The sequence below is a fragment of the Manis javanica genome, chromosome 2 (assembly GCF_040802235.1).
Source record: "Manis javanica isolate MJ-LG chromosome 2, MJ_LKY, whole genome shotgun sequence".
Classification (NCBI taxonomy): Eukaryota; Metazoa; Chordata; class Mammalia; order Pholidota; family Manidae; genus Manis; species Manis javanica.
Window position 1 is genome coordinate 82,722,807 of NC_133157.1, and position 72,089 is coordinate 82,794,895.

The 72,089-nt window shown below is 44.3% G+C and overlaps 2 long non-coding RNA genes across 2 annotated transcripts; both read left to right on the forward strand.

The window, feature by feature from the left end:
- Positions 1-3,553: 3,553 nt before the first annotated feature.
- Positions 3,554-9,706, forward strand: LOC108402467 (uncharacterized). Its single transcript, XR_001854440.3, has 3 exons — positions 3,554-3,985; positions 5,062-5,160; positions 8,755-9,706. It is a non-coding gene; the product is annotated as an uncharacterized lncRNA (long non-coding RNA).
- Positions 9,707-27,794: 18,088 nt separating this feature from the next.
- On the forward strand, positions 27,795-33,091 carry LOC140845072 (uncharacterized). Its single transcript, XR_012123711.1, has 3 exons — positions 27,795-28,402; positions 30,542-30,698; positions 30,804-33,091. It is a non-coding gene; the product is annotated as an uncharacterized lncRNA (long non-coding RNA).
- Positions 33,092-72,089: the final 38,998 nt, after the last annotated feature.

Sequence of the window (72,089 nt, forward strand, 5' to 3'; positions counted from 1 at the left end):
CACCCAATAAAAGGAGGTCATTATTACTACACAAATGAGATAAATGTATAATTTGCATGCTGTATCTCTCTTTCCCTGCCACCACACCAGAAATTTTATCATTACACAGACTTGCTTTACATTACTTGGATAGAAGCAGACCCCCAAGGAAGCAGTGTCCCTAGGAAATTCTGTCCTCCCCAATACCAGGGCAACAGGGGCCTCTGTATTGGGCCCCTTGTTTCACAGGGCCCTGCTCTGATCTTCCTTCGTCTTGCTCTTCTTCATGGAATGCGGGCATCCAGGGCTTGGGGGATATCAGAGCACAGGCTAGGAGGGGATATGCCCTTTCTAGAGCTCCCTTCTAGAGTGCCCCTCTTCCAGACCCCAGAATTCCCTATCCAGACTTCTGAGCCCACTTCCTCAGTCTACATGGGATGCTTCCCCATGACTGTCCTCTTAAGGGCAGACTGGGGTGCATTGGTGGTGACACAGAAGCAGCTGTGTGGGGCTGGGTGTGGAGAGGTCTTGGTGTGCGGGCTTGGGGTGGCCCATTCACTTGTGTGGGAGGCTCCTCGAACTGTGGGCCGGCAAGAGAAGAGGGGTGTGTGGGGAACAGAGGGCCACTCCTGCCCATTGCCAGTTTTCCCAGGGGATGCCAGGGAATCCGAGAAATCCACCCTGCAACCTGGCCTGCTGGATCGTGATGAGGGAAGGAGGAGAGGAGATCATGTATTGGGCAATTCGTGTGCTTGGTTAGAGTTTCTGCATATTTACAGGGGGCCTCCATTTGGACTCTTGCAAGCTCACAGATGCTCCAGGCATCCTGCTGAGGTGCGCGGGTGTGAATCCCTTTGCATTAATATGACACTGGGTGGAGGCTGGGAGGGAACATCCCCTCAGTCATCAAAGCAGAGGGACCTCCCTAAGAAAGAGCCAGAAGCCCAGTATGAGGAAGTAAGTCATGGTCCTTTGTATTTGTGCCCACTTCCCCTATGGCAATCAACAGACGAATGGTAAAGGATTTTTGAACAAGGTTAATGTACCAAAGGATTTTTGAACAAGGTTAATGTACCATAATAGGGGATTAGGTCACTAAATTAAGTAAACATGTCCAGTACAATGCTCTGTAGCTACTAAAACATTGTAGAAAAATAACTGGCAGCACAGTAATAGTAATAATAATGACAGCTCCCACTCCTCCAGTGCTGGCTGGCTCTCTGCTGGGCAGTGAGAGCAGCATGTTACATTCACCACCTCATTCAGGCTCCACACCACATGCCCAGCCGTCCAACTGGTCCACCACTCTCCAGCTCCCCATCACTACCCTCTCCCAGGCCACTATGATTGCTTATGCATATGATTCCAACAGTCCCTGAATTATTTCCTTTCTTCTTCTTTACATCCCCTCCAACCCATTCACCACTCAGCGTCCAGAATAACCTAATCATGTAAACCAGATCCTAGCGTGATTATTGCTATGACCCCTTCTGATTGCCCACACAGTCAAGCCCTCACTCTGGCCACGAAGTCTTCCTGCTCCTGCCCGTTTGCCTCTAATGGCACTTAATCTCTCACCACTGGGCTCTCACATTCAGCTACACTGGCCTTCTTTTAGTTTCTCAAATGAGCTCAATTTTCCCTGCCTCCGGGTTTCCAGCTATGCTTTCTTCTGCTTGGAAGCATTCTTCTCTGTCCTCCTCACACTCCAGGCCACAGTTTAAATATAACATCCTCTGATGGGCCTTTTCTGATGCCTTGCTGTTCTCTAAGCCCATTATTTGTTCTTTTTACAGCACTCATGGCAATTTGTAATTCTTCCACTAATATGTTCTTCGGCTCAAGCTTGTTTATTGCCACTGCTCTATAAGTAGTTTAAGAGCAAAGCCAAATCTGCTTTGCTTACCACAGTGTATTTGTTAACTGAAAATCCCAAATCATCACACATCCCCAACAGGCTAATTATGGTAAGGTCAATCCTCATGTCTTCTCAGCCAGAGGTTTTTCTTCTCTGATTAGATCTTTATAGACAAAATTATTATTATTATTACTTTTGCTTAGAATTCTTTTTCCTTTTTATATAAATACAGGAATTGGAGGACTTCTTTGGCAGAAGCTGTGCTGTTGGCTTATTTAATTTACTTTAGAAAGCACACAATGCTTAGTAAGGTGCCAAAGCCTATAAGATGCACATCCACATATCTTTTAGAAATAGTCACCTATTCTTTCTGACCTCCTGCTATGTTCATTGCTTTGGAGAACCCAATTCAAGCAGATGAGCTACAAATATTATTCCCAATGCTCTGAGCCTCATGGTCTTGAATTGAATGGCCCCAACCCTTTATTCTTATAAATGTAATCTGCATTAATTAATTGGAATAAAACACTACAGCAAGAGAAAGAAGGGCTTTAGAATCCATTGGAAAAATTCAGCACTAAGTAACTTAGGTCACATGGTTTGTTTATAGCCCAGAGGAGTGGCACCATGGAATGATTCACAGAAGAGTCTCACACTACTTACCTGGCCATCTGTTTGGACAAATTTCAACCTGGAGTTGCGTTGTTTATTTTATGAATGTCACATTAGTCCTTCTAGGGATGATGTGACTCAGGCCCAAATACATGAGTTGTTCAAATGAACATCATTTTCAAAAAACAAACAAATCCCTGTTTGCAAAAGCAGGGATCTCCAGTGTGTTCCTGAATATTAGAGCACAGCCTGAACATTCATTGGAGACTTTCCTAGGCATGTGACTATTTGTGAAGCTAAGAGGAAGCAAAGAATTAGAGACTATGGTGTCTGTAAAGGAGGTGACCAGGTGTGTCACTGGAAATAACTCTTACGTTGTCTGCCGCAAATTCACCATTGAAGACTTTCTCGAACTTTTCTAGATTTGTAGGATACACACCATATCACTTTCATCTGTGCCAGAAAACAAAGTCCCACAGGCCAGTGTCTGTGAGGCTACTCTGTTGCAACGTGTGCCTACAGCCATTACCTATCAAGTAATTTTGAAATATTTTCATTGACACGTCTTAAAAAGTAGTAAAAATTTTTCGAAAGACCAAATAAGTTTTTTCTTAGCTCAGAAAATAGATGACCTAAATCTGGCCCTGTTTGCTGCCTTGTCCAAGAAACTCAGCCCCATTTTCCCTATATTAAGGCAAAATGCAGTTTCAAGCACATGTTGCCACTGGCAGAAGAAAGCAAAGCATTGCCCACACAGCCCAATTTCACCTTAGTTTTTGCTGAGCTTGGCTCTGGTTCAGCCTTTACCCTGGTGCCTCACACCTGCAGCCTGGGCTCTGGTACCTCCCTGAGTTCCCAGGCAGCCCTGGGCTGGAGGCACTGGAACAAACACCCTGGTTCCCAGCAAGCCTGCTCCACCCTGCCCCAAGGCCAGGCCTTCCTCTCCCTCGGCTTTCTCACCCAGCTGGCAGCCTCCAGAGGACAGCCTGTCTTCACATCTTTCCACCCCAGGCAACAGCAGCTTTGGGACCCAGAGGAGTTGGTCCCTGGTTTGTGTCTGTCTACCAGAGGAAGAGGGCTGAGAGCACCCAGTTTTGAGATTATTGGAGATGGTGATCAGTGAGATGTGTTTATGCTGGTGGAGCTGACTGTGCTGACTCAGTCGGCCTGGGTGAATACCGTCCTGGCCTTCCTTTTGTTCACTTAAGGAAAATGACATCAGAGTGCAGGATAGGCTCCCAGCAGGAGAGCTAATGCCAGGGAGACAGTTCATTGGATGCTTTACTGAACCTCAGCTGTTCTCTCCAGCAACCTTGGTGTGACAGGGAGCAATTTGTTCAGGTGATGGAGCTTCAGTGGGCCTCAGGCCAGACCTCTCATCCCTGCGGACCACCCTTCCAGCACTGAAAGACAATAGGGTCTCCACACTGGCTTAAGCCTGTCTCCTCTCAACCTGAAAAATCTGGCTCACTTCTCTCATTACACACAGAGGTGTTGGCAGCTGGAAGAACCTCCCTCGGAGACGCTGGAGGCCAGGTACGCCCAGGCTGGGTTGAAAACCCGCACTGAAAATCCCCACCACGGCTAGGTCTTCTTGCCTTTCTCCACGTGGTCAGTCACCCTGCTGGGGTAGAATTTGCTCGTGACCATGTGGTGGCCTTGGGTTTGAGGGGCTACTCTCTGGAGGGCTAGCACCCACATGTATTTGCAATCCATTTGGTCAATGTCTCACTGGATTATCTATCCCTGGTAAGACCTCTTTGAGGTTCAGAGATTTTTTGAGGTTTAGAATTTCCAATTTTTAAGATTCCCAGTATTTAAAAACAGGAAGAAACACCTAAACAAGTCTTTAAAAAACTTCTATTTTTTGACTTTTCAATCTTTTTGGAATATTTCCAGAATTGTAAGATATCCCTAGTTAGAAATGACAGCAAAAGCAAAATACAAGGCCCTGTGAATGTGACAAGTGGGCCAAATAGTTATTTTGCACTCAGCATCTCCCTGTCAGCCTCCAGCTGGCCCTCCCCTGTCGGCTGGGGCTCCTCTACTAGACGCTCATGGTGCAACACTAGGCACTTTGGCATCACCCAACTGAGAGGTACCTTGGTGGCTTAGAAAAAGAAAGAGGCCTCTCTTCGCCAGCAACTTGGGTTTTACTCTTGGAAGTTGATGACTTCCATGGTAAGTTTTTAAGCCAGTGGTAACTGCCATTTCCTCTTTATTTTGTTTTTGAAATCATATTTGCTAGGGGAGGAAGGATACCCCCTCTGAGGTATTCTATTACCCACCACTCCCGATTCTCTCAAAACTCCAGGGGAAAGAAAAACGTTTCTCTTTGGTGACTACCCCACATCAAAGCAAGGAATTCAGCACTGTGGTGGGCCTGGAATTTCCTTACAGAGAGTGATTCTAGAAAGGAGTCAGCTCGTAGTAAGGCAGAGATGATGGCGTTCAACACACATGCTGTCTGCTCTTCCATGTGTTCCTGACTGTGGTCAGGACAGTCATGTGATGAGTTCTGACCAATAGGCTGTAGGCAGAAGTGGTTCATGTCATTTCTAGTCTAAGAGTTGGAGCATGACCCTTCTAATCTGTATCTTCCTTTTTGACAGTGTCTGGAGATGTTTTAAATGGCAGAGCTTGGTTCCTGCAGGGTAAGACTCCCTCCTGCCATATACTGAACATATAGCAGAGTGACAAATCAACTCCTGGTACGTAAAGCCATTGAGATTTTTGACCACTGCATAGCTTAACCTATCCTGACTGATACCATAAGAACTTGAGGTAGATTTTATTTGAACAGTTGGATTTTAAAATATTTAAAAGAATCTTATGTATGCATATTATTGTATTTGTGTAATATGATTAAAAAGTTTTGGCTCATGAGCTTCTTCATGTGCAGCCAGCAAAATGAACTACAAATTAGATCTCTTCTTGTTTTCATTGTCTTTTTGTTTTTGCCTATATTAAGCACATGATGTTAAGATTGTTACCCAAAATAGGAAGTGGGGTTAGGAGTCTATAAATCAAGTTTTCTCTGCTGTGAGCGAAGTCTGAGATAGTCTATGGTCTCAGGAAGTTCAGGAGAGTGGGAAAAGGCCAGGAAGAGGAATCAAGAGATTTAGAAACCACAGGACATTCAGGATCACTCTGCATTGAAGCTTAATTCATCCCGGGGTCCTTCCTCAGTGGCTCAGTCCCACACTGATGTCCCCTCTGTGCTGGAAGTCAGTGGTTATCTGTGCTTCATCGTAATTATATTTTGCTTCACACTGTCCATTCATTCCACAAATATTTGCTGAGCCTAGGATGGGATCCCATGTGAGAAGATGGGAACTCAGAGGAGTTAGCCAGCTCTAAAGACTGCACAGTCTAGTAAGACTTGCCATTATGGTCTGTGCAGAGTTTCATTGTTGTTGGGTTGGCTCCCTGCTTGTGGGAAGGAATTATGCCTTTCATTTGCCATCTATCTTCCACATGCCCTGGTATGAAGCCGGCAGTGTGGAGGCTGTTTCACAGATGGTTGACGCAATGTCTCTGCTAGGCACACTCATCAGCCAGTGCTTTTATCTTGATCTTTATTAGTATCCATTCCCAAAGCAAAATGGTTCTTCTGGTTTTAGTACAGATCCATTTTCCCATCTTTACATTACTATGGTCTGCTCTGGGTTGCTTTCCAAGATGTAATTCTGGCAAAGCCATCATTTTCCATCCCTAAAACTTACTCAAGGGCAGCCAGGTTTGTATTCGATAGCAAGCAACTGTGGAAATTTGTATGTGTGGTCAGGGGGAAAGGCTGTGAGAAAAACACCCAGCAGAACTCTGACCCGCTCAAGAATATGCTCTCTTAAAGGGTCATTCCCACGAAATGCCGCATTTTGTGCAAAAACCATTTCAAGCATCACCCTTTTCTCCATCCTTGATGTTCAGCTTGACATGCACTTTCCATATACAAGTCAAAGCAAGACTTTTCCAAGTGTCAGCATCACAAGCTCAAGCTAGTGCTTGGCAGTGAACTGGGTTTCCTTTTGCCGCTGGCAGAGTATTAGTAACCAAAGCCTGTCTAGATGAGCAGAGCCTCACCAATGGACTGGGGCCTCCCCAAGTGCCAAAGAGCACCTGGGTTCCAGCCTGTCCAATCCCCTAAAAATCTGCCCCTGAACCCCATGAGTTCAGGGTGTGCAGTCAAGGATGACAGAGCTGCACCTTTTTTTTTTAACTTTTGAAGGGCAAAGGGCCCAGCTTGTTCTCTGCAGCTAGGTGAGCTGAACGGGCTGCAGGCAAGCACCAGCATTTGTCAGGAAGCTGTGCCAAAATGATGCAGATGAGAGAGCCCCAAAGCAGAGGAGGGCAGCTCATGAGCTGATTGTGCCAAGGCCTGTCAAGTAATCCTTTGCAAACCCAGTATAATCAATGCCACCCAAGGGCACAGATGTACCAGTAAAAACCGCTTATACCTTTAGCTGAATGGGGTTTGAGACTAGCATTTGGTGAGAGTATCTGTTGTCTCCAGGCACACCAGACTGCCAAATACAAAAGTGACTCTTTTGATATTGATAAATAACTTGACACATGATTCCCCCCATAGAAATTGTGCAAATCCTTAATTATGAGGGCACTTTCTCAGGGGCACCTTAGAATATTAGGCTAAATTGAGTTGTTATCTTTACCTTCGCCAAGGCTTTTGTACCGCTGCACAGTATGCTGCCCTTAGAAGTTTTTGCTTTTGTTTGTACATCATTGGTTCTACTTGGAGTAAGGTTTCCAAGAATTAAAAAGGAAAAAAAAAGTATTTTTCTTTTCTCCTGTTGGTGAATGGGTCACAAGATTGCAATTCTAAACAATCTCACAATTAATTCTTGAGCTATGTAGTCCAGTTAGAACAAATGCTTCCTTTTTGGTTTAATTAGAGATGAGTACACGCCTGTGAGCTTATTTGTATAAAATAAATGCTCATTAAACAAGGTTTGGATCAGGTTCAGCTTGTTAGAAATGCCATGAAAAGAGAGCTTTTTTTCACTGTCTCTGGCATCTTTAACCCCGTAAATTCCCAGAGTGAACATCTTAGTGTGAGGAATATAAAGAGTATCTTTATGGAAACCTGGTGAACTTGAAAGAGGCGACATGCTTCCTGGGACTGTTGGTAGATGCTCATCTTCTTGTCTTCGCACACATGGCATCCTAACCTTTCCCCCGGCCTCTGTGAGTGGGAAATCTTCAGAAGCTGCATTTCTGAAGAAGGCCCACCCTCTTGTAGAAAGAATAAGCTTCTGGAGGTTGTGTGCTCCTGAAAGTCTCAGTACTCGGGAGTATGAGCTGTGGACCAGCAAAGCAGCAGAACCTCCTGGGGGTGCATGAGAAATGCAGAATCTCAGGTCCCCACCCCAGAGCTAGGAGAATCTGCATTTTAACAGGATCCTGGGTGATTCACATGCACATTACAATTTGAGGAGCACGGGTCTAAAGGTAGCAAATGATGAAGATTTTATTTTGAAAGATAAAGGGCCCCTGGAAGTCTCCCAAAGCGCCACTTGACTTGAAGAGAACCAGCTGCCAGCCCTCTCTGTGCGGTGGGGGGACTGCCACTTTGGCCCCTCCCCCAGGCTCTCAGCTAGAGACTCAAGTGTCTCCCCTCCTGACTCATCCTCCGGCAAGCTCCCGTGACTAAAAGGACCCGGCCCCAAGGCAGGCCCTCCCTGTGGGGTGTGCTGTGGGGGCCTTGTGGCCTCCCCTTGGAAACTGAGCTCCTGCTGCCCCTCTGGCTATGGGGAAAGAGGGGATTCCTGCCCTCGAGAGACTCTGGCTGCTGTGCACTGATGCTGGAGGGGGAAGGTGAGTGGGAAAGTCACGGGACCGCCAGGCCTACGATGACACCAACCATAGACTGCTCATGAGACCCATCATTGGAAAGGTCACGTGTCCTTCAAGGAGGCAGCCTCTGTCCCCATGGGGAGGGGTCCATTCTTTAGTGTCCTGCCATGTGCCAAGAAAGAACCTCAAGACTGCCTGTACATTAAAGAGAACTTTACTTGCCAAGCCAACGTTAAGTGCCACCATGATTTATTTTTCTGTTCAGCAAGAGCTTGTCCATCTTTTTCTCATTTATTTTGTGTAATGGGATGACAGCATCAGCAAAGTTACTGAGGGGCCTGTAATCTCTATGTTCTCTCATGGCATTCACTCCTGGCACTTTCCTTAAAGGGGCTTCAGGGGAGAAGATATTGCTATACCCCTGCTTCACCTGCTTCATGCTGCCTGGACAGAACTGAGCAGGCAGATTTTAATTTTCTGTTTTTCCATCACAGACACCAAGATTAATGTTGCTGCCAATTAAGGGACACTGAGGGAACCCAGACCAGGAGGTGAATTATCATAAATGAGCCTCGTAGATAGTCCTGGGCTGATACTCTGGTACCTGGACCAGGAACTCTGCTTACTGCCACTGCTGTGGTGACAGACCCAGGCCTCAGCTCCGGTGGGTGACATGCCCTGGTGACCCCATTCCTGCTCTCTGCTCCTTTGGCTGGTGAAATAGGAGCTTGGAGGAAAACCTTGGAGGAGAACTGGAGGGAAGCATCACTCCCTCCCAATAAGTACAATTTCCTTAAACCATGAGGACTGTCATCCACCAGCTCATCACCTAATGGACATGGGATGGTGGAAGGAGATGTGGGGGAGGCAGGCTTAACTGGGCTGAGACTAAGGCTGGAAGGGCCCAGAATAAGAAGCTGGGATCAGGTAACCATGTAGCTTGGTTTTGGGAGCTGAGATCAGTTTGCTCGAAACCTTGGACATAATTTTGAAAAGCTTGCATGGGGTTCTGGTATAAGAGCTTTAAAATAAGTTTGTTATTTTAAAACATCACAGAGGCAAAATATGTTCAATGTTTTAAAGTAAGAAAATAAAAGTTTAAATGATCAAACATAACTCGTTAATCCACGACTCAACACTTTAGCATGTTATGTTCCTCCACATTTTATGTATTTAGAGATATAAATACAGATTTATAGATTTAAATATAGTATAAAATGAAATCATACTGCACACATTCATTTGTATGTGGTTTTTAGTTAAGCCTATATCATGAAGATCTTCTATAATATCATTTCAACAGCTGCGTACTTTTACATTTGTGCATATATTTCATTTTTTGCAGCTAATTTGCTACTATTGGATATTTAAGCTATGCCCTTATTTGTCTATCTATCATCTATGTTTTACTATCTTAAACAATATTAAACTATATTATGTCTGTTAAACTTTTGTACATATCCTAAATTATTTCCTCAGAATAATAATTGCTTGGTTAAAGGGAATTTCTGTTTCAGGAATTTTGAATCTTATTGCCAAATGGTCTTCCAGAAAGCTTGTATGAGTTGTACTCTTGTGAGAAATACCTTTCTTACTCTAGCCATTAATTTTTTTGGGGAAAAAAAATCCGTTAGTGTTTTTTACCATGCTTCCACCCAGAACCTTCCTTGAGCTTTCCCTCGGCCACAGATAGAATAAAATACGAGGCTTCAAGCGCTAGAATCCAGATGACGACCATGCAAAGCCTCGTCCTCATTGCGGGGTCTCCCCAGCTCCTGCGGGGGCGAGTTAGCGGTAGAGGCTTGAGACCCTGGAGCGGGCTTGGGGTGGGCTTTGCTTCTCCGTGATGTCTGGGCCCTGGGGGCTCAGGAGACAGGACCACAGGTTCTACAACCACCTGAGGGCTACCTGTGCAGGTGCCCGGTGAGGGGCACAGGGCCCAGCAGTGCGGCCTGGGTCCCGGGAGAGCTTGGTGCCGCTGCTGCGTGAGCCCCGGGGGCCCGAGGCAAGATAAAGCTCAGAGGCAGGCCACATTCAGAGTGGAGTCATCCCAGGGAGCAGCCCTATCGGGACTCTGTCTACAGGGTGGGGGAGGGAAAGGGAAGGGAAGGGAGGGGAGGGGAAAGGAAAGAAAACATGTATTCACAGAGCTCCCTAAAAAGAATTTTTTTGACTTATGTTTTGCAAAGTAAAACATTTAATTGAATAATTGATGCAAAAAATAATCACTACCGATGACTAAAAAACTCAAGCTCAGGAAGGAAACATGGGAGGGTGGGAGAGAGAGAGACAGGGAAAGTAATAATGAAACAAATAGAAAAGACTTGGAGATTAAGACCTTACGTGCAATACTGAGGCATTTCAGTAGGAAAAAAGGGAATTGATGGAGAAGTTATAAATAAATAATAAAAGAAAACATTTTAAACTAAACAAAATTTCAAGTTTGAAATTGAAAGGGCTCGGCAAATGTCAGGCAGGGTTAATAATAGTATTAATGGTAGTGATACCTGTAATACAGACCAGACCAGAGCTGAGCTGTAGAACTTCCTGCAATGATGGAAATGTTCTGTGCTGGGCAATATGGTAGCCGAGAGCCACGCAGAGTTTCTGAGCATGTGCAATGTGAATAGAATGACCAAGGAAGTGACTTTAAATTTGTTTTAATTTTAATTAATTAACATTTACACTTAAATAGTCCTTTGTGGCTAGCCGCTACCACATGGGGCAGCTCAGATTTAGCCTTTTCCTGGTGAAATTTCTAAAGTACACACATCAGTGTAAAAGCTATAAACTTCAAGATAAATACAAAGTATAGAGAATCAGACTTGTATTGAACTTCTCACCTGCAACACTAGAAGTTAAAAGAAAATAGAAGCACATTTACAAATTATTAAAAGAAAAGTATATACATGATTTAAAAAGCCCCCATTGTGCTCAGACTATGAACAACTACATGACAAGGTAAAATGCTGAAGCTGTTCCAATTAAATCAAGCCTGAGAGAAGGTGCCCACCATCGCTGCTATTATTCAACATTGTTTGAAGTTTCTAGAAAATTAAATCAGCAGAATATATGTTAGCATCAAAACTCCTCAAAAAAGTTTTTATTTTCAGAAATATGAATGTATTTCTAGAAAACTTAGAGATTATTAAAAAGCTATTTAGAATTTAGCAGATTTTGACAAGGAATATGTAGTTATATACATAAATGTACAAAACCAATAGTGTTTTTTTCTGATATAGGAATAATTAGGAAAGGGAATGGGGGAAATTTCATTTAAAATAGATACAAAAGCTATAAAGTAATCAGGAATAAATTTAATAAGAATGATGAGGACTATAAAACTTTATTGTGGGACTTCAGGTAGAAACAAATAGAGAAACATACCATATTCTGGAGGAAAGACAATGTTTTAAGTCTCAACCCTCAAGAAATCAGTAGCTACACAAAAGGCATTTGTCACAAGTCCCTCCTCTTTCTCTATGGGACATTAAGAATTGTACTTGATTTGAAGTGTATATGATAAGTACAAGTGTGTAAGAATTTCTAATAAAATTTGAAAAAGGAAAATACTGAGGCTGGCTGAGAGGATTTGCTAAGCCAGATGCAAAAACATGCTATAAAACTTCTGGAAGCAAAATAGCATGGCATTAACATTAGGGCAGGGAAGTGCTAAGGGAGCCTTCAGGCTCCTGGAAGGAGGTAGTTCCGAGGAAAACTCAAATGACAGGAGAGAGACACACAGAGAGTTTTCCAGATTAGTGTCTGGGTATTTGCTAGGATCTGACAATTCTCTGCAAATCTAAAATGTGTTTTATTTTAAATTATAAATGGCAAAAGGTAAACATGATTTTTAAGGTCATCTGATTACTAAGGACAGTCACAAGATCTCTGTGTTGTATTTGCACTTACAGTTATGATGCCTGTATGATTGTACTGGGGGTCAGTAGCCCTGATTTAATCTGGTGGGAATAAGAACAGAGGTAGATTCAAAACACTGATGATGTGTTCAAGTTGAATGCCAAATGCCAATGTGGCTCTGTGACAAGTACAACAAAGGTTGTTAACATCAGTTTGATCAAAAAGCATTAGTTGTCACATAAATAATGCTCTCCGTCTACCCAGCTCAAGGGAACCTGCCCATCAACCCTAGTACTCTGTTCATTGCTGACCAGAAACTTTGTTATGGCAACACATGTGTTAATTTGAAGTTTACTAGTTTTATAGTTTTATTTGTATTTAATTTGTTGAGCAGATTTAGTTGCAAAGCTAAGAAGGAGTTTATGCCTAGTATTTTTTGCATATTGTCATAAAAAATAACTTAAGCTATAAAAAAAAGAAAGCATAGCTTTGGCACCAGAATAGAAAAACAGATCAGTGGAAAGATCTGCAACACTGAAGAGACAGTTCAGACCTGAAGATAAATGTGAACTAAAAATGGGATTAAACAGCCTTTTATTTTAGTGGGAAAAGAATGATTAATAAATAATGGATAGGGGCACAATTAACAACCCATATAAAGGAAAACAAAGACAGACCTCTGCTTCACCTTACTTCTTAAACCTGCCCGAGTTTCTCTTGCTGTCTGGGGCTGGAAGAATCCTGTGATGGGGGCCAACCTGTGCTCCGCTGGACTGCTGGTGACATCTTTGCCCCCTACCCACTAGATGCCAGCAGCAGCCTCCTCCTCCCAGCTGTCACAAACAAAATGTCTCCGGACATTGTCAGGAGGTGTTGGTGGTAGAGGAAATTGCCCCATTTGAGAACCACTGGTTTAGATTCCCTCAAGACCCAAATGTTAAACAAAAACCATCATCATCAGAAATACACCAGGCCATGTTCATAAGAGGATGTCTCTGATTACATTTTTGGAGGTAAAATACAGGGAAACAATCTGAGAGCTAGCCACAGGGACTGACTGGTTAAACCATGGTGCATCTATGCAATGCAGGATCTGCAGCCACCACAAGGTCACACTATATCTCACTGAGAGAGAAATCCACAGTACCTTCTTCAGTAGCAAAAGAGGTTTACAATTTTTTTTAAGAAAGGAGAACAAAAGACCCTCTGCGTGTATATGGTTGAGTGGATACAAATATATATTTTGCATGTTTGTGTAAGTGTTGAAAATGTTGTACGGGGGGACACAAACCAAGCTGGGAACCCTGGCTACCCTGAAGGAGCAGAGGCATGACTGCTAGCTAGATCTGGGTGGGCCACAAGACACTCCTGGCTTCATCTTTAGTACTAGTCTACTGTGGCAAGCACATAATGGCTTTGCAATCTGAATGGAAAAGCCATTAGAGTTTATGTAGTTCAAAGGCCTAACTATAAAGGGGGAGGGTACCCTTTATGGCTCAGTGTGCTCGGGGCTGTAACATAGTGATGGGGAGGTCTTGTAGGGCAGTATGTAGCAGGGTGGTGTAGTGGGTTTTTAGCTGAGTGAGGGGATAGTGGGTTGAATGGTAGCCTCTAAAAAGATCTGTGTGTGTCCAAATCCCTGGAACCTATGAATGTCACCCTATTTGGAAAGAGTCTTTGCAGATATAATTAAGGATGTTGAAATAAGATCACGCAGGACCTGGAATCCGGTATAAGTGTCCATACAAGAGAAAGGCAGAGAAAGACTTGAGACAACAGAGGTGAAGGTGGTGTGGGGAGGGAGGCAAAGACTGGTGTGATGGAGCCACAAGCCAAGGAATGCTGGGAGCCACCAGGAGAGGGAAAAGGCAAGAAACAGCTTCTCCCCTAGAGCCTCTGCAGGGAGCATAACCCAGCCCATGCTTCTGGCTTCCAGAGCTGGGAGGGAACAAATTTCTATTGTTTAAGCCAGTTGTGTTACTTTGTTCCAGCAACCTCAGAAAACTGCTATAAGAAGAATGCTTGCTTTTTTCTGGGATGGGTGAGGGAGGCTTCATTGCAGATGTGGCTCTTGTCTTGTCCCTCCACGGAAGTAGGAGCCCTAGGGAAGCTGCTGCCGGTGGGGCAGCTGTGTAAGCAAAGGCCCAGCAGCCTGGGGGCCCGGCTGGGGAGTGTGTGTGAAGGTAAGGATGGGGTGGAAGGTAAAAGCATCATGTTTTCATCTGATCTGTTTAGCTCGAGAAATCAATTCACAAACAAGTCAGGGATATTTTCTAAGAGTATTGAGCCAATTCATATAAGAGACAGAACTCTGATAAAATCTCCCTTTAGTATCAAATTCACCAGGGAGGGGATTGCAGCCCCATGGAGACCCAAGAAAGAGAGATCTGAGAAGCGATTCCTTGTGTTGGAAATGCAGCAGCTTTTGGCTCTCGAGGGCCCCATTCTCAGCCAGCTTGCTCGCATTCCTAGCAGACGGCTTGCTCAAGCATTCATGTTATCCCTGCCAGAGTGGGAAGCCCCCAAGCTAGGTAGAAAACAAAATATTTTCATCATTTGACATGATAAAGCGTGTGGCTCTTGAGTAAGAAGAGCTGGCACAACCATGGGCGTGTTCTGTCTTATCCCATTTACTCCAGCTCCAAGGGGAAACAAGTCTCCACCAGCCAGCATGTCAGAGGTGGCCTGGGAAGGGACAGAAGCCATGCCCTTTCTTTGCAGAGCAGGTATGACCTTGACTTTCTAGCAGCGTGGATTCTTCCGCTTGTTCAGTGGAGTTTTAGTCCCAGGTGAGCATGCCTTCTCGATACCCTTAGAAATGCCCGAGCACGGAACCTCTGGGGTGGTACAGATTGAGACCCGAAAGGAATGGGCTTACATACCAGAAACGCTTGCAGATGTATAGTTGAAAACATTTGTTTCACAGGGCTGACACTATAAATAAGATGTGGATAAGCAAGAAGGCAACAGTTTGCCTGGGTGGCCTTGTCTTCCTGGCAGAGATGTTTCCCAGAAGCACGCACCACTGGGGCTGGCTCTGGACCTGGTGCAGCTGCCAAGTCATCACTGTGACATGGCTCACTGCTGCCCTTATACCAAGCCCTTTCCCTCACTGTCCAAACCCTATCTGCAGTCATCTCTATGAGCTCCCATGAGAGGCTGCGGCTCTCCTCTGTTGGTCGTACACCATGCATGTAAATCCTGTCTCCTCAGTGGATGGTGGAGGGTGTGTGTTTGTGTGTGAGAGCATACACATGTGTGTATGTGTGTGTGTGCGTGAAAAATCCCAACAAGTGCAAGTTTGAAAGCATGGGACCTGGATGCTCTGGGAGTTCTCACTTGCCTCCCAAACAGAAGAAGGAAGGTTCTTGCCTGCTCTTGGCAAAGAAGGAAATCTTGGAGTGACGGGGGGCAGCAAGGATAGGAAGGAGACTGCAGATCACAGATCACACTGGTCACCACCCAGAAGCACAGTGGAAACAGGTGGTGTGCGGGGAGCAGGACAGGTACCCGATGGGCGGAAGGTCAAGCGCCTCTGCTGTATCCTGGCTCTTGCTCACAGCCAGTGTGGCCAACGGAGGTGGAAGTGAGTAACGGGGTGGAGAAGAGAAGGTAAGGAGCCAAAGGAATGATTCAGCCCAGCAGCTGAGAAACGGGCAAGAGGAAATAAGTGGGAAGACGCTTCTCTGGAACAGATGCCAGCTGAGCAGAGCAGTTTGAAAGCCTCTGTCTGCAGGCTGGTTATGACAAAGCTTCCAGGTGGCCGGGAAGAAACCAGGCCCTCATTTGTGCTCCCTGGACATTCGTTTCTCATCCCAATTTAGAAACAGATGAAGGCACCGTGTGGGGCTCTCTGACATCCATTATCTCAGCCAAGTCTCACGAATCTTAAGTCCATTTTACAAAAGGGGAAATTGAGGTCCAGAAAGGTGAAATAATGTTTTCAAGGTCAAGGAGGAAGCTCACAAACCCAGGTTGTTAGTGATGTGTCAGGGCTGTACAGCAGGTCCTGGTCCTGCTTTTCTTGGGGAGTATGAGATATTCTTAATGGCAAAGTGGGATTTCCCTCCTCTCGTGGTGTAAACACGGGCTGCTAATTTTGTCCAGGAACTGGCATAGGCACCAAACTATGCTGCATCATTTGCTCCTCACGAACCTGTGAGTTAGTTATCATCACCCCACTCTCTGGAGCAAACTGAGAGAACTCCCCCAGGGGCACCACAGCGAGGTCATGCCCCAGCCAGGATTCAAACCTGAAGCACAGTGATCCCAAGGGCCATGGTCTGGCCCACTGCACTCTGTTGCTTCCCTCATGGAAGGGGCCCCACTGACTTCTGTGTTCCGTTTGCCGCAGGCTCTGCCCAGGACAGGAGGTGCGTTGCTACCGAGAGCACCGGCAACAATGCCCATTACTCGTTACTCACGGGCCTCCCACACCTCCTAGTGATTAAGCCCTTAGACTCCCCTCCCCCTGCCCCCCCCGCCCACCCGGGGTGAAATCATGGCGTAAATTAAGGTGATGGTGATATCTTAGCAACTGCGTGCACCAAACAAAGGCCCCTTGTTTTAGCTAATCACCCGAGCCCTCCTTGGGCAAGACTGAGCTCCCACCAGTAATTAAAGAAGACGGTTTAACATGGCTGAGTGAGGGCAGGGCTCACAGCAATGTGGAAAAGTGTCAGAAGAGGAGACCCTATGTCAGGTCCTAATTTGACATGTTAATGAGGGCACCAATAAAAGATAATAAGGTGTAGGCTTACCCTGGGATGACAAAAGCTCAACACTAATCTGAGTCTTCCTTTTATGTAATTTTCTTGCCAGTAGCTAAATAGATTTTTTTGGCCTCCTTTTATTTCCCAATTTATCCTTCGATGGAGCTTCTAACGAGTGGTCACATGCCCTGATGTTGATCACTGTCTACCCAGATCACACTAGTGCATATAGATTCTGCAGCAAAATGTTCAAACCCAGCTCTGCCACTTACTAGCTGTGTGCCCTTGGACAAGTTACCTAAACTCCCAGTACTTCAATTACTGCATCCATAAAGTGGCAATAACGATACTACTCTCTAGTTGCTAAGGCTGTTGGGAGGATTAAAGTCAAGTCACATATAGTACACGTTGAGGGTGGTGCCCAGTGTATAAGTGCTATATGAGTGCTTGTTTTTATTACCTTCACAATTTTCTAAACTATCCTTGTATAACTATATAGTGTCTTACATAGAGCAAGTATTCAAAAAAGATCCCTTTACTCTTAGCAACTTACAATGTTCTCATTACAAAACAAGAAATGGTAATTATGTGATGGCATGGAGGTGTTAGCTGGTGCTATGGCGACAATTGGTTTGCAATATTTAAGCGCATCAAAGCACCACGTTTACAACATAAATTTACACATGTCAATCTGGAAAAATAATGAAAGCTGGAAAAAACAATAAATGTCCCTTCATTACATTTTCTTTCTCCCCCTCTTTTCCCTCCTCATCCTTTTCTCCCCACGAACAAGGACTCTATTGCTATCATCATACGCAAATGCAAGTGAGGGGGTGAGGACCCATTAGACCCCTTAGTACCTGGTTACAATGAGTTAGAAAGGAAGATGGCAGAGGTGAAAAAATCTCTGGCTGACTCCTTTCCTGGCTTGAGAAGTTCACACTCTCGGTATTTATATTTTTCTTTTCTAAAGATAACATTTTGAATTTCAGCTTCTCATTTATGGATTTTTCAGTGTATTGTGAGTTCATCTGAAATCCCATAACTTCGTTTTCTTATTCACTGCCAAAACTCTGGCAATCTAGAGTTCTCTAACTTCTTCAATAGCACATTAAAGTTTATTTGTTACAAACTTTAATTATACAATTTATAGGAATTTATATGGGATAATACTGTTTTTATAGGCAAATTACATTTGTGTGATTTTTAATACTCATCAGAGTAGCAATATAAAGAATTCTTAAGGAACATAATGGGATTTGTGCTTCTTATGAACATATTTCCTTTTCAGAAAATTGTATTTTAAGATTTTCATGTAATGTTAATACCCTATTCACCATAAAGATGTCTGAGGATAGATCTGATCTTTCACAGCAATTACAAATGTAAAACTTGGCTACTGTTAGAAAAACAAATTTAAGAAAAGTCCTTGATGAAAGAGTGGGCCTGAGGGGGAGGGGACCCAAATTGGGAGCAACAAAGATATTCAAAAAGGTATGAAAAAATACAAAGAGGAAGAGGGTTCTCCTCATAGGTGAAATGCAGAAGGCTGATTCACTCACAAACACATCCAGAAGAAATGTGTATTCATATCTGTTACTATGCTCAAGAATAAATTTACAAGATTATGGATGAATTTAGAAAATTCAGCAAGTTGGCCATTTGGTGACATGATCCTTAGAGGAATTCACATCATTTCCTTATTCTGTTATGAAATAATTCTCTACTTGCCTGTCGTATTTGAGAGGAGGTTAAGCAGAAACAGGTTGAATGACTTATAGTTAGGAGAGATGCAGAGGGGCCTTGTGACAAATTGTTAGGAAGGCAGGCTAGAGGATTCTTCCTAATAAATAGCTGTAGTGAACTATAAGATACATGCAGGGAAGTGTACGAGTCACAGATGTACAGCAAAATGTAATTTATACCCAGACAAGGACATAAAACACATTACCAACCTTCCAGAAAAGCTTCTTACCCCCTCCCATGTGCCTTGCAATCTTCCCCGAAATAATCACTGTCCTGACTTACATGGACACAGATCAGCTTGTCTTTTACATGTAATTCTGAACTTTAAATAAATAGAATCACACATCTAAGCTCTGTAGTGCTGGCTTCTTTTGCTCAGCATGTTTGTGAGATCTGATGATGTTGTGTAGTTAAAGTTGTTTTGTTCATGTTATGTAATATTCTGCAGTGGAACTGTCTTGCAATTTACCTGTTCTATGATTGATGACTATTTGGATTGTTTTCAGTTTGTAGCTGTTACAAAGAAGGTTGCTATGTACATTCTAGAACATGTATTTTGGTGAGGGTATGTACACATTTGTTTAAAAGAATTTGAAGATTTCTGCAAAAGTTTAATTGGCTGTCTTCTTAATTTGACTCCGTACCAATTTATCAGCTGTACCTGGGTGTGGATTTGCTGGATTGCAATGTGTGCATACATTCAGCTTTAATAGAGGTCACAAAACAGCTTTCCATAGTGGTTGTATCAATTTACAGTCCCCCCAGTGGTGTATATCCTGGAAGACTGCGGGCAGCACCACGTGCCAAGCACCTTTTCATATGTTTAATCGCCATTTTGACATTTTCTTTTGTGATGTGCCTATTCAATTCTTTAGCACATTAAAAAAATGGGATATTCCCTCTTTATTGATTTGTAGGAGTATTTATATATTCTGGATACAAGTTATTTTGGCAGTATACATATTGCAAGCATTTTCTCCCAATGTGTTGCTTGCCTTTTACCCATCTTAATGGTATCTTTGGGTGACCATGTGATCCTAATTTAATGTAGACCAATTCATCAATCTTTTCCTTAATGGTCAGTAATGTTTGGTGTCCCTATCCTAGAAGATTTTTAATGTCTGTCCCAATGCAGGTATTCTATGACTCACTGACTCTCCCTTAGCTTTTCATGTGTTCCTTCAGCTCAGGCTCTACTGATTATGCTCTTCCTGTTTGTAGGAGTAAAGAGACACACCCAGGTTGTACACTCACAGGGAGATTCCATGCCAGGATACGTGGGGACTGAAGAAAGGCAGCAAACACACCCAGCCATCATGCAGCCTGGCATCAGGGAACATGGAGCAGTGTCCAAGGACTGGAACATCATTCCAGGTCCAGCACTGTTCTTGCACAGATGATCAGGGAGCCTCCTTGCAGCCAGTGTCCACACGCCTTCCCCTAACACGCTTCATTACCATGACTCAGCCACTCTCTCTCTCTGTTTCTCTTGCCAGCACTGCACTCTCTTCTCAGCACCTTCTTTCTCTGCCTCACGGCTTCTTACTGCCTTCACTCTGCGAATTTCTGTTCTAAAATACAGTGTGTTAGTACAAATTGGAGGTATAGTAAGGCCAGCAGAACTGGAGATGACTGCCACTGAAAAGATAGTTTGTTACTCACAGATCGCAAGAGGTGGGAGTGGATCAAGACACAGACAACCATGCAAGGCAGCACTAGCATTGGTCAGAAGGTGGAGGGAGAGGAAGAACTGGGGGCAAGAGCCTTGTTGTTGCATCCAGGAGAAGGAGCCAGTGAGGCAGAGCGAACGAGGAGTGGCCGGTTGGAGCAATGTCAGCAGACTCGGGGGCACAGGGGCTGTCACTAACTGTCTGGAATGGGGCCCTGGGGTGGCAGGGCAGGTGAATAGTGGCCCAGAGTGTGAGGGTCCCAGCCGCTTGGGATATGAATTTGTATTTGAAACTTGTGCTCATGGGAAAATTGTTTTCTACTTCTAGGAATTGGTTGGCCCTGGGAGGGCACAGTCAACAAGTCAACAGTCGATAAGATGTCTAAGCATCAGAACAGAGAAAATAGAAGACATGATTACTACAGTGTCTGGCCCCCCCGCCCTTCCTGAGAACAGTTGGTGCCCTAGAGTAACATTCAAGAGACTCTGCAGGGGAAGCTGGCTGGTCCCTCCAAGTCTGCTTCTGAGCAGAGCTCCCTGCCACCCACCAGCCCTCTGGCTGGCCAGGCTGGGATGGGAGCCTTGGTGGGGTCCACCAGCTGGGGCCAGAGCAGCGTCCTCACAGGCCTGCTGCTCCCCAGAGGGGACATGTTTCACCTGCGTCTACCTGCTCTCAGGTTGAACTCCTCTCTGCCTCCCCTCCAAGCCCTCTGAACTTCGCTTCTAACCCCCTGGCCACATCTATGTTTCCTCCCTGAATTTCCAGAGCTTTTTTTCCCCCTATTCTTCCTTTATGGAACTTTTTACTTTCTGCCATTTGATGTATGTTGATTGTATGTCTGCTTTTATTTCCTTTAAAAACATGCAAGTGTCCTGAGGACAGGGACTGAGAAACTGTCTTGTTCAGCCTGGCAGTAGTCCTTCCTTCTCTGCCTCCAGCACGATGCTTGGTGCATCAGGGCTCACCAAGCACTCATTGAGTAATGGAAACCCAGTATGTGTATGTCTGGTCCCCATGGAGACAGACCCTAAGACAAGGATTCAAGAAACAAGCCATCTACTCAGGCAATGATCCCCAGAAGCACCAGTGGGGGTTAGGAAAGGGAAGAGGGAAGACAGGGTTGCTCCAGCACAGTGGGGGCTGGTGAGCTGTTCAGCCCTGAAGGCAACAGGGGCTCCACCCTGCAGCTGCTCTGCAGAGCACAGCCTGGAGTTGCCCATCAGGGTTGCTCATCCCTGTGCCTGGGTGTGGGCTGTCCCTGGGCCACTGAGCTCCCTGACGCACAGCGGAGCATGTTCATGAAGACTGCAAGGCCTCCACAGGGTCCTGGGCGGCTGGCAGGAAAGCAGGCTGCTGCCCTGTGAGCACCGGTGGGTTGTGGGGAGGCATCAAGGCATCTCCTATCTCTGAGTTGTGAAATAAAGGTTAAACAGCCACAGGGTCCTGAAGTTTAGGTCTCTGACCAAGGGGGACACAAGAAAAGGACAGGTTTAAAGACATATCCCCAAGGGGAGTAGCCAACTGACTGACATTGTGGGTAGATGGGTGTCCTCATGGGCCTCCCTCATTTTCCCACCCTATGCCTGGCTCCCCCAGCTGGGAATAGCTGGGCTTCATCTGGACTAAGTAGTCCAGAAAGCCATGGCATGATCAAGGCATGCCTTGGGTGAGGCAGGCTGGTGGCCCTCCAAGTGCTATGATCGCAGGTGAGCTGGCCCGTACTCCAAACAGTGGAATGACTCAAAGGACGCTCTTTCCATCTTCTCATCTTTCACCGCCACCCCTCTGCAGAGCATGCTGATGTCCACCTCCTCCCTTGGAAACATCTGTGCATCCCGCCTGCGGGTGAGGTCAGCCTTTTCTCACTGTACTTCGAGTTCTCCTATGGCCCAGAGGTAGGGGCTTCTAGGAGCCTCTGTCTATACTGCCTGCCAAAGTGAAGAACAGCACAACTGAAAGGAAAGGAGCGACACATAGCAGCAATTCACCGGAGAGTTCGCTTTATTAGGGAAAGGTGCTGGGTTATATAGGAGGGGGCATGAATTGATTGAGGTGTCACTTCTACGGGGCTGGTGGCTGTTGGCTAGGTGCTGGGATTGGGAGGGGGGCGAGAGGTGATTGGGCTTCAGGTGGCGCCGGCGGGAACTGAGGACCCCGAAGAGAAGCCGGAAGTTTGCCATCTTACTGGTGGGGACCCTTCATTCCCCCCTTTCTCCTCTATGGGTTTGTGGACGTTGCTTTCTCTCTGGCTGCTTCCTGCTGAACAGGGGCAGAGAAGGGAGTGAGGGCTTGAGGATTGGGAGGAAAGGGTTGATAGGACTCCACGCAGTAAGGACGAGTAGATGTGGACTTCTTCAGGTTTGGAAATCAATGAAGGTTCCCTGTAACCATAGGTTGGCTAAGAGGATATGGGTGTCAGGAGCCAGGCGTCTGCGGCTATTCTTTCCAGGAACAGTTTCCAGTGGAGAGAGGGGTCCATCTCAGCGTGTGGTGAGGAGGTCACGTGAGGGTGAGGGATCTTCTGTGGCCAGAAGCTGGTAGTTCCTGAGTAAAAGCTGGTTGAAAGCTAGATTAGAGATTTTTCCGACTTGGGATTTGATGAACTTTATTATACAGGGTAAGAAGAGACAGGCGAGAAGAATGATTATTATGGGGCCTGCAATGGGCCAGAGCCAGGTGAGGAGGGGGTTTGTTAGTATTGACGAGAATGGGTTGGAATTGGAAGCAGAGTGGAGACTGGAGGCAAGGTCGGTGAGTTTGGTAATGTCAGTTTCTACAATGCCAGATTCGTTGATGTAATAGCAGCACTCTTCCCAGAGGAAGACGCAGGTGCCGCCCTTCTCAGCTGTAAGCAGATCTAGGGCCCGCCGGTTTTGAAGGGTGACTTTAGCTAGCGAAGTGACCTGTCTTTGGAGAGAGGCTAGAGAATCGGCAGTGGATGTCAGGGCTCCCTCAAGTTTGGCGTTGAGATTTCTAACTGCCTATAGAGAGTGACCCAAGGCTTCTCCCGAAAACCCTGCCCCAATGGCTGAGGTGATCAAAGAGCTACTGACTATGATGGGAAGGAATGCAGCTCTTTTTGTGCGCAAGGGCAAGGGAAGTTGGAGCTCAAGGAATTCTGCCATGCTGTAAAGTGTTAACTGTGGGATTAGGGTGACGAGAATGCAGGGTGTATCGGAGTTGAGAGGCAGTGAGTTGAAAAGACTGCTATTACACTAAAAGAAGTGTCCTGGTTGCGTAAAAGTCTTAGAGCCGGAGGTAGGGGTGTAGATAGAGAGGCAGTGAAGTGCGCTGGAGGGGGGTGGAGTTGGGCTTACACAGTGGTGGATGGTGAGATTATCTGCGTATTCTGGTTCCCATAGGGGTATGTCTGCCAGGGGACAGAGGGGTTGTCTTTCTGCATGGAAGGAGTAGTTGGAAATATTAAGGGGCACGGCGGCCAGCAGTGGGCGCTGTAGTGATGCGCACAAGAAATAATTGGCTGTGTTAAGGGTGTGGTTGAGAAAGATGGTGGTGTCCTGAATGAGCTGTAATGAAGAGTAGGAGAAATGGGAAGAGGGGTGGGGATAAGAAGATGAAGAGGCGCTATCAAGAATTTGGATAATGACTTTTTCGGAATGTCTGCTATCTGATGCAACTTGAGAGATCTGGGAATGAGAGGGAACATACTTTCGAGAGATATGAAGGGTACTGTGGAGGGTCGAGGACCCCCCGTAGTAAACTGAGGCTGTGACTCTGGCAGCCCATCGAGAGTCCCAGGGATCTGGGATTGATAAGGAGAATGAGCCGTTGGAATATTTCATGAAATGGTTGGAGGAGTAATACTGTGGGTACTGGAAGTTACCTATGTAGTGAATTGTGCAAGACTAGTAGGGACATTTCCTGTAGGTATCTGGCCATCGCCTGCAATAGGCTTGTTTTTGGTCATAGAGGAAGCAGAGGTAGGGAGAATAAGGGTAGCTGCTAGTGAACACTTCAGTGGAGGGAGGAAAGTGGAGGTATAAAGGCTCAGAGCAGCTTTTCAGAGGGCACTCTGGTGTGGCAATGAGGGCAGTAACTTTTGTTTGATGCTGTGTGTAAGTCTGTCTGACTTTGAATCGCCATACAAAGGAGGCTGGGGTGGTGGGGAAGACAATAGGAATGAGGAAAAAAAGCGAGAGAGCAATAAAGGAGGAAAAAGTCATGATTCGGGTATGGATGGCAAAGGGGGTGAATGGGATTTTGGAGGAAAGAGGACAGTAAGGTCAGGAGTCTGGAGGGAGGGAGAGTCTGTAAACTTTTGTAGGTTAAGAGATCTTTTAGGTGATGTGGGGACAGAATGGTAAGGGACGCTCTGAATGTCAGTTTATGAGCTTCTTTCTGCAAGAGCTGTCTAGCGGCTAATGCTCGTAGGCAGGGGGCCCATCCCTGAACTGTGGGGTCTAATTGCTTGGAGATATAAGCTACTGGGGCAAAGCATATTGGCCTAGGACTCCTAGAGCTTGACTGGACCTCTCATGAATGTATAATGAGAAGGGCTTCGACAAATCAGGAAGATGGAGAGCTGGGCCTTCTACAAGGGCTTGACGGAGCTTAATGTAGGAGTGTCGGGGTGAGGAGGATAATGGTTTTTTAGGGGGGCTCTTGCTGAGGTTGTATAGGGGTCTTGCCAACAGGGTGCAGGGAGAAGTTAGGGATCTATGTTCTAAAATATCTAGCTAGGCTTAGAAAGGGCCTAGAAAGGAAAGGATTTTTGTCTTGGTTTTGGGAATGGGCAGGTCAGAGAGGAGCCATTTTCTGTCTAAGGTAATGGACTTTCTTTGTTGAGATAGAAGGAATCTGAGGTAAGTGATAGGAGGGGAAGAGATTTGAGCTTTGACGGGGATACTCGGTAACTTCTGGAAGCTAGAAGGTTAAGTAGGGAGCCAGTGTCAAGTTGAGACTGTTCCCATGAGAGACTGCAGAGTAGAAGATTGTCTATGTATTATAAGGTGGACTTGGAGTGATCATGATGAAACTGTTTGAGGTCCTGAGCTAGGACCTGTCTAAAAATATGGGGACTATCTCGGAAGCTTTGTGGCAAAACTGACCAAGTGAGTTGTTTAGAATGTCTTGTGTATGGGTCCGTCCAGGTGAAGATGAAAAAATCTTGGGAGCAGGGGTCTAGAGGGATAGAAAAATGGGTCTTTGAGATCTAGGACTGAGAAGTGGGATGCTGAGGCTGTATGGATTTGGAACTAAGGGATGGATAGGGACAGTGGCTATGTTGATGAGGCGAAGGTCTTGGACAAGGCGGAAAGATCCGTTGGTTATTTTAACAGCTAATATGGGGGTATTAAATGGGGAGTGAGTGGGTCTGCTTGAATGATGGGTTGGAGGCCTATGAGGGCTGAAGTGGTTAGGGGGTATTGGGCCTGACAGATATACTGAGAGGGGTCACATAATTTGATAGAGGCAGGGGGACATAGGGCCACGGAGGGGCTTGTAATGTCCCAAACTTTGGGATTTACAGGGTGTATGAGGGCAGAACCGGAGCTGTCATTGGGCAGAGGGGGGTCGTCGGCTATGAGGGCCATCAGAAAGGGAGTACTGGGGGCTGTGGGAGTGGATATAGTTATGGAAACGTGGAGGAGGGAAAGGATGTCTCGTCCTAGTAAAGGGATGGGACACTGGGGCATAACCTGGAAGGAGTGGGAGAAAGGTATGGGATTGTCTTGGATTGTGCATAAAAGTGTGGGTGGGGGGTTTAATGGGAAAATCTGTTTACCTCCTACTCTGACTATAGGAGTAATGGCTGGCGTGGTAGGGCCCCGGTATTCTCACAAGACTGAGAAGGTGGCTCCTGTATCTAGGAGGAAGGAGATGGGGCGACTGTCTACTGTTAAAGTAACCCTGGGCTCCTGTTTGGTGATGGAAATGGTCGGGCGAGAAGCCCCCGGGCCCCATCAATCTTATTCTGCCAGCCCCACTACGGCGGGCTTAGGATGGGGGTTGTTCGTCCAGCCTCCCCTTCGGGTGGTTGGGCAATCAGACCCCCAGTGGCCCTTTTTGTGGCATCTGGGGCATGGGGTGGTAGGAGATCTGGGGGAAGGGCACGCCCTTGACCAATGTCCCTCTTTTCTGCACTTGAAACAAGCTCTTGGGGGGGCTTGTTTGTAGAGGGGCGCCCAGGTTGTGGTTTTATCAGCTGGGCCAACATCTGGAAATTGGCCTCATCAGCCTTTTGTTTACAGCATTCTTTCTCCTCCTCCCGCTTATGGAAGACTTTAAAGGCCACTGTTAGGATCTCAGTCTGTGGGGTAGCAGGGCCCTGTTCTAACTTTTTGAGTTTAGCTTTAATGTCGGGGTAGCCTTGAGCTAGGAAGTATGTCATAAGGACATGTCTTCCTTCAGGTGTTTCTGGGTCCAGGCTGGTATACTGTAATAGGGCTTGAGTGAGTCTGTCTAAGAACTCGGAGGGGATTTCATCTCTCTTTTGAATTATGTCTTGGAGCTTTTGAAAATTGACTACTTTACAAGCTGCCCTTTTTCAGACCTGCTATTAAGCAGGAGGCAAAAATATCTCGAGAGCGGAGACTCATGGCGGTGTTATAATTTCAGTGTGGGTCTTGTTTGGGGACAGCAGTGGGGCCAGGGGGATAGGTGGGGTCAGTCCTGTGGGTTTCAGTAGCCTGCATTTGGGCGAAGTCCTAAACTCGTCTACGCTCTTCAGGGAGGAGAGTATTGGCCAGGAGCATGAAAATGTCATGATGTGTGAGGCTGTAAGACTGGAGGGTCTATTGAAACTCCCTGATGTATGTCATGGGATCAGTGGAAAAGGAACGTAGGCGTTTCTCTAATTAGGCTAAATCTCTTAAGGAGAAAGGGACGTGAACGCGCACGATGCCTTTGGATCCTGCTACCTCCCGGAGGGGGGCGATAATTTTGGGAGGCTCTCGGGACTGAGTCTGAGGGGGACTGAAGGGTTCTGGCTCAGTCTGTGGGGGAGTGACGCGGTCTAGCCGTGCCTAGTCGAGCAGGTCCTGAAGTGCAGAAGGGGGGCAAAGAAAATAAAGAAAGATAGAATCGGACCCACATGTCGCCAGCAAGCAGCTCAGCTGCTTGACTCTGCTGCTTTAGTTGGGCTTGAACTCATGACTCTGAGGTTAAGAGTCCCATGCTCTACTGAGCTACAGCAGGGCTCCAGTTAATTGCTTATGGAGTGCGTTGTTTTCTATTCCTGCCACATCGGCAAGTGGGGGAAGGGCATAGCTAGAAGCAGGGGCGGTATTTCTACACATCTTCAAGGTCTCCCTATTTTCAGAGTGAGGAGTCTTGGCAAGATATGTTTTTGTGGACAGATAACTTCTAGGGACTGCACCGGTTGTTCTCTAGCTTGTGCTTTCCCATGCTGCGTTCAGACATGGGGGGAGGTGCTTTCCCATTCTCTCTACAAACATGTGAGAAGACAAAGGCGGTCCCTAACAGGGGAGAAACAGGTGATGAGGGCAAAGATGGAGGAGGCTCCTGGGACCTAGTTAAAGGGGGGGCTGAAAGGCTCAGGCTTAATCTGCAGGGAATGAAGGTGGAGGAGGTGAGATGGGGGAGGAGATGGTTGGGGAGGAAGGGAGAAGGGCTGTTGTAGGAGAAGAAGGGGAAGGGAGTGAACAGGAGGCTTCTGCGGGGGCGGTGGCTTGCAGGCTAGGAGAACTTGGGAGGGGGCGGGGAGAGGAGGAGGCGGAAAGCTTCGATATAGGGAATCTCCTTCCATTTTTTCAGGCGCTGGCAGTAGTTAAAAAGATCGCGAGTGATGTTAGGATCAAGAGTTCCCCCTGCAGGCCATTGGTTTTTATTGTCTAGGGGGTATGTCGGCCAATCTTGGGAGCAATATTTACGGAGAAGTTTTGGTTTTATATCAGGCATCAGGGAGAGGGTAGCCAGATGCTTAAGCAGGCATTCAAGAGGTGAACTTTCAGGGAGGGATGAGGAGGCTCCCATGGCTAAAGGACAGAGAAGGAGACAAACTGGGGAAGACGAACGGAGATCCTCGGACTGGAAGCAGACCACAAGGAGACAAAGGGCGTCCCCGATGATCCTTGGTGGTCTGCGGAAACTCGTATACGAGTCGGAATTTCTTGGGAAGTGTGGGTCGTCACCCAGACTTCCCTAAGAAGGCAGAGTGCCGGAGTCACGAGGTACCTAGCGCTAGGCGTTTTCGGCGGACGGAGCAGAAGGAGGAGGGGGGGAAAAGGGAGCGTTCTCATCTACAAAGGAGTCACCTCGTTTATGGCTGTTGGAGGGGGGTGCCTGAGAGTCAGCCGCAGCCGTGAAGGCCTGAGGCGGGGATTTATGACTGTCGGAGGAGGGGCCTGAGCGTCCGCCGCAGCTGTAAAGGCTTGAGGCGGGGATTTATGGCTGTTTGGGGAGGGGCCTGAGGGTCCGCCGCAGCCCTAAAGGCTTGAGGCGGGGATTTATGGCTGTTTGGGGAGGGGCCTGAGGGTCCGCCGCAGCCATGAAGGCTTGAGGCGGGGAGAGTTCCCTCCTCATCCCCGAGCGTCAGGGCCTTGCCGGACGATCACGGTCAATGGCACTGCGATAGCTCGGGGAAGAGTGGCCCACCCCGGGGAAATTTTGCTTAAAAACTTTCAGCACTGATGGAAGGGATGGTGAATGTGTTTGACTGTTGGAGGAGGGGCCTGAGCGTCCGCCGCAGCCGTAAAGGCTTGAGGCGGGGATTTATGGCTTTTGGAGGAGGGGCCTGAGGATCCGCCGCAGCCGTGAAGGCCTGAGGCGGGGAGCGTTCCCTCCTCATCCCCGAGCGTCAGGGCCTTGCCGGACGATCACAGTCAATGGCACTGCGATAGCTCAGGGAAGAGTGGCCCACTCCTGGGGGAAAACTTACCTAAAGGCCAGAGAGGAGTGGTGAGTGTGATGAGCCAGCGCCGGAAAAAGAGGACGAGGGCAAGCTGCTGCTGGTGTCGGGGGAAGACGGGGCCCAGTTGGGGTGTCCCGTCTCCCGGGTTTCGGCACCAATGAAAGGAAAGGAGCGACACATAGCAGCAATTCACCGGAGAGTTCCGCTTTATTAGGGAAAAGTGCTGGGTTATATAGGAGGGGGCATGAATTGATTGAGGTGTCACTTCTACGGGGCTGGTGGCTGTTGGCTAGGTGCTGGGATTGGGAGGGGGGCGAGAGGTGATTGGGCTTCAGGTGGCGCCGGCGGGAACTGAGGACCCCGAAGAGAAGCCGGAAGTTTGCCATCTTACTGGTGGGGACCCTTCAACAACTGTGGGTAGATTTAACCTGGGTGAACAGGAATCAAGATAATCTGAACCCCCACCCCCTCCCAGATCCAGTTTAGGAAACCCTCCTTAGAAAAGCAGATGAGAATGGATGAGAATAGGTTGGAAAGTGACTCGAAACCCTCAGGAGTTTGGCTTGAATGCAAGTGTCATCATTTCTCTGAAAGCACATGAGCATCCCAGCAAACATGTTACAGACATTCTTGAATTTGCCAATTTAGATTTCATATTTTGGGAGACTTTGGGAATAATCTGTCAATTAACATACACCAGATTCCCTTTCTTTTTTTGTTAGCAAAACCCCTACAAAAATGTTTCCCAAACCCATCCATTCCCCCATGTTTTCTGGTAATCACAAGCAGGCCTCCCCATGTGTCGGCTGACTGCGGTGTTCCGGAACATTCCACCAGCACCACAAGTTTGAGTACTCCCTGAGGACACAGCTTTCTGTTGTGCTCTGGCCACTATCCTAGACTAGGAGCGCCAGGTGCAACCATCAAGTTCGCAAGGGTACTTTTTTTCAGTAGAGAAAATTGATTCTGGATTATGCTTTAAATATAGTAATGTCATTGTAAGAAAGAGACAAAAGAAGAGAAAAAAAAGTTACTGCAGATAGGAAACAGGAGTGATGTGGCATGAACACTGGCCTGGGAGCTCATCCCAAAATGCTGGTAAATAGAATCATGACCTTAGACAAGTCCCTCAACATTGCAGACTTCAGTTTCCTCTTAATCTACAAAGCTGGACCATTTCCCAGCTCTAAAATTCTTAACAACACATACATTTTCAAAATACAGAGATGGACATCCCCATACACTTTGGGTGAGGAAAACAATGCCTTATGTGATGAACAGATACTTGTTAGTGGACTGAAAACCAAGCACTACACATGAGGCAACTGGGCAGCAAAGACTTGTCATCTGACATCATCTCGAATTTAATAATTGCATATTTTTATCAAGTGCATTATGAAGTGTATTACTAATACCTTGAAGCAGAGATGCTTAACATTTAAGAGATTTTTCTCTCCAGTCTTTCAGGTGTCAGAATAACAACTTCCACTGAAATGGGTGAGTTCAGCTCATTATTCCCAACAAGAAGGAAGGTTCTAGCTTGGCGCAGAGCTGGCGAAACCACTTAGAACACAGCAGCTTGTCTAAACACTTGTGATTCCTTCTTCCCCAAAGGGGTAATTTTCTCATGCATCTTTCCCACTAACATTTATGCTTCATCAAATCTCATAAAATCAAAGTACATTGATTTGCCTTCTAATTTTTGCATTTGACTTTCCAAGATTCCAAGAACAGGTATTGCAACATCACCCCATCAGTAAAGAGCTTCTCACTGAACTCAAACTTTCACAAAGCTAGAAACAGAATAAAGCAATTCTGAAATGACCATCAGCACCAACTTCCCCTCCTGTGGCAAGGGACGACTGATGCAGTTTGCTGAGTCTCGAATGCATCCCACACAGCCAGCCTGAAGCTGGGTCCTGATTCAGCCTTCTTATTTTAACTTACTTATTTGTGATGGGGACTTGCTACTTCCAGGAGAGTTTCATTAAAAATAAAAAATAAAGTTCTGACAAAACAGCATTTGATGATTTAAGTGTAAAATATGTCAGAGACATATGGTTTCTATTATTCCTGAAATAACACATGGGTTTAAAAATGAAGGGGAAAAGTGTTTGGTAAGACACATTGAGAGCTTGGCTAAGTGTTTTTTAATGACTGGTTCTGAAACCCAAAGAGGAAAGCACCCCCCAGTGGGACAAATCCAGACAGCTACACCGTCCCTTGTTCTTTCTTTTCTGTCCTTGATGAGGGATGACATTTATGTTGCCATCAGAGCTCTAATTTATCTGCCAGCACAAGAAATTTATCTGGCAAGTTATGTTTTGGTGGGCAAGTCAAGGTCCTGATTCTATCCCTATTGCTTACTAGCAATGTTACTCCTAAGCAAGTTAATGCATCCAAAAGATGGGAAAATAATATCTCAGTGGATTGTTGTGAGCATTTGGGCTATTGCATGTCAACTGCCTGGCACAACTCTATGCTCAGTAAGCTAGCAGATGCTTAATAAGAGGAGTTTTTAAAATGATCATTGTTCACTTGAGAAGGGTGAATAAGGGATAGGGATCCCAGGATCAAAATTGTTTCTAGAGTATGAGGAATTCATGGGCTTACGTGAGATCCTCCATCCACCTTCCCAAACAGAGAAATAGCTGGTGGTGAAATAGGGTCATGGTACCAGATGCGGCTAAGCACAAAGAAGAACAAGCCCCCAACTGGAAGGTCAGAATAAAATCAGTCTCCACTGATCAACTCACCAGGGTACTCGTTCCTCAAGACACACTTTTAGATGGCTTTTTAACTTGAAGATATTCATTGTAACATGATAATATTTGATGATATTTTTGAACTAATGACTTTTTAACAGCTTTATTGAGTTATGGTTGACTTACAAAAAACTGCATGTATTAAAAGTGTATAAATTGATAAGGTTTATACAACTGTGAAACCATCACCAAAAGCAACATAGGTGAACATAACCATCACTTCCAAGTTTTCTCATGTCCCTTTGTAATTCCCACCACCTCCCCGCTCTGTCCCACACCCCCAAGGCAGCCACTGGAGTGCTCTGACACTATAGATAAGTTTGCATTTTCTAGAATTTTATATCAATGGAATCATAAAATATTTACTCTTTTGGGTCTGGCTTCTTTCACTCAGCATTGTTATCTTGAGATTCATTTTGTCATTGTATGTATCAAAGCTCATTTCTTTTTATTGCCAAATAGTATTCCATTATATAGACAGACCAAAATTTGTTTATCTATTCATTGTTGATATTCATTGGGGTTGTTTCTAGTCTTTTTTTTATTACTATTACAAATAAAGCTGGAATGAATATTTGTGTGTAAATCTACATTTTCTTTTCCCATGGTAAATAGCTAGGAGTGGAAAGGCCAGATATTTTGTTAGATACATGTTTAATTTTTAAAGAAACTGCCAAACTGTTTTCTAAAATGGCTTTACTATTTTGCATTCCCAGCTGCAGTGTATTAGCATTCTGTCTGCTACCCATCCTTGCTAACATTTGGAATGGTCATTCTTTTTAATTTTAGACCTTTTAATGTTTTATTGCCCTTGTCTAGCTCGGATTAACACATAGTCTACAGGCACACACCTGATCATCTACAATTGCTCTCTTACAACACTAAACTATGTTTTCTACCTTTATCTTGCATCTACCTACCACTTCAGCATTTTATTAAAAAAAAATGTGGGATCCACATATAAATCAAGTATAAAAATCAAACGAATATTCATATTTGACCTGATTGTTTATAGTTCATAATGCGTGATCAAAACCGAAAGTTTCTGTGATGACTGCCCTTGTACTGTTCACCATGTAAGAACTTACTCACTATGTAAGAATTCGTTCACCATCTAAGAACTTGTTATTATCCTTCAGAAGATTGGAGACTGATGAGAATTAGGCTTGAGATGGATTAATGATTGTGCATTGAACATTGACTCCCCTATACAGAATTTATTGTTGTTAACAACCATTTGATCAATAAATATGAGAGATGCTCTCTCAAAAAAAAAAAAAACTAGCTTTTTTGAGGAAAATGTTGACTCCTTAAGATTGTGTAATTAGTCAATAGGTCAAGAAAATATTATTAAAATTTTAGACCTTTTAGTAGGTATATTGTGGCACCTTCTTATTTTAATTTCATTTTCCTGGTGACTAATGGTATTGGCCATCTTTTGTGTGCTTACTTACAATTTATATGTTTTCTTTGCTGAAGTATGTGCTCAAACCTCATTTTAAAAAATAACTTCTTTGTTTTCTTACTATTGAATATTCAGCATACTTTTTTATATTCTGGGTGCAATTCCTGTATAAGGTGTATGATTTGCAATTATTTCATTCCAATCTGTGGCTTGTCTTATTCTCTTAATAATGTCTTTCAAAGAGCAGAAGTTCTTCATTTTGATGAAGCTCAATATATGAATTTTTTATTTTATGGATCATATTTTTGGTGTTGTATCTAAGTAATCTCTGCCTAATCCAAAGACACAAAGATTTTTCCTGTTTCCTTCTGGAATTTTAATAGTCTTAAGATTTACATTTAGGTCCATGATCTATTTTGAGTTAATGTTTGCATATAGTGTGAGATTTGGATCAAGGTTAAATTTTTCTTTCTCTTTTTTTAAAATTGCCTTTCTAATTGCCCAGCATTACTTGTTAAAAAGATTACCCTTTCTCAGCTGAATTGCCTTTGTACCTGTGTCAAAATCAGTTGATCATATATGTGTGGGTCTATTTCTGGACGCTATTTTGTTCCAATTAATACATTTGTAGATTTCTGATGCTAATATCAATTGTCTTGATTACTAACGATTTATAAGTTTTGAAGTCAGACAGTATGATTACTCTGTTCTTATTTTTCAAAATTGTTTTGATTCTTTGAGGTCCTGTGTACCTCCACATGAACCCGAGACTCAGCCTGCCAATTTCCATAAAAAGCCTGCTAGGATATTGGTTGGGATTGCACTAAATCTACAGATCAACTTGGAGAGAACTGGTATTTTAAAAGTATTGAGTCTTCTGGCCCAAGAAAAAGTAGTATCTCTCCATTTATTGAGGTCTTCTTTCATTTCTCTCAGCAATATTTTATAGTTTTCAGTCTACAAGTCTTTCATATCTTTTGTCAGGTTTATCTCTTATTTTTCAATGTTAGTATAAGTAGTATTTTTTAAAAGTTCAGTTTCTGATTGTTCATTGTTAATACTTAGAAATATAATTAATTTTTATATATTGATTTTATGCCCTATAATCTTGATAAACTCACTTGTTAATTTTAGTAATTTTTAAGTAGACTTCATAAGAGTGTCTATGTAAATGTTTATGTCATCTGTGCAAAAGGGCACTTTTACTTTTTTTCTTTCTAATCCAGATGTCTTTTTCCACTCTCTTTGTGGCAGTGGCAAAAACTTCCAGCACAACGTGGAACAGAAGTAATGAGAATGGACATCTGCCTTTCTACTGGCTTAAGGGGGAAAGATGCAATCTTTCCTCATTAAGTATGATGTGAGCCATAGGTTTTTGTAGATGTCTTCTGTCAGATTAAAGATGGTCTTTTATATTCCCAGTTTGCTGAGAGTTTTTGTCAGAGTTTTATGTTAGATTTTGTGAAATACCTTTTCTGCAGTAATAGAGATGATTGTACGATTGCATTGATTGATTTTCTAATGTTGAACCAACTTTGCATTCCTGTCATGAGGTATTATTCTCTTAATATATATTGTTGGATTCAGTTTGCTAAGATTTGTTAAGAATTTGTGCATCTGTACTCATGAAGGACATTGATTTATAGGCTAATTTTCTTATAATGACTTTCATTTTGGTGTCATTATAATGCTGAAGTTATAGAATGAGTTGTGAAATATTCTCTTCAATTCTCTGGAATAATTTGTCTTGAACTGGTATTCTTTCTTGAATATTTGCTAGAATTTGCTAATGAAGCCATCTGTGTCTGGAATTTGACTTTTACCAAGGTTTTAAATTACCAATTTAATTTATTTCATAGATTTATGCTCCTGGTTATCTGTTTCATTTTGAATGAGCTGTGGTAATCGTGTCTTGCAAAGAATTTGTTCACCTCATGTAAGTTCTTGAATTTATTAACAATGAAGTGGTTCATAATAGCCCATTATTATCATTTCAGTATCTGTAGAATTTGTAGCAATGCCACCTTCCTCATTCTTGATATTGGCAATTTGTGTCTTTTCTCATTTTTTTCTTGATCAGGCTGGCTAAAGCTTTATCAATTTTATTGATATTCTCAAAGAACCAGGTGTTGATTTCATTGATCTTTCCAGTTGTCTGTTTTCGAATTCATTGATTTGTACTTCGTTTTTCACTATTTCTTTTCTTCTGCTTATTTTGGGTTCAATTTTCTCTTGTTTCTCTAGAGACTTAAGGTGGAAACACAGGTCATTTATTTGAGAACTCTCTTCTTTTATAATAGATGCACTTTATGACTATACATTTCCCTCCTATGTCCTGCTTTAGCTGCAATCCTACAAATTTGACAGGTTTTACTTTCATTTTCCTTCAGTTCAAAATATTTTCTAATTTCCCTTTTAATTTTGTTTCTGACCATGAGTTATTCATAAGTCTGGATAAAATATAAAGTCAGATAGAAGGAAAGGGAATGGAATTACAGAAAAAGAAATATTTTTTATTGGGACCTTGTTGGATTTAAAGCACAGGCTAAGAGCTTTTACAACATTGACTCAACCTCCACTAAGCCTCCATTTCGAAGATATGGAAAACTGACATAAACAGATTTATTAATGAGCTCAGATTACACAAGAAGTACCAGATTTGGATCAGACAGTATCCAAAACTCACATTATTGTATTTCCTTTCCACATTTGGAATGAGAGGTACTAAATCAGAAGATGGGGAGAGCATGCAAATCAACAATTTTACCTCATTAATTTTTCCCAGCATGAACTTTGATACTGATTCTTAAGTAAAACATTGTGACACCTATACTCTGTCCTTTTTATGGATTCACAAAGCATAAAGCCAAAGCAGATAGACATTATAACTCATTTACAGTTCTTGTAAGTCACTGTGTCTGAATATAGCATCAAAAGCAAAACCCCATCTTTCACCCACTGACTTGCAGAGAACTGGTAGAGAACAGGGACCCATATCTAGAGATATGTTTTGTGTAATGGTGGTGATAGTGGGGCTGAGGAACAGAGATTGGAAGACAGACTGTTTCTTTTATTTAAGGCTCTGATATTTACTGTCTTTTTACTTGAAAGTTAATTGAATCTTTCTGGGGTGTCTCTTTTTCAGCATCATTGTCTAGATATCCCTTATCAGATGTATGTGTTATTTCAATATGGGGTAAAATGGAAATGCTATATTGAATTAGATCAGACAGAACAGAGGTGTCGAGGACTTTATCAGAAGAATATAACACATCTGTGGCTCAGGTTTCCCTCATGGGGAAAAGAAAAAAATCTGCAATGAAAAGAAAAAGGAAGAGACTGTCATTGTATAACATATGCTAAAGAGCCTGATAAAGAAGCTCAGATACCAGGGAGCTTCCCACAGCGTGTTTTCTTTGCTCAGCTTGGAGAATTTCTGAGTTGACAACACGTCAGTGGTCCTCACACCAGCATCCTGTGACCCTCTGTAAGCTGTTTTCCTGGGGTGTTTGGCCTTGTACATTCAGTCCTGATTAAGAAGGGGAGAGAGGAGGCTGCATACTGCCAGCTTAGCCTTATAAATATTTGTACAGTGTTTATGACAGTTGTTTTCCTGTTATGAAGACATCCAACCTTCATTAAAAATCTGGAACTTTTTTAATGTGGTGCCAAAACATCAGAAACAACAGCAGGGATTGCTGGTGATGTTCATATATTTAAAGATACAAACTGTTATGTGAACAAACCAATGATTATCACAACTATGATTATTTGTTGGAAGAGTGGTCAGAGGGTAGAAAATAACCACAGTTCCTTCTCGTTTGTTCCACCATTCCACTGCCTCATTCTGCAAGCTGGGCCATTTAATACTCTCCCTTCCTAAGACAACAATGCAGCTTTTTCTTACATCCAGTGAAGCGCTCTTCCTGGTGTTTGGAATGCTGATTAAACCACATACACATACCTCTGGATATTGAGCTTGTTATTTCTCATAATCATTTCACATCATTAAGATGGCATTAAGGTGTGACATATGAAAAACATTAATAGAAGTATCATTAAAATATATAATGCAAGTTTTAGAGTTTTCCAATTGGCCACCCTCTTTTGCTCAATGAAAAGGTTAAATCACTTTCACTTCCCTTAGGCATATCAACTTCTTTTAGGCAGAGGCCAATGGGCTTAGACTTACCCACTGGCTGATATGTTGCCCCTTTTTTATTACTGGGACCTGGATTCGCTACAACTTCAATTTGCATGAAAAAAAGTATATACAACATTGATGTTCTTCAGGGTTCCCAGAATGTAGAATGTGCAAATTGCAGAAACCATGTGCACATGGTTACGATAGAAGTTAGCAGGGCTGCAGACCCAGGAAAAGGGAGCCGGAGCAGTTTGACCAAGGATTTTCCTGCATGGGGTTCATTACCCCTATTGACCTAGGTCAGTCCGAGCTCAGGGTCTCAGTTTCAAACCTGATGTGGCCATTCTGAGAAGGCGCCCATTTCACAGTGGTGAACTTCAGAGGAACGATGTGCAAGAGTTATAATATCAGAATGCTGATTTACTACTCACATATGTCATATAACTGAAAACACTCAGAGTCCTAAGAACCAAAGCAATTTTTGGTTGACAGTCAAGGGAAGTGCAAGGACTACCAAGGGTGAATGAGGAAGAACACTGTGTGCCCAACCATCTCTGCAGGCTGGCTTAGAAATCTGCAGTCAGACTTCCCTTCCTTTGCACAATGATTGGGCTAGCTTTGCTGAACTTTCCCCTGGGTCCTCCATTTTCTGATTCCTCAGAAGACAGTCCTCTTGTGGATTGCCATATTTTTTCTTCAGAACATTTACTGTTTCATTCAGGTTACATTTAAATCCTGTTTAGTTTAGGGGTCATTCTCTCAAGCGACTGTGAACATCCCTGCTGTGACCAATTGTGTGTGCATGTAACAGTTTTAATTTCAGGGATGATACTATATCCTCACTTCTAGTTTCTTGGAACAGGGGCTCATTTAAACCCCCATTAAATTAAACTTGTAAAGACACCAGCTTAACCAATTTACAGAGATACCTTGTACTCTTGTACTGCACATATCTGTCTATCACTTCTTCAGTAGAATTAACAGTTAACTAATATTCAGCATTAATACAAGTTCTGGAGTCCTACAATGACAGGCATGTGTCCAAAGGAAATGCCCTGAGAAACTCTCACATCTGCTCAAGGGGACATGTACTCTGTTCATTGCAGCAGAACTTGCAAACTGCTTAAATATCCACCAAAAAAGGAGAAGGGATAAGGCAGTATCATAAATTAAGACAATGAAAACCAACAGTCAAAATGAATTAGTTAGCATTCATGTATCAATACAGATACATCTAGATACTTCTAGAAAATTAATGCTGAGCAAGACAAGTCAGTCACAGGAAGACATGTACAATATGAGACCATTTCTGAGTTTTTAAAACTCCCAGAAAAATATCATAATTAGCTTATGGAACCATACACATATGGTTAAGAAAAAAACTTGTATCAAAAACATACCGCAACAGTTTTTCAGGATCATAGCTTCTTCTGGGAAGTGGGAAGAGAATAAGATTGGAATGGTCTTTAAAAAGGGCAATTCAATTCTTTCTACAAAGTTTTTGATTTCTTAAAAAAAAATCTGATGAAATATAAAGAATGTTAATTATATAAATCTGGGTGGCAGGTACATAGGTTGTTGTTAGACTTTCTTTTTTCTTTTTTAAATGTTTCATAATAAAATTTTAAGAAGAAAAATTAATTTACATTCCCTAGCATGAGTTCTTTAAGACATCTTCATAAGGGCAAAACTGATCACAGGGAAATATTTATTTTCTGATACAACTTAGTGAAAAACATGAGTATAGAAATGTATATTCATATATGCATAATGTTGTAAATACAATGAAAAGGTCTGAATGTGGATTACTCAGTTGTTTGTAGTTACCTACAGGCAAGGGAGTGGAACTGGGTGAGGGGTGTGAGAAAGGGGTACTTTCACCTTTCTCTATGTACTTCTTTAATTTTCTAAAACATACATGAAGCATGTGTGCATGCAGTACTTAATAATTTAAAAATTAAAATGCAACTCCATGTTCCTTGTATGAAGACAACAACAGTGATGTATACATATTCCACTGTCCCCAGATAGGAATCTCTGGAGGATTCCAGGAATTTCACTCAAACTCAAGTCTCTCCAGATCAGAGGATGGAGATGTGTATCTCTCACTCCCAAGACTCCAAATGAAGACCAAGGTGACATAGTCTCACCAGCTATTCCTTGGGGGGTAGAGGAAGCTTGAGAAAACTGTGAACCCAATCAGAGACAAATCCACCACAGCCCAGGGAAAGAGGGGAGGAGACACTGGTTTAGGGTCACTTCGTGTCCCTGAGATCACCTGCAGGTGCTGAGTGCCCACGATTGAGTGCAACCTTCTAACAGAACTTCTGAAGTTAGCAAAAGTGCCTCTGCCTGCCCTTCCCTGTATGGTTCCCTGTCTGTCCAGCTGATTATTTCATCCTTCCTTTGGGTCAGACCCCAGCCTCCATTGCTGTGCTCCTGCCCCCACCCACCCCCGGGGAGGCTGTGCGGGGGTATCAAGCTACAAAGCCGCAGGCCATGTGGTCTCCACCACTGATTTAGTGGGGGCCTCGCCCAGCCCAGCGTGACGCCATGTCGTTCAGTTCATAGCACTCTCCCACTCTCTGTGGTGGGTAGTTCACACTTCATGCACACCCTTCATATCTTACCCCTCAACAGATGTCATCAGCTCTTTCTTCACAGAGAAAAGACTGGACTGTGCAGGGCTTCAGGCAGCACCTTAAAGCCACGTGCCCGCGAGTCCGCAGCACTCCGCCTGTCCTCCTGCCAGTCAGTCCCGCGCCCCTGCTGCTGTTCCTGCTGATCCTGGGGCCACCTCCCCTCCCGGACACCTTGCCTCCACCAGCTGTCACTCAGCCTACCTGGACTTCAGCCTTTCCCGACTGCGCCCAACAGCCCTGACGCATACTCAGCCATTCATCTTGACAAAGGGAACCTCCATTAATTTTACTCACCGCCACCTGGAATGCTTTCTTTGTCTTCACAGCCAGACTTCCTAGACCCCCTGGGTTGTCTCCCCAGGCCTCTGTCCTGCTTTGTCTCAGTGTACACCTCCATCCCCCTGCCCATGCTGCCCACGCTAGCCGGCAACCAGGAGTTCACCCTGGTTTCACCACCACCTCTTCTCACCCTGGCCCTCTTCAGGCCCCTTACCTCCTTCCAAAGGAAACTCCATCTCTGACTATGTTTTGTCACCTTTGAAGGTTCAGGGATGGCCCCGATTTTATTATTCAGTTTGATGGCAGTGCATAGGGGCAGTTCAGTCACCAGTGTTAGAGCTGTGTTTCGGCTATCTCAGCAACAAGCCCACGCGGAAAAAAGGGTTGTCTGGCACCAGCGTCTGGGGAGGTCTGTCCCTGAGCACTAGATGAAAACTCAGCCTGGAGAGGGGAGGGTTCTTGACTTGAGAAATAGTTCTGGAACACATCAGATGAGTGGGGGTAAGGAAGGAATTCATTAAAGTGAGAGTAGTAGCAAAGGGCAGCGGCTGTGCAGGCAGCAGAGAGCAAGGAGGAGCAGAGGGAGCAGAGGGAAGCTCATTGAACTCCCACTGGGCATAGGACAGATTCCTTGCCAACTCCTGAAGCCAGGCTCACCTGGCATCCAGTGTCTGCTTGAATCTGCATGGTGTGGGAACTGCATGGTGTGGGAACCCCAGGATTTGGGGGAGCCACAGAGTGAGATTATGTTCTGAGAACTTCCCAAAGCAAAGAAAGGAGATTTTCAGGCCGGCTACTAAAGAGCATGCCTTTAAAGCTGCAGTCCCGTCCAGGTCACCCCGGAGATGGGAACTTGCAAGCTCAATCAGAGATCTCAGCAGTCCTTCCCTACTTGTCTGAAGTAGAAGAGAGAGAGAGAAGACCTGTGCTTAAGTCTAGAAAACCTAATGAAATAGCAAAGTAACAAAGACACTTACCACTGGAACAGCACAAGGACAAAACACTAAGTTGAGCAGGGAGAATTCTTTATTTAAGGCAAAGTACACACTTGAAGAAATGAGAATGCAGGCAGCCTCAGAGAGGAGGCTTACTTAAAGCTTAGGATTTTGTGTTTTAAGGATGTCAAGGATGGGCCAGGGGTGTTGGCTTGACTTGTTGTCTTATGATGTCTATCTCTGGGGAGAGACATTATGTCACCATCCATAGTCAGTCCTCTAGATATCCTATAAGATAAACTTAACAAAAGAAATATATTGATCCTGTTCTTCTCCAAGAAAATGGTTACTCTCAAGCCCTGGGAACATATCATTTAAGGACTACTTGCTCTGCCTTAAGACAGGGCAGGTTGTTGGTTAATCACCATAAAGTATGTTAAGAATCCTACCTCCTAACTTCCTGGTTTTTAAAATGGACTCTTAGCCTTAAGATAGAGTCCCTCCTGCTCTTGTTATACTGTTTATATCTCAGCATTTTTCATCACAGGCAGGAAAAATTGATTATGATGCTTGTCCTATGTCCCTGTTCTACCTAATAAGGGCTTAATTTTTTACTTCTTATCATAAAAGGAAAGCTGGAATCCTGCCTTCAAACATGAATTTGACCATATTCCTTGTGACATAATGATCCTGGCATTATTGTTCTAAAGAACATTGATTCTCATCTGAGTCCATCCCAACAGATCTTCAAATATCAGCCCTGATGGAAGGTTTCTCTGAAGTGATGGTCGCAGCTTGCATTACAGCCCTCCTCCTCTGAATGTGCCCTGAGGCCTAATCAGTTGTTTACAGGTCCAGCCCTCCCTCAGATTGTAAGTGGGACCATCTCTTTACACCATGTTGTCTCTTTATGCTTTGCAGTGTGTCCAGACCTTCAGATGGTGGAGGGTTTGTTCAGAATTACCCAGTAATTAGGGCTTTTAATTGGATAAATCTGGATTTGGATCCCAACTCCATTACTGACTTACTGTATAATCTGGGCAAGGAACTAATTTCCCCATCTCAACTTTCTCATCCGTAAATTGAAAGAGGCATAATTTCTAATTTAGAGGTTGGTGTAAGGCTCTTTGGTCCACAGTAAATGCCTGAAAAATAATAGCTGTTATTAGTTATCATGCCTGTTATGTCTAGGAGGTACACAATAGGCTTAGGGTCAACTATAGCCCTCTGTGATTGCCTTTGGTTTCCCTGTGGGGGACAAATGACTGTTTCTTCAGAGGTTCACAGTTGAGGTATCCCATAATTACCCTGTAGGCTGAGTTCCTGTCATACATCAATACATCAACTTAATCTGTGTTATCTGATCATGTGTTGAAGCTTTAGCAGAACCAATCTCCATACCTTCCAACTGCAAATTGTTCTTTGGAAGAAAAAAATTGCCCTGGTCAAATATGTAACAGGAGAGCTCCATTCAGCCCCCTGGGAGGCGGGCGGAGGGTCCTTGGGATGCTGGGGGTTAAAACATCGCAGGTTGAGCAGAAATATCATCTGGAGAACAACATTTCTGTCCTCCCACTGATTTTCTTGCCTTTCTTTTTCTTTTCTTTTCCTTTTTGTTTTTGGTGTATGGAAGAGAATAAAAGGCATAAAGGAGAAAAGACAGAAGAAGAAATGTTGATTCTCTTTGAAGGTCCCCAGAAGCAAATCGTCTAATTTCTGGGTTGGGATGGGATCACATTCCACTCGTCAGTGGGCCAGTGGTGCTGGTTAGACAACAAACACAGGGTGAGTGTGAGGTACAGGGTCAGGGGCTGTAAAAAGAAAACAGTGATTCTGCTGTTGTAGCCCAGCCAAGGCCTCTACATTTGGGAGAAATGCTAGGAAATTGACTTCTAGACTGTTCAATTTTACAGATTAAGAAGATTCTAGGAATGAAAAAAATGTGAAATTATAGAAATCTGGAAAGTTTTAAAGCTTTTATGGAAGTTTGAAATAACTACTATCTATTATCACCACCACTTAACAAAAGAAAGAACATTTTAACACCAGAAGTGAAGTAAGAACATTCTTGGAATAAAGGAAAGTCCTTTTCAGAAAATAGAATTTGCAGTTTCAGCTTTACAGGTCTTCCTCTCTCTCTCTCCTCAGTCAATGCACCATCCATTCATTCATCCTCTGCCCAGTTATGTAGTTATTATATGGATCCAAATATCCACACAACACTATACTAATTTTCCCTTCTTTCTGTGGATCCTTCATTGTGAACTAGTGTCAGCACTCAGAGTAAGATTTTAGAACCAGGCTTTAGAGGTGATTTATTACCAGCTTTGGTTTAAAGATAAATATTCTAAAACACAGAAATTAAGTGGTGATTTTCTTATGGCCACACAGCTAATGGCAGATCAGAGCTAGAGCCAGGCCTCAGATTCCTAGTCCTACAACCAAGTGCTACTGACTGTTGTATCACTAAGCCATCAGCCAAGGGCACGGTGACCACTGAGGCATCTGCTGCGACTGGGCTGCAGTCCATAGGTCGCCACTCAGAAACTCAGGGTGGCCATGTCAGACACTCTGTTGGTACATCCCCAGTCCTGTCTTCACTGATCCCATTCCCCTTCCTACCCTGACATCCCCAACATCGGCCATATTGATTAAGGTGCAGTTGCATTTCCAGTGTCCAATCCTAGAATGTGGGAGCAACACATTACCTGATGCTCCCTCTCTCCCTCCCAGAGACACCAGGTTCTCGGAATTCTCTCTCTGAAATGACTCTGGTATCTTGTTATTCCTCCCTGACCCCACAGATGTCATTCAGTTCTTTATCATTTCCTTTGCACTACTGACTGTTGCAACAATGTACTCATTGGTCTTCTTAGCTCTAGATGCTTGTTTCCTACTTATCCTTAAAAACAAAACATCAAAGACAATAACAACGAGAAAATAATAGCAGCAGCTTCAGCAAAGTGTCATGACTTCCCACTGCTTCTGTGAGTGAAGTCTCTCCCGCCCTCTGCGCTGAGCACCATGCCTGAGCCTTCCTTCGTGGAATGCCCTCCCTTCCATTCCTTGCTTTGAAAGCTGCTGCTCTCCCTTTATGTTCATTGCAAATGCCGCTTCATTTCTTTCCTCTGCAGCAGAATTTGTTTCTCCCTCCCTATGTCCCTATAGCCCTTCATACACCTCAATGTCTGTGTATTTAAGATTTGAGTAGGAACAGATTTGAAATGAGAAACTTGGTAGGCATGCAGGGGAACGTTCCCAGGCTGGAGCTTACCTTTTGGCATGAAATACAGAAACTCAGCTCTCCATTTGGGGAATAAAATGCTTTCTTCTTGCCCAATGGGGCCAAAATATTCAGATTTATTAGAGGTTGAAAGACTCTAAAATAATCCATCTTAATCCTACATCAGTCTGTGTTTGGTAAAATGAAAATTAATAACTAACAACAGATTGTGTCATCAAATCCTTTTGCTTTTTTTTTTAAACAAAAGTTAAGGAATAAAAAACAGACATTTTGATGCCATCTAACAGAGGAGACCTTGCGCCCTGGCAGAGAGAACCAGGGGGCTCTGCGTGGTTCCAGGAGGCCAGTGGGAGAACGCGTCTACTTCTGTGAATCCCTCTCTTGTAATCTAGTCAGATTATTTCAGATTACATCACAAGCAACTTTTTAATATCATGCTCTTGAAGATCAAACTCAAACAAATCAACAAACTAGGCTCCAGTATGAGCTCTTGTATCTGGTACCTAAGTAGGGTAAGGTCACTTAAATTCTGCTAGCTTCATTTTCTTCCTTACAAAGGGAATAATGTCAGTACATCCCTCACACGATGATTTTGATAACATAAAATAACATATGACTGCAATTTCGTTGGCACTCAATAAGTGTTATATCAACTCCCAGTTAGAATAGGTAAAACTACTTAGGTATAAATCACAGGGAAACATCTGAAGATCATAAGTAACCTTGAGTTGACTTAAACAGCAATGTAGGCAGAAAGGGCATGCCACTCTCCAGGACTAGCCTGGGAAGTCATAAGGTGGGGGTCCTCCACTGTTCTTCTTTCCTCATCTGCCAGCAAGATAGAAAGGGTGAGAGGGGTCTGAGGCTGTAGGGGATGGTGAAGCCACAGGTGGGAGAGCCCGGGGGCCCGAGCCACTGGGGGGAAGGTTGCCTGCTGCACTGTTCTGGGAAGAGAACTAAACTTCTATCATGTTAAGCCACTAAGAGTTGGGGTGCTTGGTAGTTAGCCCACCCTGACCAAGGCAGTCCTGAAGACATCATGGCTGGGATGCTCTGCATTTATCAGACTCTTGACAGAGTTCTTCCTATTTTGATATTGCATTGCAAAAGAGCAAGATGATGTTGGAGAGGGATGAGAGAAAATTGGTAAACATGTTGGAAAAAACATTGGAACTTATCTCTACAGAGATTTAATCTGCAAAAAAAAGCTCAAGGCAATTTTATGATGGGAATTCCTTCCCATTGAGGCTCATGTAGACCTGCATCTGACCACCTATTTCAAGTCTGTGCCAGTGGTTCTCAACCCTGGGTGCACATTAGAATCACCGGGAACTCTTATAACTGTATAATGCCCAGAGTCCACCCCCAGACCAATTCTGCTATGATCACTGACGGAAATGCATGCATGTTTGAGAACCACCGATTTATGCAGATCATAGACACTTCTTCTTATGACTTAGGTATTCTGAGTAACAATATTGAGTAGACATTTTCTTGGAGAATCAGGCACACCAGGAAAGTCCTTGGAAGAAGTGGATAGTGGAAAGGGTTTCAGTTTGGGAGGCAGACAAACCTGGTTTGAAACCACATTGGCTTTCTTGCTTACTGGTGATGACCTTGAGGAAGAAACTTTATTGCTTATGACCCTGTTTCCTCAACCATAAACTGAGGATCCTACAGTACAGGGCTGCATAAAATGAGTAAAGTGTTTACAGCTGGAAACAGAGTAGATACTCAACAAATGGCAGTTATTGTCATGCTCAATGTTTATAAACAGAATGCCAAATTTACAAGTGCTCCATTAAAACTGCTGAAGAAAGATTTTCTGGAGAAGCTCTGGATTATAAGCCACAGTAGATGGTTGTGAGCGGGACAGCATTCAGTACAAAGGACTGTTGAGATTGTCTTTACCGTGTGTTATCTTTATTGCTTGAATTTAAAGGATATAAAAATATTTATAAGGAACACTAGTGACATGGGTCTGCAAAACCTATTTTTCCACACACTCCTGACTTCTTCAACTCTGAATTCTGCTTTCAAGTACATTGCCTTCCTGATGAGAAGGGAATACTGGACTTTCTCTTCACAAAGGAATAATTGTTAAGATGAGGAGTAAGTGAATCAGTAAGCTGGTCTTTGAAAAATTTGGTGATGGATACAGAAGAGGACGGAGATGCTGACCATGAGCTCCAGCAGCTTACAAATTCTGAGACTGGTCTTCTTACTGATGCTCTGGCTGTTCTTCGTTTCTCTGTCTTCACAAATGCAGCCAGTGATGTAAGTCTGTATGTGATCAGTGACAAAGGAGAGGTGCAGAATATGGGTGTGGCAGATATTGGAGAAAGAGGGGTTCATTGTAGTTTTGATGATTGGGAAGATTTCCCAAAGGAAACAGCCCAGGGTTCATACAGATGCAGCTTGGTTCCAGAGCTTAGAGAGATTCCATGCTGAGAGGAGTCTGAAGAAATGGCTCACACATGTCTGGAGGAGGGCCACAGGGCCAGTTTGTTGGCAGTCTAGGGAGGGTAGCATGGAGGACACAGTAGGAGATGAGACTGGTCACTGCTGGGACCAGCTTGTTGGGGATGCTGAATTCCAGACTTCTCCTCTGCTACCTGCCACATCTTTAAGGTCCATGCAAGACCCTATCTCACTTCCTTCCTCTCTTCCTTTGCCCATACTCCCATTCTGCCACTTTACTCCCACCATGAGCAATCAATCTAAAGTGCTTAAGATCGATTTTGAAAATTTGTGTGTGTTTTTCCAAAACAAGACTTGTATTTTAGTTTCTCATTATACATCTCATCCTCATTCATACTTTTTTCACTCAGTGCTATTAAGATCAGTCCATATTGCTACTTGCACATTAAAGATACTGCTTACCAATGCTGCATGGTGTCCCATGCCATCCACCCAGCAGTTATCCTTCACCCTCCCAGTGATGGTTACCTGGCTTGTTTTGGCTTCCCCATCACGACTTTCTTACATGACCTGTGGAGAACTTCTTTGGGATATACACCCAGAAAATTCATGGCCTGGTCATGGGTATGCAGCATTAAATCAGTAGTGCCAGATTTCTTTCCAGAATGGCTGCACTACCTTACCCATCTATCAACAGCACATGATCCCCACTTACACTTGGTGACCTCAGCCTTTTAAATCGTTTCCAGTCTTATAGTTGTCAAGCAGTCATATTACATTGTCATTCTATTTTTCTTTTACTGCTCACCAGTGAGTTTGAACTTCTTCATATACTTAATAGTCTTTTGGGGTTTCTTCTTTTGGAAATGACCTACCCTGCCCTTTATCATTTTTCAGGTTGTTGTCTTTCTTTCTCTGAAAAAAAAAAATCTTTAGGATAGATCCTCATTACTTCAGGAATGGTCTCTGGTTCAGTAGCAGCATCCTGTGTGAGAAATGCAGACTTTCAGGCCCCACCCAAGACTTACTAAATCAGAACCTACTTTCGACAAGATCCCTGTGAGTCATAGGTACATTAAGGATGGAGAAGCATTGGTCTGTATCGGTGCTGCCCAATATAGCGGCCACTAGCCTATTTAAATTTACAACAGTTAAAATTAAATTTAAAAATGATAATAAATTAAGTTAAATTAAAAATCCACATTTTAATTCCTAAACAGTTAGTGCCTCCTGCATTGGACAGTGTAGACAGAGAACATCACCATCATTGCAGAAAGTTCTACTGAACAGCACTGGTTCGTTACTAAAAATCCTATGCTCATTTTTTTCATTAGAAATAACGTCTTTAGTTTCTGTGCCCCTTAAGCTGTGGTGAGGTGCCTGAGGAATGGGGGAGAGAATTAATGACAGTGGGACTTGGTGTTTGTGCGGTGGGTACATGGGCTGCAGGGAATCAGCAGCAGGTGTGAGGGAGCTGTTGCTACATCCAGATAGGAGGCCAGAAAGACCACAACTAAGGTGGTGATGTTGGGGGGTAATATGTTGGTCTAGAGTCGTCCAAAATTCCACAGTATTTGCATATGCTTTATATAATTCTATTTCACCACAAAGCTTTGAGGCAGGATCAATATAATTTTCCCTATTTTTCACAGACCAACCAGAGATACTGAGGTGTTGATTTCTTTTAGGAATAGAAAAGAAGGAACTGGTGAGCTATTCTGTTTGTCTACGTGAACTTATATGAAGAGGGAGGCCTGGGTTGGACAAAAGGAAAATTTTAGTCTTATCCAGAAAGTAAAATCCTGGGATAGACAACTGAATGCCTCAGCTGGGGAATCCCTACTTACAGGTGTGGCCAATGAGAAGAGGGACAGTAGGACAAAGGGGGAAGAATATATTGTGGGCACTTACACTTACTAGGAGCCTGGCCCTGTGCACTCTGTACTTGCCTGATCATGCTCACCCCAGGTCCATGGGGTCCTTGTATTCCCCCCTCACACACAAGACCACTGAGGCTCTCAGGCCCTCAGTTGTCATGGCTCCATGCACTGTGCCTCTCCCACCCACTGGGCTATTTGTTCCAGGTGTTACGGAGGTCTTCTGATGACATGTCTCTGTACCAGAGGGTCACTGTGATTCCTTCCATGTCTATTTGAATGTGCTCAGCTCAGAAAGAAATTCTCTTGGAAAGAGAGAAATTGCAGGGATCTAAGCCTTTGAAAGGGCTATCAGCTGGCACGCCCCTCTCACGGCACTTCTCTGGAAGCTGCCTGGAGGGAAGGCCCCTTGAGTATTTTGCCACCACATGGCATTATCATCTGGAAGTCCATGGCGTTCCTATAGGGAACTCCACTCTGTGGTAATGTGACTCTCCCTTAGTCCCAGAACATGGTGGCTTTTTAAGCAGATACTTGTGAATTATACCACCAGACAATCTGGGCCATGGGGAGAACTTTGAATCTTTATTTGTTAACTTTCTATAGGGTACACAGTCCCATGAAACTTGTCCTAAAGATTGAATGCAAATCCTTTCTGTCATCTTGGTTTTAGCCACAAAGCAGAAAATGTGCAGAAATCAAGGATTATATTAGAGTACAGTGGTATGTAGGAAAGCCCTGTCATGATAAGATTTGAGGGGTGTCAAAGGTGTCAGGCATGTCCCCAATTTCCTTCTTCCATGTCCTGCTGTAAGAGATTCACCTCTTTGGGTTGAACATAGTCCGTGTCTCAATTCCCCCTTTAAAATACAAAAGTTCTTTATAGGGGAGACTCATTTCAAGAATTAATATCTTATTCTTTGATTAGTGGGTGTGAGAGGTGGAAACAGAGCCCATGAAAATCAAAATGGGGCCAGGAACTTGAGTGGGAACCTTGAAGTAAAATTCTACCTTACACTACCATCATGTCCTGGGCTAGACTTGAATGTTTTAGTAGGAGCTTCATCTATGTTTTAATAATCTACTGTAGAAATCCAAGAAATCTCAACTGCATATCCAGCTTAGTATAGAAGGCAAGTGGTTGTTATAGGTTATCATGAGACTATTAGCCTTACTTTTTTTCCTTTCTGTGTGTGTGAAAAATAATTCTTTCCTTCTCAGTCTCAGAAGAGATCCAAAGTAATACTTCATGGCTAATGAGGTTGTGTTTCAGACCTAGAAATGAGGCTTTAAGTATTCTTGGAGGTGGAGGAGGACATTTGCTATGGAGTTGGCTTAAAATAGTCTATTTTTGAGGTTCTCTTAAGGGTCAAGATAACTTTGTATGAAGATAAAAGCAACCCACTTGGCAGAGAGGAGGAGAAGCTTCTTTCTCAAAGGGATTTTGAGGCCATTGGCTAAAGAACTGCTCTTTCATCCCTTCCTAAAGGGAGTTTCTGACAGCAGTCCTCAAAACAAGTGTTCCCAAATATTTATTGAGTCCAGGTTTTGCTCATAAAATATTTCTAATCAGGAAATACAGCTATAGAGCACCCAAATTCAATTTTAGAAATAAATTCCAAGCAGTTGAGTTCACATCTCAACTACTTTCTCCATCAGAAAGAGAGAAAAACAAAGACTATGAAATTATTATAATTTTTTTTGAACTGAGACCTTTTGTGCAAAACATCTTATGATCAGGTCACCAGTATTTAAGTCGCTTATACACATGAGTGGGTTTTAAGGACCACAGTAGAGATAAGGAAGGGACGTTTCTGTCCAGAAAGAAAACTCCAGACATGGGGCAGCATTAACAAGGAGAAAAATAAAATCCAAGAAAAAAATTCAGCTTGAAATTAAAGGAGAACCTGACTATGATTCCATTTCCCCATCTGAGCCCGGAAGATAAAAACTGTAATAAATTCATTCATCTACACCCACTTTAAATATCGGAGCCGATCAGCAGTTTCACTGATGTACAGCCAGACTTTGAAGTCTGTCTTAGCTCTCTGGAATTCGACCAGCCACTTTCCAGACCATGTAATGTACTGCAGATCTTTCCACATTATGCATTCCAGATGGCCACAGTAATTCTTTGTGTGTTTTCTCCTTTCTTATTTGGGTTACTGGGGTAATTTGGGAATAAAGTGTGCATGCAGCAAAATGAAAATTGACATAGAGTTACTACCCTGTGCTGCTCACATGATGATGGATAGTCAAGAAATTGAAAGAGTTAAAAATGTATGCAATGAATGGACGGGGTGGGAGAAGGGATAGAGGAGCCTTTCCTAAGCAGTTAGTTTGGCTGCTTGCTAAGTGAGGAGGGGCTTGGCCTGCATTGAAGCACATGCTTCATGACTGTTTGCAGGAGTTACTAATCATTTTCCCTCCCGCTATCCCCTAGCCAAGGTGCCATCGCCTTGAACTTTATATTAGGTAGCTGTATGATATACTCTCAAACTGGGATAAGTCTGGGAGTGAAAGGGGTGCTATTCATAATTACACCTGGGTAATAGGATGAAACCCCATTTGCAAATCAGGACGTGTGTTCACCCAACTTCGAAGAGTAACTTCTAAGAGGCTGCTGAGCTGTTTCCATGCTGGTTTTATTTAATTCAGCACTTGCCAAGTGCAAAGAGGCTGCCAAGTGGCTGTTGACCCTTGGGTTTGTGGTGCCTGGACTCTCCGGGTCCCCACACAAAGTCAACATGTGCAGTTAACAGGCAAAAGGCGTTCGGTCACCAGACAGGCTGTTTTGCCCTGGGGGCGCTCACCCTCGCTTGGTCTGGCTTGCCCTGAGCTGATTTATGAGGCATCCCATGGCTGTGACGAAGTGTGCCTTTGGGTTGCTGTATTGTTTCTGTTCAGACTGTGAGAGAAATCTGTGAATGAAGTGTATTAATGGCATGCAGCCCTTTCTAGCAAAAAAGACACTTTTTGAAAAATAATTTTTAAGGCTGCAATTAAATATCTCTACTGCAAATACTGCATGTGCTTGAATGGCTGTTATTTTCTCTGCAAGCCCCCCTTCGGTTGGCTACAGAAGTCATTCTGTCCTTCCCAAACTTTGCTTTACATGCGAATCGGCTATAAATCTTGTTACAGTTGCCAAGGCCCCACCCTTGGAGATTCTGATAAAACAGCTCTCACGAACCTCTGGGAGAATCCACAGGAGGTAAAAAATCCTGAAGAAAGCAAGTCTCCTACATCATAGTTCTCATTTTCTCAGAAAATTCTCCATTGTGTCCGTGAAAACATCATTCTGGAAACCCACTCAGCTTCCTGGTTTCAGCGCAGGGAGTGAGTCCCCGCCAAAACATCTGAAAGCAAAAGGAGTGTCATCTGGTGCAGAAAGATGGGTTTTATTTTCTGACACTGCCAACGAACGATTGCAAGCATCTTGCTGTTTTTTCAAGCCATTCTCATTTTCTGCCCTAGTGGTGAGGTCTGTGCACACGAGGGCAGTTTTCTCTGGGACGAGGCAGGAAGCTGAGGAGCGTCTTCTCCCTGGGGAGCAGCAGCTTGTGTTTCACAGACGCAAGGGTATCCCAGATTTGGAGGAGGCAACTGGAATCCTGGACTGGGAGCCAAAAGCCCAAATTATTCGAGGGCAGCACAAAGGAATAAACATGTGTATTTGTGCTTGTGTTTTCTTGCTCAAAGACATGGACAGATGAATCTCACAGAAACATTTCATTTTTCTGGAACACTCAGGAAAATCAGACCTCTGTTTATTTGCACGGAGACCGCAGTGTGATTCAGACGCACACCCAGTCAGGAACAGGCTTTGCCATGGAAAACACAAGCCCTTCAGAGAATTTTTTGTCTTTTTTTCTGACTGTAAAAGTATTACATTTTTTTAAACACTTCAGAAAAAAATGGAAGAAGGATGACAAGAGAAATAAACCACCCAAAGCTGAATCTTTCAGAGAAAATGAGGGTTCCTACTTTAGCCAGCCTTCCTTCTGAGCTTTATAGCTTCCGAGAGCAGATGTCACAAAATAGAAATCATAATTCATATACCGTTGATAATCAGATTTTCACTTGCAAGGCTTTGAGAGTAGGTCCATATTGTTAAATGTTATTCAAGCACAGATTTTTAGTTTTTCATTTCTGGGCTGCATTAGAGAGATTACAAAAAAAAAAAAAACCTGTCTGCTGTCCGACATTTAGATTGTTTCCTTTGAAACAATGTTTATATATCCTCAAATAAAAGTTTATATTTAACATAATTGATTACTGTATCAAAAGTATTGGTACCTATTGCCAACTGGAAATTTGGACTCTGACTCTACCAAAGACAGAGTTGAGGTATGTGTCCATGAAGACAAGTGCTTGGAGGAAAAAGTATGTTTTGCAGAGGGAAGCCACAAAACCCCATCTAATTCCCCTGGAAGGGCTGAGAACTCAGGAATCCATGCCAACCTTTCTGCCTATGGTTTTGTCCAGATTTGCAGTAATGGCAGGAACTATGAATTCTAGGATTTGAAGAATGGGGTTTGTGGTGGATGGGATTTTACTTGCTTGGTCTCTTCAGCAGCTGTTGCCATTACCGATGCTCCCTTGCGGGGGAATAAAAGGGACGAGAAGGGCCTGATGTGAATTCAGACGCAGACAAGAAGAAGAGCGTTCTCCCACTGACCTCTTCCTGAGTGTCAACCATGTATAGTACAGGAAAAAGTCTGATGACAGAAAGTGACAACGTAGTGTTTCTTAGCCTCTGTGCTCTGGAAACCTACCGCTTTAATCTTCAGTCTCTTCCCGTGTCATTTTCAGTCAGCAGCCACTCTCTTGCCTCTCCATCCTAACCCTGTCCCTGAGCCTCAGCTCTCCTGACCTGCGGGGCTCTCTCTCCCGCCACCGGCTTCCTCCTTGCAGACTGTTTTCTCTGCCAGGACCAACCTCCATCCCCTGCTCCCCTGCTCCTGGATGAACTCCTGCTCATCCTTCAGGTCTCAGCTTCAACAGGATTATAGCCAAGTGAGTGCAGACACCTGGCTTCAGGAACTTCAAGGTGGTTTAAAGTTTTGCAAATCTGGTGGGTAGAAACTGAAAACAATCTTATCAAAAACTGCAAGCATTGTTATCTGGCCCACCAAAGCGACCTAAATACTTCTTGAGGGTGCACTGCCCTTTTGTCCAGAGAAAACCACCCCGAGGGGGCACTTTGTAGATGTGTATAGACCAGGGACTGCACTTGCTACAGAGGTGTTGTTCTAAGGTGCTCAGATTGCTTTCCTAGTGAGAGAGGAAAAGATAATTTCTCTGACGGAGGCAGGGAAGCATTTCTGTACACTATTTTATTTTTAGGTTTCTTTTGGAGAGGTATCACAAGGAGCAAGATATCTTGATCTCACCTTGACCTCAGAGCTGGAGCAGGGCCCCTAGGTTAAAGAAGAGAAACTAGAATCTGAAGAACTATTTTCAGGGGAGATTTTGTGAGGTTGTGGGCACAATCAGAATTCTTTGGAACCCACAGGGACAACACTCAGCACCTCTGTGATACCCCAAGGATGGGTGCCTTTTTTTCCCCATAATATAGTCTGACTAGTTTTTGCAGGTAGGTAGGGAAACAATGGACCCTTTGGTATTTATTGAATAATGAGCAATGGCACCAATTTTTCAGATTTTAGTGTCATGATGTTTTTAGCTAATTCTCTTGGGAGTCTACATAAACAATCATACCAACTGGAATAAATGATCATTTTCTTTTTCCTTTCTTATGGTTATATTTCTAGTTTCTATTTTATGCCTTATCACAACGAAAGAAAGCATATTATAGCCAAATTAGGTGGAGCTATGACAGTGCTGTTGCGTTTTCTGAGCAGCTGTGGAAGTACAGGATCTGACAGCAGAGAGGTGAGAGGCCCGAGACAGTGAGCGGCTAAGGTTCCACTGGAGCATTTCAGGAGAGAAGTGACAGTGTCCTAAACTATGATAACAGATAAAGATTTGAAAGCAAAAAAATATGTGAACATATATATACATATATTTTAGTTGCTATACTGAGTGTTTTTCGTGATGTGGTAAGTCAACAAACACAACTCTCAGGCTTGCAACCTGAAGCTTGGTGGTCTGATTATTAGCAGGAAATTATTTTTAATAGACAGTGAAATAATTCATTTATCTGTAAAGAGGTGATAGAAGTATTTTAATTAAAATACCCAGCTAACAAACACATTTAATACTGTGGATTTCAGAGAAATTTGCTGTGTTTCAATTTTTACTATTCCTTTGTGGTCTGAGACATAACCCAGCTGTAGCCTGAACTCTGTTAATTAGCATGCTCACCATGCTTTTCCAGCCTCCAGAGCCATTTTATGGGTGTGGGAGCTCATTTGGGCCTTGCAGCAACCCTGCGATATGGGTCATAATAGAAAACGGTGTCTGTGGAGCACATTACGACTTGCAAAACACCCAGATACATCCATTCAAGGTGCTCACGTGCATTGCCGGTGACATAAGACACAATTCAATCCAGCCAAACAGCAGCACCCCGTGGCATTCTCTGGACACAATGTGACGTTTATGTGCTCCCATGCCTTTACACCTCCTGTTCCCTCTGGAGAATTCCCTTCCCTGCCTTGTCCCACTTGGGCCCCTCTGACATTCAGGAAGGACGTCCCTCTCTTCCCCAGGAGTGGTGAAAGTGGTGGTTGTGGGGGAAGGCAAGCACAGGCTGCACGGTCCTTGGGACAGAAGAGTCCAGCTGGGCTGATGACCACATCGGGGTTGGTGGGGGATCCCCCAGTCTGCTTAAGGTGACACAGGCTCAGGCCAGCAGTGGTCTTGGCCATCCGCATAGTTGCCAGTGATATCCCGACAATGTAAACTGCCATCACTGTGACCTCTGAGGCCTCCTCCCTCCTGATGTCTGCTCCTAGGTCAGCTCACTTGCGTTGCCAAAGAGAACTAATACTGGACACTCCTTCCATGTCTCCTCTAACTGCCTCTTTGGGGTCCCACTGATTTTTTTTTTCAAAACCCACTTCTTCTAGGAGGAGAAAGGGGAAAAGGGTAGTTGTTTGTTTTTCAAAAATAATGGAGCAGAGTCACTACTCAGGGGACCAGCTGTCCTTAGTGACATCTGCTTAGTGTCACTTCCACCAGGAAGCTCCCTCAGGCCTCTAGTCTGGGTTCAGTGCCTCCACCCAGGTGCTCGGGAGCCTCTGTACTTATCTAGATTTTGGTACATGGAGTAAACAACACTGTCTGGTGGTAAGGGACAAAGTCTCAATTCAAAAGAGCTTAAATAAAATGAAAGAAAAGCAGGAAGGGATCTACTGGATCAAATGTTCAAGCTACAGAAAGGACCAGGGAGACGCTGGCTACAGGAGGTGCTGTCAGGAGGCTGCGTCTCTGCCCTGCCTTTGCTCCTCTCAGGGAACTGGCACCATTCTTTCCCGAATGTGGTTCCAATGACCTAGATGGTGAGCAGAGAGAAAGGACTGTCCTCCCTACCAACTTCGGTTTCCCCAGGTGGGGTACCAGCCTTATTCCCAGACCAGTCACTCTGCTAAGAGGGCTGACGCACACTGATCCCTGGGCCAGGGGGCTAGACTATGCCTGGAGGTGCAGCGGGGCCACAGAAGGGCTAACGCAGGGAACTGTGACCTGCACAATCCTTCCTGCTCTGTCTCGGGGAGCATTCATTCCTCTGTGCTGGAACTGTTATTTCTCATCTGTCCCTCACTCAGGCACAGTCCTTCTAGGAGGACAGAATCTAGTTCCCATAGCTCTCTTTGCTTCTGCACAGGGTCTGGAATTCAGTAGGCATTTGCTAAATATTTGATAAATGGAAGACTGAATGAATGGACTTGTGCGTGACAGAAGGGGCCAAATTAAACCAGGTGTCTGAAGAGGAAAAGCCCCGCTTAGACACAACTGCAAGGCACGTGGTCTCAGATACATTTTTTATGTGAAGTGGGATTTAGAGTCCATGACTTCTGTACCTCTGAGGGATTTTTTTCACTTCCTAAACTATGTGCCACACACTAGAATGCGACTGGGGTTCACAAGAAGGGTGCAGGTATCTTTAAAATGCTTCTGGACCCTGAAGGTTACAACCCATCTTGCAGTGTATCTCATCTCTTCTCACACTGCCCTGCAAAGATAGATGCCCTGAATTTGTCTAATGGTCTCTGTCTTCCCCAGCTAATGTCAAATATCGCACATTATGGTCGGCTTAGCTAAGAATATTTTTCCTTCATAATCTTCCTAAATGCCTATGTGGCACTATCACTGTCAGAAAATACTTAAGCACTTTGCTTTTAACCACGCTGTTTGCAAATAAGAAATTAGGTTGACCTGACTCTCTCCTGGAACATTGTTTACATTGCACTTTGCCCATCAGGAATGTTTTGAATTTGAGCAAATTAAGCACTCTCCAAACGTGGTGTTTAAAATAATAAAGAACTCTCTGCAACATTTAAGTGGGGCTGGAGTGTTTCCCAACAACACCTGTGATTCACCAGCTGTTGCCGTGGAATTTGGCCACGGACCATAGGTGGGCTTTTCCTAACAATCACTTGGCAGATTGTCACTACACTCAGTAACACAGTGAAGGTCCTATAGACAAACGTTTCTCTGTCTATGACTTGCTGACAGGGAATGAAGTTGTCTTAGCTCCAGTAGAGAGAGGCATTAGTGTTAAATACAACTGTAATAATATCCTTTAATACATGGGTGACTGTCCCCAAGCTGTTAAGACTTCCCAGTTCATAGGAGACGCTATTTTAGAGTTCTACTGAGGAACTGCCCTTGGAAAAGGAAAAAAGGAAAAACAAGAAAAGAAGAACAATTCTCACTTGAAAGTTGAGCAGGTTGGCTTTGCTTGGCTAGAGAGCTCTTTCCTTCAAAAATGAACGAGACTATTTCAGGAAATGGCTTGCTGACTCCTGGCAGACTTTACAAGGAGATGTGTCATGGTGGTAATGGTATTGTCATTGCTCTGTGCTGGGTTCATGAAGTGATGGATTTTTTTACGCAGAATTCCCTGTTAAAGGATCATGTTAAACACTGGTTGGGAGTGGAAACAAATGTTTAAGTTGGTCCTGTGCTCTTTCCCAAACACATTTTTAAAAGCATTTTTTTTCTTTTAGAAAGTGAGGGATAGACTTATTTACTACCTCAGATTTACTGACATTAAGAATGTGTAACAGTAAAAGTGTTAAATTCTGCCCCCATTAGATTTACATATTGTGTGCAACTCCCAGATAAATTCCAGAGATTTCTTTCTTTTTAACTCAGCAAATTGATTGTAATGTTAACCTGGGAGAATACATTTATGAAACTAGTTTAGACTACTTTGGCAAAGAAAATAACAAAGGAACATTTGAGTTTGCACATATCAAGAAATACTATAAAGCTATGGTGTTTTGGAAAGCATGCACAAAATAGACTATCTACTTGAAAAGAAAGTGCTCAGAAACTGTCTTTGATGGTGACAGGAATTTAATACATGGCAAAGGTGGTGTTTTGGAAAAGTGAAAAAAGAGTAAACTATTTAACTAATGGTACTGTGACAATTGGTTAAACATCGGGAAGAAAGTGAATCTACTTAACATGATAAACATAAATTCTAGGTGGATGGGAAATGGATTTTTAAGAAAAGTAAAGCAAAGGATGAAAAAATAACAAATGATAGATAAAAGTTTCCATAATATTCCTGTGCAGGTTTCATATGTGTATGTGTGTGCACATGTGTGTGCATGGATGCCACCCGTGTGCCCTCTATTTCAGCCTCCTTATTACTCTGAGAATGAGCTAGGACCCAAATACAAAATCGTAACTCCCCTATTTAAAATTCTCCAGTGCATCCATACTACCTGTCTAAATTTGATTAAATATTGAGTCTTATATAATCTCATATTTGCAGTCTTAAATTAAATCTTGTCATTTCCCCACATACCCTCCACTCTTCAGCTATGTCAGCTACTCAGTTTTTGAAGAAGCAACCGCCTCTCTCACTCTGCCCCTTGTATGTGTGATTCCCTGTGTGTGAGATGCTCTCTTCCTTTCCTCCTTCACTTGATTGACTCCTAGTCATTCTTTAAGGCTCAACCAAAATAACTCCTGCTCCAGGAATCCTTTGGTTATCATCCCAGGTGTATTATTACTCAGGGTTCTCCAGAGAAGCAGTACCAGTAGGGTCTATGGATTTTTTCATTCATTTATTCATCTTAGGAATGGGCTCACATGATTATGGAGACCAAGATGATTCAAGCTGGAGAACCAGAAAAGCTGGTCGTATGATCCAGGCTGACGTCAAAGCCCTGAGGGGTTGGATGTCCCAGAGAGAGGAAATTCTCCCTTCCTCTGCCTTTTGGTTCTATTCAAGCCTTCAACACAGCGGATGATGATGCTCCAGCTGGCAAACTTCACTCAGTCTATACAGTCTATATTCAAATGCTAATCTCTTCCCCAAGCACCCTCACCTGGACATATTGTTCTCCCAGCTATCTGGGCATCCCTTAGGCCAATAAAGTTGACACATAAATTAACAATCCCATCAGGCAAGCTTGGACTCACCCCCATGGAGCTGCAACTTCAAGGGTGTCCCTGTGGAGCACTTACTCAACTAGGTGGTAACTGCTGATTTTGGAAAAGTGTATCTTGATAGATGGTACATTTTTCTCATGGGAAACAAATAAAATAGAACAGGATATAAAGTGCACAGTAAAAATTTCCCTCTTCCCCATCCCTACTTCCCTCCAGTAGTACTTCACAGAGTTAACTGCTGTTAACAGTTTTGTGAGTCTCTTTACAGAGATTATCTAAAAGTAACAATAGAGATCTACATGTCTCACCATCCTTTTCTTACACAGATGAGATCAGAGGGTACATACTGTCCAATATCTTGCTCTGTATATAATTATTATTTTTGTTTCCCTGAGTTGTTACACAGACATTAGCATTAAGGGCAGCACCCAGAGTTGTTCAGTGTACAACCTGTATAACTGTACACAGCAGTCCAGCTGCCTTCCTTGCTAAGTTGGGAGCCCTTTAAAGACAAAGGCTGTATCTACCTTTTATTTCTATATCCTTCCTGCCTGCTACAATTCCTGGCATATAGAATTTATTGAATGAATAGCTGAAAATCTCTAAGTATAACATTATATTTCCTGGACTACTAACATTCATGTTCACACAAAATTCTCAGTTTTATAATAGTAACACAGCTATGAATCTATCCTAGGTGGGTAACCACTTTTCTAAGCCATCAGTCAAACTGGGATAACTGGTAGAACTAGTCTTCCTCTTTGTAATATACTTAGATCTATTTAGGTAAAAAGGCTTTTGGGATCAATTACTCCAGCCATTTACATCTGTGGCCTAATTTTACAAATGAAGGTGAATCAGAGAGGTAGCATATCCTGTTCTTGGTCACAGAATAAGTTAGTGATGGAGCTGAGAATTCACTCTGGGAATTTGAACTCTGAGACACATCCTATTTCAGCCTCATCAAGATGCAACATGGAAGAGTGGACAGAGCAGTAGATGTCTGGGTAACACTTTGACAAAGGCTTAGGGATTCAATGGACAACATGGTGCTTTATGACTGCATGACTCTGCCAGAAAGCCTGTTTTGGGCACCCAAGGAGGATGTTTTGGACTGCAAGCAACAGAAACCTAACTCACACTGATTTAAACAAGAGGAGAACTCATTGACTCTTCTAACTGGAAATCTAACTGTAGGCTAAGTTTGGGGTTTTCTTCACCCAGGGGTCCTGGCTCATTTCTCAGAGATTCTGCTTTATGTGTTGACTTCATTTCCAGGCTGACCTTCTTTTGGTAGCAAAATGACCATTGCTGGTTCAAGATTGATATTTCCACCATACCAATTAAGGGGAAAAGAGAATGCTTCTGTTGCAGGCTTCCCTGCAAGAATCCTGAAAGTCACCTAGATTGCATCAGCTGAGCAGCATGCCCACCCCTGACCAGTGACAGTGCACAGAAGGAGAAACACAAAGATCATCTCCACCTGGTCGTGCCCCACTTCTGAAGCTTTCCCCCAAACAGAGATCACAGGGGGTTGGGGGGGAAGGGAGAATGCCATATGAGGCTCTGGGTACTGTTAGGAAATGGAAGGGTGGATATGGATGCCAGACAGGAAACCAACAGAGCCCATTCACAGTGCTCCCTGACTGTCACCTATTCCTATTAATACCAGACCAATGAAGCCTTCCTCACTCAGTAGATTTCTGAGCCTCCCCAGAGGAACACTCCTACAGGTCCACAGACTGGTCTAATCAGTCCAACAAAGAAACCTTGGGGTTTTTCCATTTGCTTCTTTTCCTCTCTGTTCAACTGCCACTTATTGGCCATGCACTGCTAACACTTAGACCAGGGGGCACCAGCTCATTATCCTCCACCTGGTACCACCTCCATCCCCATCAGGCTGTTCTGCTTCAAAGAGAAGGGGCACACATTTGCTTTACAGTCTTCAGAGAGGTCTCAAAGCATAGTTCCTTGTGCCCCAGTGTCTCAAGAAATCCTTAGGGAAATGGTTCTTTCCATTTTTCCTTTATGAAAAGATTTGAGGAACACAGCTGAGCGCAGACACCTCACTAGTCAGGACTGACTCTCTCATGCATGTCTTTCTTAGGGTGGAGACACTTAACAGGGACATCCGTGAACTTAAATGGGAAAAATCATTATTCTCAATATCTAGCTGAAATTCAGCATTTCCTCCAGTTATGAAAATAAGCAGCTAACCCCAATTGTAAGGCATTTCCTATGACTTTGACACCAAAGGAAATCTCGACACCTACATGTCATCTACTGTTGCAGCAGATATCTGGAATTATGCTTTTGCTCAGCAGCACTTCTTTAGAATCATAGTAGTTACTAAACTCACCATTTGGTTTTGTTATTTCAAGAGTCAAAAAGAAGCACACATATTAATATGTTAATAAGTATTTTAGAAATGTTGGGATAAATGCATTTTGATGTCACCGATTGCCTTGGTAATCCTGTATATTTTGCTTAATTCACTTAAAAACATTATTCTGAGAACTTATCCACAAGCTTCACCAGACAGCTAAAGAGATCCATGCCTGGGAAAGGTTAGGACCCCAGCCTGAGGATGACTTGTTTCTCTAGAGACATCACAGAACTGGGGTTGGGTTTCCATGTTAATTTTTCTCTCCGTCTAGCAGTATCATTTTAGCTTCAGGGCTATGAATGTAAGCTCTGGTCGTCATCCCTCTCAGCAACTACACTTCACTCTCCTGCTCTCCCAAAGGCAAACAGCAGACAAGGGCCCTTCACCGCTCACCACAGCATGTCACTAGATTGGTTCTGCACACATGGCCCTCACGGCCCCATCACACTGTGGCCCCGTCACACTGTGGCCCCAGGGGAACTCTTTCTCCTTGCCAATAAGGATTAATTAAAAGTATTCAAAAGCCCCAAATGTCTTGGCTTCCTTCAAATTGTTTTGAAAGATGCATTTTTTTACTTTTCAGCCATGTGGACGTTTCCTCCTTATAACATTTCCTATAAGATTTCCTTCTTATAACCAAGAGCCAGGGGAAACAAGGCATCTATGTGTGAATCTAACATCGCTGATGATCTAATCATCTTATTGCCCCAATATTTCCAGGGTTTCCATCTTTTTATATATTTTCTCTCTTGCTTACTGTTCCATTACAAATTTTCCGACCCGTTTCTGAAACCTCCCTTGCCTCACTCCGTCTCTCAGCCCTTCCACTGTGTGTTAAAGAGAATTTCAGTGTTCAAATAAGAAAAAAAAGCCCACCACGTCCACATGTCTAAATGCTTATCACTGTCGCAGGCAGCACTTCTGTATAACAATTCAAGCTCTGGTCCTCCGTTTAGACCTTGAATCATTTATAAAGGCAGGTCCCTCCCGACGAAGCGGGGAGAGAATAGGCCGCCTGCGTGGGTGGTCTGGGGCTCTGGAGCCCGAACTCGGAGGGAACAGATGACATCATGGATTCACAGGGCCAGTTTATGAAGCTGCAGTTCAGCGGCAGGCCCAAGTTGCCTACATTATCTCTGCCAGACCATTCAACGCCAGAGACTCGCAGCAGAGGGACCCTTCACAATGATATTTTTAAACCTGACATTTGAAATGATTTGAAGATCTACGAGCGTTAGTGGGATACTGCTGAGTCTATACATTCCCAATGGGGGCAGGCGTGGGGGTGGGGATCAGCACAGGCCAATGATTGCCCCCCTGTGCCTGCCTGAATTGCTAATTCTGTTTTTTTTCCCCTCCCCAAAAGACTATTATTGGTCTTTTCTGTTAGGCATTCTGGGCTGGCACAGAGGGGACGAAAACACTGCTTTCTGCATAGACCCTGCAGGAATCTCAGTCCAGGATGAGGCATATGGGGGCACAGGTTAAATCAGACAGACATTGAGTTTCCACCAGATTTCAAAGTTAGTGGAGAACACCTCACCCTCCCAGGAGTTTTCTTGAGACCCACTGAACTTTCTGCTCACAGAGAGCTCTGCGCAAGCTGAAAAGTTTCTCCAGGGTGCTCTCCACATCTCCGTCCCGTAACGCTCACCAGCTATGCCATGCAGGTGCCATCTGAATGTCTGCCCCATTATCGGCAATAACTCTTCCTTCCCTAGCCATGTGTTATTTTAATGACCAATGTGTTAGCTATGTTGGAATATTTCCTCCACTAGTAGCTATGACCCTCCCCCAAATTAAATGATTATGGTTGCAAGCTATAATCTTTTCAGAATATCCTAGCATTTATGTGCTTAGTGGATCCATTCTACCTGAGTTTAAATCTTGGATCTGTCTTCTAATAGATTTGTGATCTTAGGCAAGTTACTGAACTTCCTTGTATCTCCATTTCCTCATCTGAAAAAATGGGATCATAATAATTAGTCTCTAACTCATAGTATTGTTTGGAGAGCAGATGAGTTTATAGACGTGAAATGCTTAGAATAGCATTTCACACAAAATGAGTGTTGACTGAACATTAGCAATTTTTGTTACCATGATTATTATTATTTTTCTATTTGTGATTGACATTTTCTGGCACCTTACCTAAGTCATTTCTGTTGAAATAATCTTTCTCTCCCTCACAACACCTTGTCTTGATAAAGAATATAAGAGATTTGAGTGCAAAAGTCTAAAACCCACATGACTTTCATCCCCCACTGAAACTGGACACTGCCCCCAAATTCAAAAAAAGAGGGAGGCTTGGGAATGTCTTAAGGAGATTTATGACTATTTAAGGGGAGTGAGGAACATGTCATCAGCAAAGGGAAACTTTGAGTCTCTTTTTTGCCTCACCAGCGGTATCCGACCCAGCAAAGGGGACTCTGCTGTCCCATCGAGGCTGTGCAAGGACACACAGCAGACAACCGCCCCCCTCCAGCTGTGCCTGGGCCTCTCTTAATTTTGAAATGGTAACACTCTGTCACCCAGTGAAAGGACTCTGGTTCCCTCAGGAAAGTTGCCAGGGAAAACTGATTGGCAAATGAATGATGCTTTTCTAAACCTTGGCACCTATACTATTTCTAACAGTGTTTGAGATGACTTTTCAGGTGGGAACCTGAATGAGAATCAGATGGGGTCAAGAAAGACTAGGGGTCAAGGGCATGTCCAGCTTTTGGAGACTAAGGGCTTCAACTCCCAATCCCAGCCACTCACCTACTGGCTGTGTCACCTTCAACGAGGTACCTACCTTCTCTCGCCCACAAGTTTACCACCTGTAAAAAAAAATAGAGAATTGTATCTGCTTTCTAGGGCTGTATTGAAAAGTTAGAAGAGATAACATATAAGAAGGATATAAATGTTTAGTGTTCAACAGCACCAGGTACGGGGGTGGGGCTTGCATCTTTGCCTGTCTTTGCTGCTTTGAAGAAGTCAGACTTTGTCTCTCTCCTTTCTCTTGAGAAAAAGTGAACCAGTTTTTTCTGTGGCTAATGACTTGGGATTTGGTTTTAATAAGTTATAAGTTCTAGTGAGAATGGAGAATACAACCTTGGGATCAAAATGGTGCAGGGGTCGGAACTTCAGAGGTGGGAGGAGGGGCTGGGGCAGCTGGGAGCAGTCGTGGGGCCCTGAGGCTGGGGATGGCATCCTGGGGAGCTGTCCATGGGTCGGGGCAGGGCCATGAAGGAGTCAGGGTAAGGATCACAGGGAGACCAAGCTGGGAGCTGTCACCCCTATGTCACCCCTAGGTCCCCTGTGTTCTCATGCATCCCTTCTCTAGGGACCTCTGCAGAGCGAGGCTTCTATTCTCACTGCTGGTGATGTGCCTGCAGGCTGAACTGACTGTCCAAGGGGTAAAGTTGCCCAAAGAGGCCTTCAGATTGTGCCCGCTGTCATCCTCCTAGGCTTGGGGTCTGGCCCCTGGTTAGCCTCAAAGGGCCCCTGGTTGCTAAATGGACTGGCCAGGCACACTTGCCCTGAGTGGGGCCGAGGCTGGGCTGTGCTGGTGAGGACTGACCGCTGAGCACAGAGCACGGTCTGTGAGCCCCACGTTACTCATGCAAAGCCCTTGGCACACTGCCGGACACTGAAGGCGCCTGTTCCATTGTTTTCCCTAATTGTTGGGGAAATCTTCACTTGTAATCACAAACACAGCTTGTTTTCCTTTTTTGTTTTGTTTTGTTTTTTTAAGCAGCCAAGTAAAGCAGTTCTCTGAGGTAAAGCATCACGTAGATTGTCATCTAAAGTTCTCCACAATGCCATTATCCTGGGATTTCCCTCTTGAATACAGGTAAATGGTTGTAGTTATTTGCCTGAATATTTGTAGATTTCATTGAGATTTAACATTTCACCAATTTGCCCTTTTTGAAAATTCTGGATAGAGTTTCATTACTTTTTTTTCTTTATCTTTCCCCGACAGACTCCTGCTGAAAATGAAAGCCATTCATATATTTCTTCTGAAGAATGGTTCTCTTTCTCTGAGGACACTTCCTTCCAGACACCCAGGGAGTGTCCAGAGAGGGAGGCCAGATGTGCCAGCCAGATCACGTACACAATCCATCTTGTTTGGCCAGTCACTCTTCTTTGCATTATGTATGTTTCCCCAGCAAAGCCAGCTCCTGATTTCTAGAACTAGATGAAGGAATAATTGGAATAACTGTGAAAGTGGTGTATTAGTTATCTATTGCTGTGTAACAAATCAGGCCAAATTTAGAAGCTTAAAACAGTAAACATTTATAATCTCACAGTTTCTGAGGACAGCTTAGGTTACTCAACTGATTCCAAGCTCCTTCAAGGGGCTGTAGCAGGTTGTGGTTCCTCACAGGGTGTCGGCTGGAGATGTCAGTCCCTCCTCACAAGGGCATTGCCCTAGGCCACCTGAGTGTCTTCAAGATGTGACATCTGGTTCCCCTCAAAGAGAGTGTTCCAAGACAGAGAGCCCAGGACAGAGGCCAATGTCCTTTATAACCACATCTCAGAAGCGACATACTGTCCTTTTGCTGCACCCTGCTGATCACATGGACCAGCCTTTGTGTGGAAGGGGCTCTGCAGGGAAGGAACACCAAGTGTCAGGGGCCGTTGGGGGCCATCTTGGAGGTTGGCGACCCCCAGTAATCTTTCATATTTTAATTTTGGTTCTCAACACACACTTATTTGCCACTAAAATGTATTTTCTCAGTTTTTAAAAGGGTCATCATATTCGCTTATATTGGCAGCTTTTTTTTTTTCACATTGCAAATTCAAACTTATGTTCTATAATTGTTTATTTATTCAACAAACAGTGACCCAAAACACACAGTGTTTCAGGAACAAAATAGAGAACCAGGTTAGCAACTAGGACAAGAGCAAGACAGCACATTTTGATGTGCATGCATTTCCTGTTCTATCTGCACATGATTATCTACAGCTTCCATGTGGAATTGACAATGTCAATCACATAACACTCTCTCCCCACACTGGAGTTCACCATCTGATGGGAGACACTTGCCGTGGGCTCTGGGAGAGCAGAGAAAGGGGACCACACTGCATGCCAGAGAAAAGCCAGGAGGTTGCATGCAGTGGGGACGGTTTAGGAGTCCCTCTGCATGTGTCCCCACACAACACCCAAAGTATGTGATTTTCTCCAAGTGCTTCTCCATTTCAGAGACTTAGACTAAGTGACATTTCCTATGGTTTAGGGTCATAGTCACATTGGAACTCCCTTTTTTACTTTCTAATCTTCCCCTCACCCATCTCCCATAAAGCCATGCTCCCCATGCGGTGTCACAGGAAATAATTTGATCCAGCATACTTGTTTTATGTCACACCCAGCATCCTGATCCCATTTCCTTTAAAACACTCTTTCCCACTCCATCTTCTCTCCACTCCTCTTGTCCTAGTTTGGTTCAAGGTCCCCTTGATAAAGTTTTCCTCTCAGCTGGCAAAGTAGCATGATTGGCATCCATCATCAACAAAGGAAATTCAAGGAGGGGTTATCTGCATTTTTCTTTTTACTCATCTTTTTCTTGATTATTTCTCTCTCAAAGTGGCCAGAACCATAGAGACAGAAAGCAGATCAGTGTGGGGAGGAGAGAGAAAGGTGTTGTTAGTATTTAATGGGAATGGAGTTTCACTGTGAAAAGATAAAACAGTTCTGGAGATGGATAGTGGGTATGGATGCACAATAATGGATGTGCTTCATGTCACTGTACCCTTAAAAATGGTTTAAATGATGGATTTTATGTTGTGTGTATTTTACTGCAGAAGAAAAACAGAAAACTCACTTTAATTTCAGTGTGAAAGGAGGTGTCACAGCTTAACTATGAGATTTGAAGTTATTAGTAACTGTTCAAGTTCTGTGGCATTAACCTGATGGATGGTAGCTATCCTTGTACTCTTACAGTATCCCCACTAAACAATTAAACAGGAATGAAAATAATTAAAATGTCATGTGTTTTATAGTAGGCCAAGCACAAAACCCAGCGTGCTTCCTCAGGCATCCAGAAATTGGGCCTTAAGGTTGGAGACAGCAAGGCATGGTTCCAGTCCATCTTAAGTCAGGTTATCATTGCCCAAAGTCCCACACAGTGTGTTGTGTCTTTCATTTCAGTGGGAATTAGCTGGGAGCTTGCAGAACCCACAGGTGCCTGAAGCCCTACCCTTAGGAAGTCTAATTTAACTGATCTCGAAGAGAACCCAGACATCAGTCTTTTTAAAAGCTCTCTCAGTGATTCCAACAGTGATTCTGATTTAAGAATCACTCCTTAGGGAAGATGTACACCATGGAACAACACTGTTGGTTACCTTTTCTCCTGGATTTTAAGAAAAGACTAAGTTCTACATTTCTCATCAGGTAAAGCAAATGGCTAGTTCATATCTTCATACTGTAGATGTCATAACTTAGACAGGCTAGGTCCTAGACATTAAACAAATGCATGCCCACAATTTGCCCATACTGGGGCCTCCAGGGGAGGCCTGGTGGGAAGGGGAAGATGCCAAGAGTGAGCAGAGCTGGCGGCTGATGAAGTATCGCTCCTCTCCACATCCCCCAAGGGCCAGCACACCAGAGCAATGGTGAAGAGAACTTGCTGCCATCCCTGGGACTCAATCACAAAAGGATTCCCAGGCAAAGGGGGTTTCCCAAGTCAGGAGGGAGAAAATAATCATGTTCTGGGTAATCGTGTTTGTGCCTATTTTGTTTCATTGGTGGTAAGATGCACCATATTTATATATCACTAAGGAAGAATGGTCCCTATTCAAATGTAGCACAACATTTTCAGAACAACTAGATTTATTTAACAGTTATTTAAAAAGCTTTTTTGGACCTATTTAGACAGAGATGATCATCTTTATATCATTCTTGTGCTTATATAAGAAGAGAAACAGAAACAAATCAGTTGACTCCTTAAACTTTCAAAAGCAGAATGTGCTCATCTGAATAACTTTTTTTTTTGGCTCAAAACTGTAGTTGTCCATTTTTTTCTACACACAGGATCATTTCCTGGGCCATTAAGAAGGTGATGCAGAACTTCACAGAGAGGGTTCTGTTATGAGTTCAGGACTTTTTCTCAAGTCTTTGACACCCACTCAAGCAATATTTGATGCCTGCTTTCCTCACCTCCCCTGTGGCCTCTGTTCCACCTCTGTTCCATTGATCCATCTGTCTGTCTTTATGCCAACACCAGTGGTCTGGACTACAATGTTATCATAAATGAAAACATTTCATTGTTTACAAATGTCTTTTTGCAGGTCACAGTAGTGTCCCAGCCCCTCCATTTCCTCATATAATAGTGATGACAAATGATTTGTCCCAGGTCACACAACTGGGCAATGGCAGTCAGAAGCCAACTCCTGGGCTAGGGCTCCAAGTTCACGGTGCCTACTTCCCAGCAGACTTATCTCCTAGAGCCAGATGAGATTTCTACAGTGAAACTGCAGGGTTAGAGTACACTTCTGAAGCTAAAAGCCAGAAATTCTATTTTGCAATACTCAAAAAAGTTCACAAAGCACCAAAGTGGAAATCATGCACTAATTGGATGCAGATAACATGGAGTGGAGTACACTGGCTAACAGAAAACTTTCTCCAGCAGCTGAGGCAATTTCACTACATTTCAGCACCAGCAACAGAACCAAGAATGGAAAAGGAAAGAGAGGGAGGCTATTGGGCAAATGGTATCCTGTGTGTCTATGTTCATGTCGACCTGCCATCCTCTCTCCTTGTACCGTCTTTAAAAAGCCCAGACCACTGCAGATTTCATTATTAATGGTTCTCATTATAACCAAAGCTCACAAAGAATTCTTGTGTGCTCCTGAGTAAGGAGAACAATTGGACCGGGGCACTCATGCCCCTTACCTCCCCCAGGACACACCCACACAGGCCCTACACATCCTGAGGGGGACCCCAAATTATCCCACACCCCAATGAACCCCCAGATCCTGCACATCCCTTGGTAGCATAACCCACCATGTCCTGAACTGTATTGCTTCTGCCAGCCTCCTTCCACATGCAAAACACACACACACACACACACACACACACAACCCCTCTAGCCCCCACTCCTCCAAGGCCCCTGATAATCCTGAGAGAGTAAGTACTCACGAAATCCCCTTGGACCTGTGTGTATAGGGTCAACCCCTCAAACCTCTCAAAATACACACAATCCCTCCAACACACTCCCAGACCACCTACATAGGTACAGAAATAAATATACCTGTACAAAGAAATATACCCCCAGCCCTGCTGTCCAGATGCACATGGACACAGGCGTATATGACCTGCCCCGATCCTCCAATGCACACATCAGGTTACTAAACACTCTGAGTTCACACATGCCACAACTCAACCTGTACTATGTACACAAAGCAGACCCAGGAAACTTACTACAAACACCTTGAGTCTTCCAGGAGCTGCCCACCACCCAGCACAGACAGCCCATACCTCATGGGCACATGTATGTATGCGGAGCTGCCCTTGGTGGGAGCAAACTGCCATCCCGAGGGGCTGCCCAGGCTTATACGGCAGGGAGCCTGCTCACCCCGAGTCTGGACATTTAGATCAGACCCGAGCTTAGGCTGCTGGCCCAAGTTCCAGCGTTGCTCTTCCCAGGGCACCTTGAAGGTAGGCATTTGAAGAGTCGAGGCTGTGAAGTCAGTGGCACCACCCCAGCCTCTGCGTAGGCACTGAAGTGCCTGCTGCCCCACCGCCTACTGCTCACCAGTGATCCGAGGCAGAGAACTGCCCTCCCCCACTGCTGGGCTCCATGAGCAATAAACCTGTGACGTTACACCTCTGTGTGCGTGTACTGAGGCTGCGCCTCCGATCAAAGGGACTCTAGGGTTTTCACGTCCTTCGAGTGGGGGCTTGGATGCTGAGGAAGCCACCTGTTGGTCCCTGTGGGTGGCTTGTGCCTCGTTCAGCAGGTCATAGTCTGCGTCTTCCTCATGTAATACCCCAGCTACACACGCCCAACATGCTGCACCACAACATACAAGCACAACCCTCCCCATTCCCTGGCTTCAGAAGACACCCTCACGGTGTGAAGAAATGGCAGAAGGGGTGAGTTTGGAGACATGGAAGGTGGCTCTGCAGGCTGGTTGAGGCAGATATGAGACACAGGCGTCTTTAGAAAGTCTTGGCCAAATCCTTCCAACTGAGACACCTCTGAAGAGACGGGCTGGCACCTCAGCTCCCGTGCAGTGGACTGAGGCTGTTTGGGGTCTGGGTCAAAGTTCAACTTTGCCTCTGCCCAATCTTTCTCCTTCTACCCCTCCCAGTGTTCCCTAAACTCTGTCTCTGAGTCTGTTTTTCAAAGAATCCAAAGTATGACAATTATTTATCGAGGATCCGTGAACATGGTTCAAGACTCTCTAGTGGAGGAACAGGTAATAAAAACAGGGGAAGGTGCAAACACAGATTTGTGAGTTATCAAAGCAGACTGTATTTCTGATTAGATTTCTGGGGTGTTCCCAGAGTCTCCTCGGGGCGCCCCACAGGCACTTTGCTGTTTAAAGCATGGGAGAGCTGGGGAAGGACCCAGACCACTGGCCTCCTGGCTGACATTCCCTCAGTGTCCCTCCTACTGGCAGCCACAAGGGGTGAGTTTGGCCAAGAAGCCAGTGGGGGGGTGGGGGAGGCTCTAGAGTTGTGAGTGGGGGACTTCTTTTCCCAACTTGATCCGTCCAGCTATTCCAGCAGTCAGAGCCTGTCCTCCCACCCGCCCGACACATCTTCCTCTGTCTGAGCCTCCTAGGACACCCACGCCCAGGGACAGCCAGTGAAGGACCCATGAGATAAAGAGAGGAGGCAGCCTCACCATCGGTCCGCAGATTGGCAAGGACCAGTGCAACTGGCCAAGGCCCCAGAAGTGGGTCTCCGCCCCCCCATGCACAGTGACCGGGACACCATGACATCTGCAGCCGGAGAACAGAGGGGCAGCTCCTGTGGGCCCAGGCTGCCTCTGGGTGACTGGGATTTCCCCAGGACTCCACAGCCTCTCTGGGGGCTGATTCTGGTGAGGTAGGAGGGGGACTCTGAAGCCAGGCCACTTGGTGCCGGCCCAGGGTCTCCAGCCCCGAGTGCTGGACCTGCCCCGGGATCCACACCAGCCTGAGCCCCCTGTCCTCACAGAGCGACAGGTGACGTGGGGCCCCTCCTGATCTCTTTGGGGAGCCCACAAGCTACAGGAGGCCCAGCACCTGCTGGAGGAGCATTGCGACCTGGAGGGGAGACAGGGACCTGGCCGTTCGCACAGAATCTGCTTCACTTCCTACCAATGCCTCCCAGAGTCGCCCCTTGTACACCGTCCCAGCAAACGTCAAGTCCGCTTTGTTTTTCTCTAACAAGCTTGGCC